The sequence below is a fragment of the Lates calcarifer genome, linkage group LG18 (genome assembly GCF_001640805.2).
Source record: "Lates calcarifer isolate ASB-BC8 linkage group LG18, TLL_Latcal_v3, whole genome shotgun sequence".
Taxonomy (NCBI): domain Eukaryota; kingdom Metazoa; phylum Chordata; class Actinopteri; family Centropomidae; genus Lates; species Lates calcarifer.
The window spans coordinates 5,131,942-5,204,030 of record NC_066850.1 but is presented as its reverse complement, the minus strand read 5'-3'; the positions used below and the strand labels follow the sequence as shown (position 1 = coordinate 5,204,030).

Sequence of the window (72,089 nt, the reverse complement as noted above, 5' to 3'; positions counted from 1 at the left end):
CAGGAACAGCGGAGGGTGCCGAGGAGCTGAGGACGCCCTCCAGCTGCTCGTAAAATTTACACTCAAGCCTGGACTTTCCTCTGGTAGTAGATCAGAGAGGAGACAAACTACAGTTTCATCTTGAGGGAATTAAAATTACCTGACAACTTTCAATGACTGGACAAGAAGAAATGGAGAGAGCGGCTGAATCGTGTCATTTAACACCCACTTGTTGTTCCGGCGGAAGCATTTCTTCAGTCGTTTGATCCTCGTCTGGCACTGCTCCACTGTTCTCCTGTATCCCCTCTCTGCCATCTTCTGAGCGATTTGCGTGAATATGTGACGGTTTTTTAAGCAGCCCTTCAAAGCCCGCTGCACTGAGTCCTTCCCCCAGATGTCCAGCAGGTTGAGCGTCTCCTCGTCCGACCAGGGAACCTTTGTGTCCGTTGCGACCGGGAAGGAACCTTCCTGAGAGTCTAAAATAAAATGAAAAGAGTTAATAAAGGCTTGAGCTTAGACAAACAGAGTCAAGTACCCACTGATCCATACATAAACTGTACAAACCTGTATAGTCTCCCCATATCGAGATTAGAGGAGATTCACCTGAATTCTCATCGTCCACTGAGGAATCCCTGCCAACATGGAAAACACGCCACAGATAAATTTGATGTGTTGGCTTACAAAACCTTTTCTAGTCAGATCAAAGCACTTTCTCTCCCTTTGTAGCCCACAAAAAAAGCTTGGAGGTGTTTGGGTTTGTAGTATGTGTATTGTGGTTGGAGAGGAACATAATGTGGATGTAATTCAGTAATAATATGATACTGTATATGAAGATTTAAACCAATAGGAAACCTAGCTTTCATGTCTTTGTGTGCACCAAACGAACAAAACACTTCTTACAAGAAAGCTGACGCCTCCACAGGCAGCTTAGTGGGAACATCTACACCTCCGCTCAGCTTCCTCTTCCTGAGAATCCTCGCTCCTCTCAAGCTTCGGTTGTCCCCATCAGCCTCTGGGTCCGTGTCTGCAGTCTCATTAGACGTAGTGAGGTCTATGGTTTCATCACACGGCGGCACGCTAGTCGAGCTTTGCGCCTTCCTCTCCTGAGAAACGTTCCTGCCTCTAACCTGCAGTTGCCAACTGTCAGAGTCCCCGGACTCCTTGAGTCTTTGTCTGATTGTCTCAGAGCTCCTCCTGGACGGCCTCTCCAGGCTGCTTGTGTTGTTGGGAGCATTGAGACGTCCTTTGTGCTCTGGAGAGGCTGGGTCTTTGAGAGCAGGTGAGCAGGAGGTGGTGTTCATGACAGCTTTGGTCCCAGGAGGTAGCGACAGGGATGAGAGGATGCAGTCGTCCATTGGTAATAATCTAGGATCTACGGTTGAGAGTAAGGACAGTTAATTAGACCCTGGCTTGGTTCGAGCATAAATCACTGAGAAAGAAACAACTGTCAAACATTTTCTACATGAAATCTTTTAAAAGACACTCAATATTTATGAAATGTGGGAAATTACGTAGCAAAAAGCAACACGAAAATGCTAAATCCTGAGCATTTGTCCTGTGAGTAAACATATTCAGCGTGAACCCTTCATTTTGTGCACCACAAATATCTTCCACCACCGTGAACCTGCCGTACCTTTCTCTTCAAAATGGCCAAGGTTTCTGTGGTGTTCAAGTACAGCCTTCATGTCCTCTGGCGGGAGAAGGGATTGTAAACAGTCGTCTAGGAATGACGGAGCGTCTCCGACCAGAGCTGCCAGCTGAGAGGTGAGATCAAGTTACTAGATTTAGTAACCCTGCATTCATTTATTACGCCGGTAATTTAGTTTTATGCAGCCAAATCAACGGTCAGTTAACTTGGTGGGAAGCCACTGTTTAAGCACTATTTTGTTTTTCTAGAAATTTGATCAGCAACACATTAGAACCTCATGCAGTCCACATGAAAAATAATAAATAGTTTTCCCCATTATTTAATGTCTTCATTTCTTACCTTTAGTTTCCTAGTGTCTAATTGCTTGTAATCTATCTTTGGTGTAGTGTTTCTCTCCAGCTACTTGGTGCAAAAAGGGGGAGAGAGGCGGAAGCAGTCTACTGGGACTCTGTGGTGCACCTGCGCCCAGTTAACCCTCCTCTATATCTGTCTCTGGGTCAGTGGTGCAGACAGATGAGCCTCTACACTGAGCCTTTGTGCCACAGTCAGCCTGAAAATGCTGCTCAGTTTGGAATAATACCACATCTATCTCCTGGTGGTGAATTATCTGTGTTGCATCTGGTTGATTTTGATGGTGAAATACAATGCAGAGTAGTTCAGGCCTCCCACAGGGCCCAGTGAACTCCCCAGGTAGCCCTTCACATCAACACTGTAGTGGGCAGGTAACAAAATAGGGATATAACAGTAGCCAAAATGTGTCCTGTTACATAAGCATGAACATCAGCAGTAAAGAGCTGCAGTGTGGCTATGAAAAGACACATGCTCATTTGAGCTTGTCTTGATAGTTTGTCCTTGTACATGGAACATTTCGCACCAATTCAGCCGTTAGTTTATGTTGACAACGTTCAAACAAACAAATAAACAGTTAAGACATCTGAGTTGGTTTAAAAATATTCTTTAAAAAAAATATCTTAAAATTAATATTAAGATTATTATTATTATGTAATTGGCTGATAATGTGCCAAGCTGAAAGAAACATGGTACCTGTGTGAAGTCTGGAACTGGCAGCAGTGCATCCAGTCTTGATATGAACTCCCACACCAGCATCTCGAGTGTTGCATCATACTTTGACCCAAAATATACAGGGAAGATTTCCTACAAACGTGTGTGTGAGAGAGACACACTGATTAAGAGAAAAATGTATTTAGGGTGAGACTGTGAAGAGGCCGTTCACATTGACATTTACTCATTTAGTGGACATTATTATCCGAAGTAGCTTCTAAGCGAAGGACAACACTAATGCCTCGATGCAGCAGGAGGCAGATAATAAACATTAAATATGTTCAATAAGACAAAGTGCAAGGAGTGCTGGTCTGGCGTGTTGGGGTGTTCAAGGTGTCCTTCAAGAGGTTCTAGAGACGTCCCTGCTCTGATAGCATTTGAGAGCTTGTTCCACCATCATGGCACCCAGGTTTCTCGTGACCTTGGACAGGGTGAGAGATAAAGAGTCGATTTTGATGTTGATGTTGTTGTGGTGAAGAGATTGATTGGCAGGCTGCTGATTGGTGCAGCAAGATAAGACGTGAGCACTGAGCTGCAGCTTTAACTGTCACAGAAAACACAACCGTTTCAGTGGAGTGGGCGCTCTTTAAGCCCAACTGGTTTTGGATTAAGAAGGGTGTTTGGTGAGAGGAATCCTTGTTCGAAAAGCGCTCCTGGCCTTAGATACGAGTGGAAGTAATGAAACTGGTTGATAGTTCTTGACTTGAACAGGGTGGAGTAAAGGCTTCTCGAGCAGAGGTGGTGGGAAATGTTCCCAATAAAGCCAGTGAAGCATTTATCACATGTGTGTTGTATGTAGTAGGATGGCTACTGGTCTGTTTTGACACCTCGTTCTCAGTGAGAGGAGTAGATGACCTGGGGACGCAGAGAAGGACATGTAGTAGGACCGCTGCAGGTTACACTTTTTGGAGGCTTGCCCTGAGCTACAGGGCTGAGTGAGGGGGATGGTGAGCTGTTGACCGGAGGAGCCAGAGGAGAGGGAGTGCTACATGTCTGGCATGCCGCTGCCTTCAGTTAGTGGGCTGACCGTGGAGAGTGGTTGTCCTGAGCAGATAGGAGCGACTGATAATCCCTGAGATCAGTGGGGTCACCGGTTTTACGCCATTTTCTCTCAGAAGCTCTGAGATAGATCTGCAACTTTCAGATGGTGTCCACAGAGGACACCAGACCAGTGACCATGTTTCTTACTGTTTTGTACTTGATGCAGTCAAGTCAGTTGAAGTACTGATGGATATTCTTGTCGGTGTAAAATTCTGAATATTTTGTGACATTGGTGACAGGAAAATTTGGAGTATGAAATATTGTATTGAGCCACTGATATGTTGGGTCCATGGATTCATGTTGTTGCTGCCAAATTCTGGCCCCTTCCATCTGTGTGCCTCAGCAGAAATCCAGATTCATCAGACCACGGTACATTTTTACAGTCTTCAGCTGTCCAGTTCTGGTGAGCCTGTGCCCACTGCAGCCTCAAATTTCTGTTCTTGGCTGACAGGAGAGGAACCCGACATGGTCCTCTGCTGTTGTACCCCATCTGCCTCTGGGTTCGACGCGTTGTACTTCCTGAAATACTTTCCTGCTCACCACAGTCGTAAAGAGTGGTTATCTGTGGAACCAAAGTCTTTCTGTCAGCTCCAACCAGCCTGGCCTTTCTCCTTTGTCTTCTCTCATCAACAAAGGGTTTCTGTCCACAGAACTGCAGTTCAGCGGATGATTTCTGCTTTTCACGCCCTTAAACTCTACACTGTTTTGCCTCAAAATCAATGAGATCAGCAGTTTTAGAAATACTCAGACGAGCCCAGCTGGCACCAACAATCACACCACGATCTTCTTTCCCCATTCTGATGTTTGATGTGAACATTAACTGAAGCTCCTGACCTGTATCTGCATGATTTCATGTGCTGCACGTGGATAATTTCACAAATAACCCAGTGTAGAGGTGTTTCTAATAAAGTGCTCAGTCAGTTTATGTATTTGCTGTACGGTTAGAAGCAAAGTAAAACAACACATGAGGAGCGAGTAATGTCTTACCTGGAAAAAATATTTTCTTTCAGAGGGATCCTCCAGTAACGAATGCACCAACTCCACAAAGTTAACCTCAGACTCTTCCACCTGGTTGATGGTGACCTGATGAACACACAGTATGAACACAAAACTACTCAAATCAAAGGAGCGGAAAACAAACACACCTGCAACTATAACACTGGCTACATTTCACTGGGGAAAAATACAAATTCAACAAAGCATCCTGACATTAAATACAAGTGTGTTAACTGCTTTGAATAATACACCACAGTTTACTTACATGGTGATCCTTGGCCGTGCTGACAGGAGCTTTGATTCTGTCCAGATGTGGCTGAATGGTCTGCATGTCCGCTGGATGCTCACCCCGACACATCTCCAGGACCAGCTGGTTTTACGCAAAAAAACAAATCAAATACACGATTAAACAGACCTGAGAGTGGCTTTCATCAACTTATATATTTTGTTGTTGTTTTAAAGTTTTAATTTTCGCTGTTTAAAATAACTACAGGAACTGGTAGAACTGGTAGAATGTTTCAACTCAGTGCGACTGAACAGTGAATATTACGGACCCTGGCTCGGAGTCCCAGGATGAGCTGAGCCCTCTGACTGTAGCTCATCAGCTCTGGGACCAGCTCCGTCACCATGGTAACAAACTCTTCCAGCATCCCGTAGTGATCCACAAGTCCCTGCTGCACAACTTGCCACACTGCAGCTGATATGAGCTGCAAGGGCGGGGCCAGGAGGCGTAGATAATGGAGGGGAAGATCATTACCTGAAATGGAGGAGAGAAGAAAAATCGAATTGTTAAAAATGTACAAACGATTAAAACTACTTTGGCTCTGACTTTTACTTTAGAGAGAATTTCTGGCAACAGTGAGTGTTTTAAAGTCCCATAATTACCCACAACCTGAGACGAGAGCAGGAATAAATAAATCAAGACAGGTATTTGTTTTACTTCTAAATAATCAGGTTACATCTGCACTAATTGCACAACAATTTCAGGTCTATAACCCCTGTCATGGGCCTTGTAGCGTGTTTATTTTGTCAATTAGCTTCTCGACTAACTTTCCTCAAAATGTCCAAATCACAAAATATAAAAATATCACAACATTAAAATGATATACTGTGACAGATTTAATCCACACTGCCTGTTTCGTCTTGCCAAAGGAAATATTTTAATGTAAAAACCTGTAACAAATCAACAAAATATTGATTTTGTGCAACCTCCCATAAACAGTGGTGTTTGTATAATGTAGTTGATGTAGTTGTCAAAAAAAAAGAAAAGAAGAATCCATTATATTATTCTCCCAAAGGAGGCCGAGGTGATGTATTCAGGTTTGTTTTTTATTTCCAACTAACTCTCCAAAACCTCAGGATATTCAGTTTACTGTCACATAACACACAAAAAAACCAGCAAATCCTCTTGAAAAATTACTAATATGAATGATTAATTGTCAAAATAGTTTTCATTGGCTGTTCAAGCTTTTTGTGTGAAAGAAGAGACTTCATCCAAGTCTGAGAACAGACAGTTTTTCTACCCACCAACCAGAATTCTGTTGTTTTGACAAAGAGAAATGATCCAAAAAACAACTTTATAATTTATCAGCACCTCAACAAACAAAGTCAGTGTCAACAACATCCACCTGCCGCTTCACGTGCTGGCCTCGAGCACACTGTGCATGAACTTAATTTATAGTGGCAAAGTGCCGGCTGAAATAATGACATGACAGTGCCGCTGCGTCTAAGTGCGCTGACAGCAGCATCCATCAAACTCACAACAAACTCACCGCGTGAGTTACACAGCTGAATGCTGACTGTCGGCTGTGCAGGCTGCTGTATTTCAAACAGGTGCTCAAGGAAAACAATGCACAGAATGATGCTCGGATCGATATTAAAATAATAATATGCGGATATTTAACAGATCACTGAGCCTCTGGTCGAAAACATGCTGCACATTAGACACTATTAAGCTCACGGTAGTCCTTGCAGAATCACTGCAGGAATATTAATGTGGAATATATGCTGTTAATTTCCGTTATCTGTGTTAAGGTCACAGTTAACTCACTGATACCGACACACACATCAGGGATCATTATAAGACTGATAACGTGATTTTTATGAGGGGTAAACGCACCTCGACTGCTTCCACTTTCAGTTCCGCGTTTTATTTCCATTTAGCGGCTGACAGGAGAGAAAAAACCGAACGGATGTCCCCCTTTGGTTGTAGCGATCAGGGAAAAAAATTGACAAAGCCTAATAATTAAATTCTGCAAATTCCCAATGCGCGATCGCCAAACCCACAGAATGCGAGCGCAGTTTTGCTGGAAGCATTGAAAGGCTCTGGTTTTTATTCTCGCGCTGGGAGGAGAAACAGAACAAAGGTTTCTGGTCTCATCCGCCTCAGTCCAGATCACGGCAAGCCCTCTTTCCTGGTTGGCTGACGAAGACCGGATCAACCAAACCGTTCAGACTCTACAGCAGTAGATGGCGCTATTGACTTTTCATTGACCTCAGGTCCGACCAGGTATTATCTGTTTTATATCGAATATGTTCATGTGCACAGAAGGATGTGTGCCGGGGTGAGAGAAGCATTTCCTTTCTTTAGACTAAAAGGAGCAATACTACTATTTAAAAGAAGCCAATTACTGGTAAACGTCCTGCTCTCAGAATTACATTTTAATGTATATATTATTGTACTTTTATTATTACTGGTGTATTAATGTACAAACAGAATTTTTATATTGTGGATCAGCAAGGTAGAGCCTTTATTTGCTCATAGTATGACTTATAACTTACTTACTTACTAATAATATATTCATTTTCCACAGTATGTATCAAGACATACACTCACTGAGCACTTTATTAGGGACACTAGCACACCTGCGTATTCATGCAGGTACCTGATCAGTCACGCGGCATCAGTGCAATAAAATCTTGCAGATACAGATCAGAAGCTTCAATAATGTTAATATCAAACATCAGAATGAGAAATAAATGTGATCATAGTAACTATGACCATGTCATGATTGTTGGTGCCAGATGGGCTGGTCTGGGTATTTCTGAAACGGCTTATCTCCTGGGATTTTCCTGACAAAAGTCTTTAGAGTTTAAAAGTGTGAAAAACAAAAAACATCCACTGAGTCTGTGGACACAATCACCTTGTTGATTAGGGAGGACATGGGAGAAGGGCCAGACTGGTTCAAACTGACAGAAAGGCTGCGGTAACTCAGATAACCACTCTTCACAAAGGTGGTGAGCAGAAAAGTATCTCAGGGTGACACAACATGTCGAACCTTGTGGCAGATGGGCTACAACAGCAGAGGATCACTTCAAGTTCCTCTCCTGTCAGCCAAGAACAGAAATTTGAGGCTGCAGTGGGAACAGGTTCACCAGATCTGGACAGCTGAAGACTGGAAAAATTTAATTTGGTTGGATGGATCTGGATTTCTGCTGAGTACGCAGATGGTAGGGGCCAGAATTTGGCATAAACTGCCTGAATCCATGGACCCATACTGCCTTGTGTCAACAGTTCTGGCTGCTGCTGGTGATGTAATGGTGTGTTGTCTTGGCAAACTTAGGGCCCCTTAATACCGATCACTCGTGGTCTGAACACCACGGCCTATCTGGGTACTATTCCTGACCATTTACCCATCCTCTAATGGCCAGATCTGAATCCAATAGAACACGTTTGGGATGCAGTAGATCAGGAGATTTGTAGCATGAATGTGCAGCGAACAGATCTGCAGAAATTATGTGATTATGTAAATTAAGTGGACCAGAATCCTGAAGGAACGTTTCCAACATCTTGTGGAATCCATGCCACAAAAAAATGAGTCCATTTTGAAAGCAAAGGGAGGCTTTACCCAGTGTTAGCATGATGTTCCTAATAAAATGATGAGTGAGTTTACGCATATTGTGCATACATATGAGTTTTTTTAATGCATGACTTGGTATGGTGTATAAGACGTACAGAGACATTACTCTGAACTTTTCACCCCTCACTAATGCACTTAGAGTATCTGGGGCAGGATGTGACTGTGTGAGAGTGGACGAAAATCTGATAAATCACATCTGCAGGATAAACTTGAACTCTCTGAGGAGAACCCCTTTCCATTAGTGAGATCCATCAAAGCATTCCTCCCCGAAGACTTATGTCATAAAACTGAGGGAACAATCTCCAAGACATCTAAAATATGCCCAGAGTGACTTTGAGTTTGAACAGACACACAGCAGTAGCACAAATGAAAGGTCACTGAATGGTTAGATGCGTATGAAAGTGAAGTCAATTGTACGCCGATGGCCAATGTAGTCAAGATGGGTGTTCTAAACAAGGTGATATCTTTTTCCAAAAAAGTGAGATTTGATCCCTTCAGCAGATTTCCAGAGGTTTGTAAAAAGGAACAATGAAACTGCAGCAAAAGTTTTTGGCTCTTCAGATGTTTAGATTTTTATCCATTAAGCAATATAATTTAATTGGAAGGTATTTGATGAATCCCAAATTCATTCTGCAGCACGACAACAAAGTATAGTATATTTAGATATAAAATCTGTTATTGTTATGTATTATTATTATTATTATTATTATTAGACAAAAACTATTTTCCAGACAAATCTTCAATCTCTTCTCAATCTCAAACGTGAGAAGTTGATTATAATGCGCTCATGTGTTTTATTTTGAAAAAAGGAAACCGGAAGTGCCAGCAAAAAAGGCAAATTCATACTTTCCGCATCCGCCCACGACCAAGAAGGTGCGCGCGGACCTCTTAAGTGGACGTCCGCGTGCAATCCAGTAGTTGTGACAGCGCGGAGTGTAGGCATGGCATGTGCGCCGACTACGCATGCTCCGGAGAGCAAAATGGATTCTCGTTTTGCAGAGAGATTGTGCGAAGAGATCAGGCGTCACCCACATTTATATGACTCTTCCTTGAAAGAATACAAAGACAACCAAATGGTGATGAACTCCTGGCGAGAGATTGCGCATACGCTTGGGAGAGATGAATGTGCCTGCCGCCAAAAATGGAAATATCTGCGAGACAGATACGTGAGGGCCAAGAGAAAGATGAAAGGCGGGAGTGCCCGAGTGCCTCCGATTGTTGCCATGCTAGACTGGCTCTCTGGCTTCATTAAACATCGTCCCACTGAGTCGAACTTCTCAGCAGAGAATGTGCGCATGCGTGGAAAGCCAGACCAACGCGGACAGACGCAAGCCCTCAACTGTAGTACGAATGGGATCGCGTGTGCATACGCGCGACCGGAGCAGTCCGCAGACGCAGAAAGTATGTCTGAGCCTTTAAACACTCGCTAGGCTACACTGTTCTCAAAGCACTGTGTACACACTGTCAGTTATGTTTAAGTTATCTTCTGAAAATAAACTTAAAAGTTGATTGTCAGTCTTTCAACCAAGTCTTGTGGTCAGACTAATCAACAATGAAAATAATCCAACACAACCTGAACTTGGAAGATGTAATAGAACTGTCAAGGATGCTGTTGAGAGATTTATATAATGTTACTAACTTATTGTGCATCTGTACAGTTTACGTTTTGAGACTGTACACGTTGATAATGTGGTCTCTGGGTGTTTATGTTGCCAGATCCTCGTCTCCCTCCGTCCTCCCTGCACCTGCTGGTTCCTCCACTGAGGCTGATGTCAGCCTGTATGTGGCAGGTGGCCCAGGAGCGAAATGTAGACCAGTATGACAGACTGGCCGACTTCATGACACTGGTGACAGAGATGGTCCCAGAGCTTCTGAACTACAAACAGAAGACTCAGCTGATCCTGGGACTGAGAGCACGAGTACCTAAAATCTAACTACACCTATGTTCAGGTCTGTCAAAACTTCATTTTAGTTTTATTTTGAAAGTTAAGCGTAACCATTTTGCTTTGTGTTTTTCAGCTCATCCTTGAATTGTTAAAGAGGATGGATAAGGTTGACAGCACAGCTATCCATGATCATCTTAATGGTTTCCAACAGTGGACAACAAACTGCATCTATAAAGAGGTAGATAAAAAGTTAGATAAAAGTGTGTACATTTCATGATTCACACATGTAAATAAACCTCTCCTGGGCTTCATGACAGGATCAAGATGGAGAGTTGGAGTCTTCAAAGTCAGCGTTTGTGGAGCTGGTTCAGACACTGCTTGGAGACCAATCTCAAAAAGAAATTTTTTTCAAGGTGAATTTTGTTTCTCAGGGGTTAAAGCCATTAATTTATGGATCTAGATTATGCATCTATCTGTAAAACGTTAAAAACACCATATTTGTATATAAAATTTTTCCTTTTCCCGTCGAAGGAGGTCTTCCCGCTACAGTATGGAGTTCGTTTTGATACAGCGCTGCAGATCCTGGTCTGGGAGTTCTTCTACAGATTGGAGGAGTTTCTCCCAGTACCAAGTTTTTCACAGGTAGACATCCATCCATCTGACTCTCTAGATACTCAACTACCAAAAGCTGTTCAGTGCCTTAGTATCACTTTTCTATTTCTTACACAAGTCTGGAAAAATAACGAAAGTCAATGTGGCATTATTAGGTTCTGAAAAATGTTTAATCTGTAAATCAACAGTGGGAAAGACCACATTATAAAAACTGGTCCTGGAGGAAGAAGTGGAAAATTTGAGACTTTAAAATTGACAATATAAGAATATATGATTTGCCTTGTGTTTATAATCTGCACACTTTTTCCAGGTATTCTCCATGTTTGACCTTTCTTCCAGCGACGAGCAGCTTGAGCAGTTTGTTTCTAATCACGAGGGTCTGACGAACATTTTGCAGCGTCAACAGGAGCGGCAAAAGTTGACTAAAAGTAAGAATCTGTTGAAATCAGACAAAGTCAAGGTGCACCAACACCCTGTTTTAACAGCTGTATGGTTCAAACTTTATTAAGCTCACCATCTGATCTGTTACAATTACTAAAGAATATAGAATGACTTAGTTTGATTAGGTTTACGGACAGCTAATTTTATTTTAAATGGTTGGTTTTAAACTGGTAGTGGTAGAGCTGCATTTCTGACAACCAGCACCACTCTGGTGTCTTTTACATGGAATTTCACCTCTTATCATTAACATCTCTGTTTCTCAGGTGAATTCACCTTCACATCAGACACAATCCTCTCCACACTCGCATCCAAACAGATTTCAGCAGCGCCGGAAGATCATGTTGATCAAAAAATGCATTGGGGAGGTGCAGACGGCAAACGAGACGCTGAGAAACCATGGGAAGGTAATCAAATAAAGTTAGAAGAGGAGCCACAGGAAGTCAACAGCTATAGCGTAGAGGACGGGTGTGAGGATGATGAGGAGACTGACGACAGCTCCATTGACACTAATGTGAACTCTCCGCTGCAGGAGTATGGACTGTCACCACTCACTTCCTCTCCACGTTCTGAAGAAGCTGCAGATGACAGAGGTGAGCATCTTTTCCATCTAACAGGATTTTCTTGAGGTCATACCTTCACTTGGCGTAAAGATTCTGTTGAGTGAATTCATCGCTAACTCTTGTGTTTCCCGTCGGCAGAAACAGCTGGCGAAGCTGCCTCCCAGCCATCCAGATGCTCAGACGACTCAGTGGAAGGAGGGAAGCAGCATCTGGATTTGAGCGGAGACAAGGAGCTGCCAGAAGAGAGCACCATCCAGTCCTCGACAGCGGCCAATGTTTCCTGTCTACTCAGCGAGAACTCCTTAAGAGCCGATAAAAACACCTGCCTGGAGTGTGGAAAGACTTTTTCATCCTGCTCCGCCTTGAAAAACCATCGTTTCGTTCACACTTCGGCGCGGCCGTTCAAGTGCACTCAGTGCGACAAGACATATAAAAGCCGTAAAGACCTGAATCAACACGTCCTCAGTCATTCTCAACCTAAAGTCATGTGTTTTGCTTGCAGTTTGTGTGAGAAGAGGTTTAGTTCTCAGGGTTTGCTTACAGTTCACCTACGTCACCACACTGGAGAGAGGCCGTTCGCCTGCTCCTACTGCGACAAGAGATTCCTGACAAAGTCGGTTTTGAAGTCTCACGTGCGCATCCACACCGGTGAGCGCCCGTACGCATGTCCTTTATGTGACAAGAAATTTACACAGTTGTACCCGCGCACCGTGCACCTCAGGATGCACATGAAAGAGAAACCGTACCTGTGCAGCACGTGTGGTATGTCTTTCTGCAGCTCTGGGGCCTTGCTGGTGCACTCGCGCAGTCACACGGGGGAGCGGCCTTATCAGTGCGAGTCCTGCGGCAAAGGTTTTGCCACGGCGGTACAGCTGACGCTGCATCGGAGGTCGCACACGGGCGAGAGGCCGTATGCTTGCTCAGAATGTGACAAGTCGTTCCACAGCAGCTCAGGATTGAAAAAACACATGAGGACGCACACGGGGGAGAAACCACACAAGTGTTTGACGTGTCACAAGACGTTTTCACAAAAATCCAACATGAAAATACACCTCAAAGTCCACAAGAAGATCTAGCATTCAGGAAGCTCCTGGAGACATGTTGTTATTATGTGAATTTTATCTTAAGAAACCAATAAAAGCCTGCTTCATTCCTGTGTCAGGAAATGCTGTTTTGGTGTATGTTCACATCAGCAAATCACTAATGTGTGTATGTAAATATGAACTTGGGATACTCAAATATTACATGCTGGAGTGTTTGTAAACCTCATGTTTTAGTAGACCATTGTTAAAGAGCACAATGTTTATGGTTAACTTGGAGTTAAGACTTGATTTTAGTATTGTGTTTAGAATTGAGATTAGAGGACAGAGGATGTACATCAATAGACAACAGTAAATGTGTGTGAGATAACAACAGAGCTGTGTGTGATAGTGTGACACTGTGTATTGTAAAAAATTTGAATGAATGGGTGTTTTGTAAATCAATGAGGGTTAAAATGAGTTTAAGATTCCTGAAACTCCTTTTATTTGTGCCTTATATTACTTAAAAGAAACTTCTGTGCATAGGTTTGTAACCTAATAAATGTGTGTACCAAAGATAATATAAACATGGCTTTATTTTTTAAGTCTTATGAATTTAATGGGTTTTGCAGCATTTTGTTTTTTCAGTGGATAGTCAGTTATGACAAAAAAAAAAGAAGACATGACCTACAGAGCTTCAAACTTATCCTGTTCTTCAGTAGACAACAGTTATTAAAGTGACAAATATTTGCAACAAAGGTAATTTATTGATCCAAGTCTCCATCCTTAGTATCTAATGCCACAGAAGGACCAGCAGAACACAATGGTATACGCTCACTGCTACATAACACACACACACCACATGAGACTCAAATCATGTCCTGCTATTGACAGCACTTAAAAAGAATATAAAAAATAAATGTAAAATTGTCTACGTGAGCCTTTGTTTATAGCTTAAATCCCTTCACAAACTGCACTAGATCACAGCCCAAGCTGCATCATTTACTACTGTCCTGTTGAAACAGATGCGACTTCCAAGCACAAACTGAACTAAAGGCGATTTGTGTACATAAATCTGGCCTCTGGCCTGAACAGAGCCATTTACCTGACTTTGTATTTTCTGCCCACGGGTCATGCAAGCAGCCAAGTCCCTCAAAGCACCTGTGAAGCTGTTTGTTTGTTCCTATTGTTGGCAAGTGGTAAAAACCCATTTGTGTCTTCATGCTAGGGAACGGCTCATGCATGTAACTTTTGTGATAAGGGATTCTGTTTATGTTTTTGTGCCATTCACAGTTGCATTCAGGTGAAAGACTGTATCACTGCGAAGAGTGTGGGAAAAGATGCATCAAACTGCAAAAGCTCAAACAGCATCAGCGCATTCACACAGACGAGCGTCTATTCATCTGCCTAGAATAAGTAGCTGTTTCTGCTGTAACTGTTTTGTTCTTTTCTGTAAGATTTTTGTTTAAATGAAACTTACTCTCTAGACTTTGCAGCTGAACTCTGAACATCACTGAACAATAAAATCATGTGGCCAGTTTGAGTGTGATTTCTGCTGTCTCCACTGTTGCCAAACTAAGCTCAGGCTTGAACCATTAACTTCAATTTGCTGTTCAATTTGTACATGAAATAATAATTTTGAATATTTAATTCTGGCTGTAATCCCATATGACCTACATAGAACATTTCTTCCCCTTATGTTATCTGAGAAGGCATTAAATAAGATTCAAAACTGTGAGTTGGGGAAATAATGTAGTTGCCACTCTGTAGGCCTAAATGCAGACTAGCATAAAATAACAATAAAATTAAATAATCTGTGATGAGGATTTCCAGTTTACATCCTCTCAAAACATAAATTCAGCGATTAAAAACAGGACGACTGTTTTTCCAAATCAGTCTGAATCACAAGGTAACAAAAGTTAAACTAGATTTTTTTAAATACCTAAAAATGTGGCCATCAAAGAGAATTTAAACCAGCTTACATTAGTGATTTCTTCTCCCCCCCCCGCAAATCTACTCAAAATTCAAATTCATTTGCCATTTGTGCTGTAACACTGCCATCTAGTGGGTACACCACATTAAATCAATTTATCAAGGATGATACCTGCAACATTTTTTCCCAATAAGTAAAAAAAGCTTTAAAAAATGCAAATGTTTATCATGTGATTTTTAATAAAATATATTTTTATAGCCCATTTCAAGCTATTTTATTTCTGTGTGTGTAATTGTTAACAGGGGACTCTGTGATACTGTTAACAGGGAATTCATACAGATATATTGAATGAGATGAGAGGGACAGGTGCATGTTCAAAAACACAGAGGAACAGTGGCTCATGGAGGCTAATGAAGTATGCTAACCTAAAACCCTTAGCGCCTAACTGCCGCAATTTGTGTCAAAGAAATCGAAGTCTCTGAACACACAGACACGATAAACATATTTTTAGATTCACTGTCACTTACTTTTTCCGAGGACGTCGTTATCTCCGATGTCCATTGCTGATAAACGTCCACAAACCCGCTTAGAAATCCCAGAAAAAGACGCTCCTCACAACTCCGGAACTTGCCTGAGAGTCATCGCGTTTTTAAGTTTTCTTCAGTATCAAAGTTATTCAGTGATAGTTATCAGCACAACCAATGTTACATGGCAAACAGGAACGGCTGATAGCGAATTCGGCTTGCTCAATTTTCCAGAATTTACGAACTATCGGTTGAAAAAACAAAAAACGAAAAAACGGGACTAAAGTTGTAGCCAACCGTGTGTCACTGAATCCATGGCAACACCTTACTTCCTTGTTTACACCTGTTCAATCTAGTGACGACTCTGTCTCTTTCTCTGGGCCCTGATAGGCTCCTTTTGGCCAGAATATGGTCAAATCTGGCACCCAGGTTGGATTTAGTTTTCTTTGAGTCCCCAGTCCCACTAGCATCTGTTTGTACTAATGTTTGGAAGTGACTGATTCGGGTCCAAGGACAAGGCTGCACTAATCCCGAGTGAGCGATCAGCAGTTTGGCCTTGAAGTCACTGGATAAAAGTGTTTGTATCCATTAGAGAGAGTGTGTGGGACTAATGGAGGAAAACACTTGTGCTCTGCTTAGATTCTTGTGTGTTTTGACACTTGATATTAAAGTGATGTTGAAATTCTCTCCGTGATGTCCTGTCTTTTTTATTCTCCAGGTCAGACATCATCCTGTCCACAACTGCGTGTAAACAAACATCACTGGCATGTGAAGATCAGATGATGAGATGATGGATGAGAACTACAGAGACTGAGAAATCAATGCAAAGAAATAAAGAGGAGAAGAAGCAGAGGTGAAACAGCATCATTGAGGAAGACGGCGCCAGTTTTAATACAACTGAACCATCAAACTCTTGGCTGTGGGAGTGTGTTCTGTCAGCACTGACTTCATCTCCATGTGCATGAAAAAAAAACAGCTCTTCCATTATGAACTTGTTCTGACCTGTACTACCTTTCATTTCCCACTCTTAGACTTAAACAGCTTGAAGCACAGATTGAAGCTTCACCAAGGCCTCTAATGCTGTGTTCACATCACGTAGGATGGAAGGTAAAGATGGGAAAAACGTCTGTGTTTATGACTTGCAAGGCTTCATATAATCAGGCAACTCAATATAGTTGTATTATTGCAGAACTGGTGTGTGTGAGGGTTCAGTTGTACTCTACAATTTTCAATTTATGGTGATACAAAACAAAGAGAGGCAGAAAATCCTCACATTCAAGAGGGTGGAACCAGCGAACATCTGTCATGTTCACTTGCCAACAGATTTAAATGACAAATTACTTCTTAAAATCCTCCTCTGACTGCTTGTTTTAATGCAACACCTGCCTCTTCCTTAAAAGCACATAGCAGGAACCAAATCTTCACTTTAAGTGTAGATCCCGCTGAGTGAATTCATCTCTAACCCTCGTGTTTCCTGTTGGCAGGAACAGCTGGTGCGATCACCTTCCAGCAACCCAGATGTTCAAGAAGCGCAGTGGAACGAGCCAGGGAACATCTGGATGTGAGCAGAAAAGAGAAAAAAAGAAGAAGACGATGTGATCTGGTGGCAGAGCTGACATCGACGACAGTGTTTGCAACACTAGGACACACACAGGAGAGAAACCTCACCACTGTTTCTATTGTCACAAGACTCAAACTCGACAATATTCTCTATTATGATAAAGTCTGGTTTATTACCTATCAGGAGAAGCTCTTACTGAGTGTGTTTACATCTTAAAATCATTGACAATCGAAGGTTACAGCTCAGATAATATGGAAATGAAGCTTCCTCTAACAAGTACTAACGGGTACATATAAGTATTAGGCATTTAGATTTACTAATACGCTGTAAAAACAGCTTATGTCATTTTAGTTTTTTGTCTCACAGCTGGGCCAGTGTCACCTGTGACCACATTTTCCACAGTCACCACATCAAATGTATAATATTCACCACCAGAGGGAGACACATACCGTGTTATATTCCAGCCAAACGTGGTCAAATCGCACCGACAAAGGGGCCTGAAAGAATTTCACTTGCTTAAACTTCCCTAATGGCATCCCTCCCAGGAAACAGTACTCAATAATTCATAACAGGCACTCATAAATTTCAATGAGTTTCTAATTAGGAGGAGCCCAGAGTAATTGTCTCTGTGGCGGTTTTAACAGGAGGAGGATCATGCTGACAGATTGACAGAGTCCTCGTGGCAGATTGCTGCAAATCACCTAATTATAAGTAGAAGTCAAACTTTCGGCTTTTAATGATGATTATTTTGGCTTTTCTGGGTAATTTTACGATCGACAGAGTAAGGACGGGGTGGGGAGCGAGTGTGTGAGTGATGAATGTCCCATACCAAAATACATCTCTTTCCTTGATTTCTAATTAAATTTGATGCTGACATTCAGGCCATTTTGTTAAGTCTGTTGTAAACCTACATGTTTTGGGGTTAAAATGAAAATCTACAGAATATTTACAGGGAAACTTCAGTCATAGAATAAGTCATACTTTGTGAAATCAATATGTTTGTATCCTCTGTGAAGCCATTTAGTGCACATTTAAAGTGCAGTAGAAATACTAAGGTTAGGTTTTTGACATGTTCTTCCAGTTGGAGTCTGATAATGTTGAACTGTAGGTCTGTATATTACAGTTAAAAGCCTACAAAGGGATGGTATTCCAGGTTTTTTTTACATTAAATACACTGAAATGTGATATTTAAGCCACCAAAAATAATTAAATTAAGGTTTCTTGCAGCAGAAATTTAATGTGCTGAGACATAAAACGTTTTATTTTACACGTCCAGAAATAAGAATTCCTTAAGAATTTTCCTGGACAGACCTGGTTAGGCCCAATTTGGAACTACACTCTAATTATAGCTAAAACATTCCTTGAAATAATTACTCCCTTGAATAAAACTTGGGGGGATTTCAACTCTAATTGTTCTAAATCCTGGCCATGGCTCTGAACTTGTTAAGTACTGAATCACTTCATATTGACATTTTGGGAAATATACTCTGAGACTGAAACCAAGTCCATTTCTGGCCTTGTAGTGTAAAGCTGGATCTAGGGGGCAATGTGCTTAGCTTAGCGTAGCGTAAAGACTGGAAATGAGGGGAAATAGCTAGCTTGGCTCTATCTGGAAGTAAGTCTGCGAAGCTTCCACACTTAGGTTTTTGTACTTTGTAAACAAGTGAGATATGATATGTTTATTAGTGAATTTTAGAGGTGCCAGAGTTAGCTTAGCTGTTTCCAGTCTTCATGCCAAACAAAGCTAACTAGCTTCAATCCTCCCATTTACTCTCGACCACAAAACTGAAAAGCAGATTTTTCAAAAATCCAACTATTGCTTGAAAGGTGAGAGGAAGAGGATAAACGGATATGGAAAACTGCAAAAATATTGATGATGTGCTGCTAAAGTACATTTGCTCAACTGATACTACAGGAAGACGAATAACTTCAGGTGCAGCGAAGCAGACTGTGTAATAACAGCAATCACTTAGTGGAGTTCATTTACAGCAGTAAAACAAAGGTCAGTGACATCCCCATTCGGGACCTCTCATGGATATTAGGCACTATTTACTGATGGAGGATAATTTAGTGAGATAACCCTTAAGGACGGCGGCTGGTGGCTGTGGAGGGACATCCAGAGGTATTTTGTATGTGTGTGAGCACATGAGCTTTGACTTGGCAGGAGACACCGGACAGGTGGATGCTCAGCCAGCCAAAGTCCCATTACTTGCTCAGGGGGCAGCGAGTGTGTGTGTGTGTGTGTGTGTGTGGGTGGGTGCATGCATGTGGTAATTACTTTTTCTCTCAGTGTGTGCATCTTTGTGTGTTTGTGTGAGTGTGTGTGTGTGTGCAGACGGGGTGATTAGGGATGGGTGGCGGGTGGAGGGCTTGTCAGAAGTTATCTTCCCATCTCATCTCATCATAGGCAGTCTGGCGGATTCCCTCGATGGCTCAACAGCCCGACGCCGCGGTGCTGCTGTCAATCGGGCCCGTCAACGCCTGCAGAAATCGATGCCAATCTCCCTCGGTTTCTATTTTTAACCGAGGCTCAGCACCCGGGCCTTTGATAAGGATGCTGCCTCCTTTTGGCTCTCCTCTTCGCCTCGGATGAGCAGCCCACCCCCACCACCATTCTCCCCCTCTTTTCCAACCTCTTTCACCTCCCCTGCTGATGAGAGGTGATAAGAGACAGACGAGATAGAGCTAAAAGCACAGACCTGCCTGACACTCTGAAAGAGGCTTTCATGGTGGAGAAAATGATGATTGTTAGCACTATTACAACTAGTAACAGCCATAAAGGTTGGAATATTATTAGTCAAAGACATGATTACAATTTAAATTGTCACTTTTATCAGTGCTAGTACTGTTACCACTAGTACCTTCAACTACCAATAATACACAACTACTACTACCTTAAGATGTCCACTGACAAACACATGGCAACACCACAGTTGGAGAATGCTTGATTAAAGCCTGAGTCGTCAACTACTGGAGTGTAGGATTGTAGAGATGCATTATGTTTCATGAGCTGAATCACTCAGTGGTTGGATTATACGATCACCAAAGTGCCCAACTGCTCCAGGATCTCAGACCTCCAGGGAACCCAAAAACTCCAAGTTCACTGTGTAGGCTACCAGTTTTTATTTCGGTATTTTGATCACCTGTAAATTTGTTGGAGAAACTGCACCACTAATTGAATTAAGATCTAATATTGTGGCTCTGTTTTGCAGAAACAGGCCACGTCACATCACATTACCACAAACTGAGACGCAGAAGACGGTGGACCAGGCCGTCCACTGGCACAGGAAGTGGTGATTGTTGGTTTCCTGTGAAATATAATGAAGCGGCTATTCATAATGAGTTGTGTTTACTGTGCTTGATGGGAACGTGGAAGCTCCCCAGACAGGTCATAGAGCCTGTAGAGAGAGGTTAGAAGGTTTCATATTTGGAGATCATCTGTGTGTAGTCAAGGGGTTCCTGGAAGATCCGACTTTTGGCTCGTCAACTTCGAAGACGCAGGAAACACTCGAAGCATCTTATCGAATCTGCACCATGGTTTCCTCATTTGCCTTTAAATGAACACCTATGGGAGAGTTTGGACAGCATCCTCCACCACGTTATGTTTTATTCCTTCAGCAAAGTTTGAGGCACTTTCAGAGTGTATACCAAAGAGCAGTGGAGCTGTTGTAGAGGCACTTTATGTTCCTCTCGACTTTAATTTATCACCCGTCTGTATACACTGCAGCAGAGGCAGGGTAGTAGTTGTATACCCGAGCGTCAACAACTCAAAATTCTGATTACGCCGAGTACAAGACTGAATGCGCTTATCACCACCTCCTATTGTTTCTCCTCCTCCTACACTTCTCCTACTTGTGTGTTTGGTAGAATGGGTTGGGATCGCCTCTCCTCCACGGGACTCGGCGGTGCTTTGTCACCACCAGGTGTAATGTTACAGAAGGAACTCCTGGAGAATGAATTCCCCCCCCCCACCTCTCTGTCTCTCTCATGAGTTTGACTTCAGATGTTGCACATTAATAATCACCTCCGCCCTGTGAGTTTCTACGACAGGAGCGAAGTTGTGCTGGGAGTTGTTTGGAAACGTGTCGCAGATTAATTGCGTTTGACACGAGCGGTGATGCCGAGGAGTGAAAAGTGTTTTGTTTTGAAAACGAATGCTTTTGAAATCCAGAGCATTAGGCTTTTAGAAACGGAGGAGGATGCCACTGCTTTGATGAGATTTTCTTTTAAGTTTTCCTCTGTCAGGAGTCATCTCGCTAATTTGACTTACAATTACGCCCGAGATCCCTTTTTCATGGTTTTAAGAAGAACAAAAAAATGACATGCACTTAATTAGTGCAAGTCATGTTAGATGTTTTAACAGCCTTTCTCTGTATCTCTGACTTTGATGCAGACACAACAGCGGCAGCAGCAGCAGTGAGGAGGAGGAGGCAGGGCGGCCTGCTGCTTAGACAGAGCGTTATGTAACTGAGAGGTCACAGGTTTGACCCCCCCGACACCCAGTGTTCATCAACAGCTGTGTGTTTTGGCTCTGTGCCCTTGAGCAAAGTAACTCCAGTCAAGTCACGCTGCATTACAGCACCGTCCTGATATCTAACATATAAACAACAATCATGTTTTCGGTGTAAAACAGGAATAAAATGATCTCAGAGCTGCAGCAATCATCTCCATTTACTGAGAATATCTTGCAGCATCTCTTTTACTGTGTGTCTATTCTGCTCCAAAGTTGTTGGCAGAACTCAATTCAAACATTTTCCCTCTAATTGGGTGTTTTTGTGGATGCCGGATTAATCAGCCGCAGGGTATTTAATGTTGTTTGGGCAGCTGAGAGGTAATACAGCCAAGCCATTAACATATCATTAAAGAGTCCTAAGCACTGTAATTGCAGCCAGAACGCTGACGCTACACTCTCATTAAGTGGACGCTGAGAGCAGACGTCTTGTTGTGATGGTTTTTAGCGAGATGTTGAGAGAAATGTGTATAACTCAGCACAGTGCTGTCACGATGGGGCGTCCACGGGTCACGCTGTGAGCAGAGATAGGTTTCCAAAATGCGCAGGTAGGGCTGCCTGGAAGGCACATGAACCTTCATCATTTAGAGGCTAAAAAACACAAGGAATCAAGCTGCATGCTGCCTTATGCTTTTCAGCCACGCTATAGCAGCACAGCTCCATAGTTGGCCCATTAGAAATACACAGGCTCATAGAGCTGCTAGCAAACACTTAGAAAATAATCCTCTAAATTGGTGATTTTTGGTCTCTAGCAGCAGCTGTCACTTCTCACCATTGTGGAAATTTCATTTTTGGGTTGAAACTGTTTATCCGCAGACGACTGCAGATACTGACACACACTGCAACACTTGGTCTTTTCATGAAACACTACAACCTGGTGAGTGTGTCTGTGAGCCTCCCCCTCTGAATTCACCTGCGAAATCCACCGAGCTCATAAATGAACACGAGCAGACGAGTTCAAGGTGGATTTAAAGTTAATTAAACAGCGGGTTTATGCAAAACAATATTAACGTTAATACTGGGATGGATTTGATTTTTCATCTCTTTTATTCTGGAAGCTAAACTTTATGACAAATATGTCACATTTTGCCCTTGTGCATAAAACTTTAAAAACCCTGCACAATAACGTTGACTCATCCTCTGTATCTATACTTTGCAGGACTCATCTGTGTCAATATTTGACAGACTTTCTGGTTTAATTACAGATTCCCTTTTGTGCACTCGCCCAAATTTCAGGGATTATCCAATTACCGCTTGCGTGCCGACAAACAAGGGGGCCTCTTTGCCTTTCACTAATTGGAATGAGGAGTGGTGCCAGTGCTCAAAGGAGAGGCCTATCACTGAGAATTATTGAATAGAGAAGAAGTAAGGGAAGCAAAAAAAGGAAAAAAAGGATGTGTGGTCTGCCTTGGGCTGCTTGTGGATTTCCTCTGATTTCATCAGAAAAAAGATGGCTGAGGCGATTCCCCCAGACAACAGCCAGCTGGTGTGTGTAGGCGAGCTATTGCTGCCCAAAATCTCTGAGAAAAAGAAAGTGAAAGACTCACGCTGTGCCTCTGCTATTCATCCTCTGCATCAGTTACCCCTAAACAATCCTTCAGCCCGCCTGCTGTTAAGACAACTTTTGTGGGATAACATGGTGCAGCGAGGATGACATCTTTATTTTTTAATGAATCCGCATGCAATTGTGCTGTTATGTATGGCAATTTCATGGCTTATGGCAGATTTACACAGACACTGAACAATATAAGACAAACTGACATTGATATGAAGCTTAAACTGCACCAACTGGGTTTTCCAGCACTTTCTGTGTAGTATTAATTTATTTATAAAGCAATTACTATCCACTGAAACTTATTTACAGCTAAAACGTTCTGTTACTAATAATTTAACATGTTTTCACTGCTCACTCACTGCTGCTTATTAAGCTACATGCTGTGCACATAAAACAGTCTGCCTCCTGTGTCGACTTTACCCTGAGTTTCTATCAAATCCGGTGAGATTTGAGTTAAACAACCCGACTTACAAGAAAAGACCTATTGTAACACTGGGAACAGGAGACCTTATATGTGTGTGTGTGTGTGTGTGTGTGTTTGGGCTGTACATTCATTTGTGTGGCATTTGAAAAACAACAACAATGTCGACAAAAAAGGGAGTTTGACAGACAAATGAAACAAGAGATATGCGGCAGGTTGAACAGGCGCGATTCATAATTTATTGAGCAGCACTGACGGTACAACAGGGGAACAAATGAAGCACAGAACACAAAAGAGCATTATTTATTACAGGGAAATCAAAGTGTGGCCTGCGGGGGGTGGATACAGTAGCACAACACTCATACATTAAACCTACTGTACACAAACACAACCACATTATTGCAGCTGTCAGATGAAAATCCCATTACTCCAGTTCTGATGATTTTCATGTTTCTACCTGAACTTGAGGACTGTGTGACCTTGTATAACTCAACTGTAACCGGAGGACTCGCAAAAGCCATTGCATAATTAAAAAAAAGCCATCAAAGTGAAAATGAAGCTGTGTCGTCTTATTCTGACATTTTGGAAAATGTGAGGTTTACAGCACAGTGGGATCGTAACCGGGGGAAGGCGGGAAAAGGCGTACACACCTTCAGGCGAAACACAGAATGGCAGCAATCTATTAAAAAAAAAAAAAACAACCTCCTCTTCGTATGCCAGCTCTGCCTTTAATAATGCAGGCTCTTTCCCATAGATGCCATGATGGTTGATTCCCACCTTTAGATTCCCATGGACTCCCTGCTGGTCCAGGATCGAATCCTCTCTCAGCCTCTGCTAATGTGTCTCCCCTGCTCTACTATTCTCTCAGACCTCCTCGTGTCTTCATAAAGTAGGAGGGTGGGGGAACTATGTAGGAGTGGGAACCTGAAAAATAAATTAAACTGATAATGCAAGCAAAAGAAACTTTCCATCCCACCCACTGAATATTAGATCATAACAACTTACGGTCTTGAATAAATCATTAAACCTCAGCAGACCACATCTATTGCAATTTTATCTTGAATAATTATCCGCCTCATAATGACATGGGAAAGTAATGTCACACAATTGCAAGAGTGTGTCAAAGTCTTGTAAGATCCAGAGATTACTAATTCAGGCTTTGGTTTCCGACAACAACCCATTTAGGGCTTTATTCAGAGTCTGTTCACGGGGACAGAGCGAGCCTCTTATTTTACAGCAAATACAAACAGAAGGTTGACATTTAAACCCAAACCCCACAGCACCCGACTGGACCCAACAGGAACAGCATCATCTGAATTTCTTGCTTAATTGGTTGACACTAAGTTCAGCTCAGGCAGAGAGTTACCGCTGATAAATACCATTATGAGCTGGCCGAAATGTCCTGGATCTAATTTGTGAGCGGATGGGAATTTAAGGGTGGGGTGGGGTCTGCGCTGAGCTTGAGTTACAGGTTTTCAGGCTGGAGCTAAAAGATTTAAAAAGGTAGGGTAACTCGATAGGAAGAGTCGTCTTACAAAGAGCATACGTGAAATAGATGCCACAAAAAACAAGCGTATATGTGAGTTTTTCACATGTAAAATGTTGAATGAACATTTCATCGCTGTGCTGTGAAAACCGTGCATCTCCAATTGAGTGATTTTTATTTTTTAGCCATGCTAGCAGCACAGCTATGGGGATGGCAGTATTGGTTGGTCCAACACTTCGGTCCTGCCTGAAATATCTCAACAACTATTGGATGGACTGCCGTGAAATTTGGCACAAGCATTCATAGTCTGCGATGTCCTCTTTATGACCAAACCCAGAATAATTAACCACATCAGAACTAGTGCATGCGAACGTCAGGCTGCACACAAATCAATTAGCCTACCTTGTTGTCAATCGACAAATCAATAGGCCTGCTCATTGTGAACAAAATGAGCTTTCATACTTGGTTGTAAACCATCTTTGCGTGTTGTTTTATTAATCTGAGCATCATATTGGCTGCATCCCATTCTTCCTGAGGGGAAATACAAACAATCAGAGCACATTAGCAACATATTCAAATGAGATAATGTATCTGAATGACTTGTGTTCACTTATCTTTCCATCTAACACCATCCATTAAGTCAAAATTCTCATTTGTTCAATACTTTATTTTAGCACCAGAAGCCTGTGAAACTAATGACATCCCCATTAGCCTCAGCTTGCGCTACTTAGCTAAATGTTAGGATGCTAACACGCTGTGATATGATAAACATAGTAAACATTACACCTGCTTACAGGTATCTACAGGTATCTACAAACTGAAATCAGAGTAGATTTTCTTAGCGCATGAAAAGCTGGAGGTTTTGGAGGTTTCCACAGCGACAGTGACAACACAAGAAACTGATATTTTTAGATGCAACTATAACATTTCACATATTATCCACACAAAATGTGATTTGTGTTTCACATCTTGGTTTTAGAGGGTTTATAGACAGTCCTGGAGGTCTGATCACTCAGACAATGAGTGTGATACCAGTTTTCCACGTTCAGTGTGTTCTCAGCTTCGATGGAAGAATAGATCCTGTACATTATTAAACAGCATTGATGACCTACCTCTGCAAGTTGCTTCACTTCATTTGTGGCATCCTTTCCTCCTGACCTCTATTTTGAGAACTTTCCAGCTCCAGTTTTGTACAATCGACCCCGGGGCAGAGGAGTGCAGGAATGAGTTTGAAATTCAGGGCACATGCAGCCAGCATGCAGGTGGGAAAAGTAGGTCTGTTCACGGCTAAATATTTGGTCAGTTTAAACTGTTCAGACTCACTGTAGAATCTGCTCAATTGTCTTAAAACCAATTATTCAATTAAGCTCACTATCTGTTTAATTAAGCCTTTTTTTCTCATAACAAATCTGTTGCAAAAAGATAACCTGGAACAGTAACCACTCCGCAGTGATTGCCCTGTGCCGTTTTATTTTTACTGTGTGCATATTCTCGATAATGGGCAGGACATTGATGTGAACATGGCAGCTGTCATATCCACAGGAAGCTCGCTGCGTGTGTTGGCCAGCGCGTTGAGCACTCACCGCGTGTTTAGTGGCTTCTACTCCTACATGAACCCATCTACCATCACGTAGGAATAAAAAGCCATAAGACACAACAGCAATCTCACAGGAGGGAGGAAAAAGAAGGAGGAAGGAGGAAGGAATATTAACAAGAGGGCTCCACGTCGCCAGAAGAAGGTGGTGGGGGAGGTGAGGAGAGGGAGGGGAGGGAAGGGGGGGGTTGTGTTCTCAGCCAGAAAGGTTGAGGAGGAAAAGAAGTGTAGAGAGTGAGTCCCCCGTGAGGGGCCGGAGAACGTGGGACGGCACGGCTGAGGAGGAAAAGTGGATTTCGGAGAGGGAGGGAACAAGGGAAGAAGAGAGAAAAGGAACTGATTTCACAGTCATTCAAAAGGCAGAGGTAACCCACAGGTAAAAGTATTTACAGAAACCATGCTCTCTGTTTGACTAACTCTCTGTTTGATTATGAGCCTATGTGCAGAAGATGAATATGCATTGCAGGCATTACTAGACTGAAATTCCTCTGTGTGTAAACTGTATTTGATATGCTTGAAGCAAACTGCTCTGATGAACCTAACCGAACTCCATCTGCTCTGCTTCCAAATACACACATTTTCCTAGTCTTACAGGCAGCTTTATTGTGTAGTTTAAGGCAAATGCGAGCTCGTGTTTCTTCAGATGTTTCACAAATAAATATCTATCCCTTAAAACTAGACGTGCTTCTACTAATATCCACTTCATCGTCTGCGTTCGCAGCAGAAAGCCAGTCTCGCCTGCGTGTAAAAAGGTCTTACAGTACGAGCGTATGCACGCACAAGTCAGGCACGTCCGGATAAATATGTATGACTCCACCGCGGTAGGTTTCCTGCTTTGTATGCTAATGATCTTATACAAGTTTAATAATGCAACTGTGGTGCACTGAGGGTGGAGGAGGAGGAGGAGGAGGAGGAGGAGGTGGTGGGTAGCTGACACACTGAAGAACGGACCTGAGGATCCTCACGAATCCTCATGAGGTAAGGCGTGAGCAGTGAGGTAACAGATTACATTTCATTTTACTAATTAGACTGAATTAAGGCTGGATTTCCACATTCTCAGTTTCCTGAGCATAAAGGTCTGATGATGATATGTATTCTACTACAGACGAACGGTCGCTACAGTTCTGTTCTAATATTAACCTGCAAAAAAGTAAGAATTCAGCGTGATTAGCTGATTTCTATTCTATGTATATTCACTAGATTCTAGTAGAAAACCACAATAGAAACAGCCTGACACAAATAATGTGGTCCAGTGTACCAGCGATGCAAAGTAACTAATTACATTCATACTTGAGCACAGTCTTGAGGTACTGCTCTGCATATCAGGGAGAAATATGTGCATTTTTACCTTCACTACACTTATTTTGCAGCTGTATCTACTAATTAATGTGCAGATTAAGATTTTGGAAACATAAATAAATGATAATCTTATAAATATGTTGCATTTTCATGAACTAAAGTAGAAGTTCAACCAGCTACAACATTAAAATGCATGATAACCTAATAATATACAACAGAGGCCATTTTTATACAGTGAGTACTTTTACTTTTGATACTTTAAGTACTTTTTCCTGATATATATCTTTACTTGAGCAAGGCAGGACTTTAAGGTAGTATTTTTACTTAAGTAAAGGATATCAGTACTTTCTCTATCACCATTATATTATTAATTATGATGCATTATTATCATAGATATAGAATAATAAGTAGTTTAAATTGACCTTAACCAGCAGTTTATGCATCAGTACTCACAACAGAAAGGAGTGATTCTGCATAATGAGTACGTTTACTTTTGAATGCATGACTTTAACTTGTATTGGAGTATTTTCATATTGCAAGATTTTACTTAAAGAAAGGTTTGATGAGCCAGGCTTCGTGTTCATGTGTGTGAAGTGTGAATACTGTATGTTCAGGCCTCCTGTCTGCACTCTTGTGTTATCTGAAACAAATCCTTGTGTCAGGTGAGCGTGGACGCCGGCGTTCAGGCTCCCGGTGTCGCAAGGTCTCCGCATCAGCTCCTGCAACAAACAAAGAAGAGAAAGAGGATGTGAGAATAAGAATTGAACCTGGAGTGAGGAATCTTTATTACTCCACTGCGGCTGTTTGCTGTATTTAATGAGTCAATCTTACAGCTTCATTATTGAATTAAGGGTCATTATCTTTTGTTTGCTGAGCACCCGTCAATAACAAGCTCACCCTGGAAGACATGTCTGAGTGGCGTGTTTAGTTTCAGCTGTCAATCTCCAAAAAAAAAAAAAAAGAAAAAAGAAAAAGTTCTTTATGAAGTCCTAAGAGTTCATACTGTGGTTTTACAGACACACCTACAACTTGCAGCTTTAAACAGCCATTAACCAGAAACCAATTATGTCCCTTGTTGAGAAGCAGCTACTTCTTGATGACTTGTGTGGTTTACAATGCTTAATGAAAAGTTAATAGCGAGCACACTCAGACATTCCTGCACCTGCTAATATCTCCACTGTGGTGAGAATTGTTGACAGTGGGTGAAATTCAGCATTAAAACTACGAGGAAAACCGGTAAAACCCTGCCTGTAAGAATACTGTACCTACACGTTTTGGAGAGAGGGCCAACCGTCCTCAAGTTTAGCTTTTAATTTATCCTCTAAAAGGGTCTGAAAATTGTTTGGGATAACACTCCACACAATGAGCTGTGACATCTTCATTGAAAAATGATTGATTGGGCTGCCAGGCAGAGAGGCTGTTTGAGAGACGGATCACTCAAACAGTCAAGCTGTAAAAGCCCAGTAATATGATGAATGGTCTATTTACCCAACAGATGAGGAGAAGACTTGCATAAAGATTAAACGTGTGGTTTTGGACGTGTCCTGGTCACAGAATAGATAGAAATTTGAATAATATGTCTGTGTTTTCTGTCAGGGAGCAAGTTGGAAATGAATTTAAGTTGCGGGTGATTTTCGGGGTGTACGAATAAACGCCGGCTCGGCTCATTTATCACCTCGGATTGTCTTGTAGCGGAGGGGGAAAAAAAAATGAGTTTATCGATTGCGAGGAATGCACTTAACACCTGTGTGGATTTCAACCTGCACAAACCTCACAAACACAGGCCACTGAAGGTCTGAGAGACCACAAAAAAAGTGTGGATATCTGATTCATTCCCTTGACTTTTAACTGATTTCTTTGTGCAGAAGGAAAAGTTTGAGGCACATTATCATTATGGCAAAACCATTATTAGTAAGAAATTATTCTCCTTCACTGGAAGCCCTTGTGTCTATACTCATGTATCATAAATGGACCATTTAACACTTAAAACGTGCACAAACTGTATCTAAAGTCAACCCACTAATCACTTAACCAAACAATGTCTCTGAGGATCGAGAGCACGTGTTGATAGAGTGACCCAATTTTTTACACATAGCATCTATAATTGATGTGCAATAGATGTAGCAGCCTCAGATCTGATAAGGGGCTTGGCTCTGATGGATCTCCAGATAGGCTTTCGTGGGGGGAACAGATGTAGAGTCGTGCATCAGAGAGGGATGGGGTTGCCTGTGATCGTTTCCACCCTGCAGCGAACAAAATAGCCCTCATATATCCCTGTAATCTGCATTAGCGCCGGAGCACAAGCCAGGAGACAGCACAGAGGGGGATGAGTAATGGGGCTACCGCTGATTTGGCAGGCCTATATTACACCTCAAAACTGAGGCATGCCCAACTGGCGAGAATATGAAATGAGGATGTCACAAATGAACATCACCCGCCGAACGTAGTATTTATCAGCCTGTGCTGCACCCAAAAACACGGTTTTAGCACGTTTTTATAAATGTTTTTCCAGTGGTTTGAGACACATTCATCTCAAACTGTGGTGCTCTCAGTGGAGAGAAGACGCTACGCACATTTACACAAGTACAGATGTGAGGAATCATTTATGTTTTACAAAAAAATATGTAAAAACCTTATAAAATATAGCACATTGCAGAGGCTTAAATCAGTGGTGCCCAACTTTTTCTTTTGTTTTACAAAACAGCAGCGTCTGGTTTGAGATGAGCAGAAATTATTTATTATACAACAAGATACGTTCGTCCATGAGCGACACAGTACAGGCAGTAAGACATTTGTCTGTGCCTTCTACAACAGTTGTAAAATAAATCAGTTTTACGAGGCGACAGTGCTTTGGTTAAAGTTTGTGGAAACACTGTGGTTTTGGAGGAACCGACCTTCATCGCCTGGTGAATGCACATGAACGACTACGGTCGGTTGCTGCCATGTTGCTAATCTGACGTTTTGTTGACTCATACATCAACACTGATCTCCTCCCCTCATGGACTTTGTCGCTCCATAATAACGTCATTTTACTCCAGTCATACTGTTAATAAGACAAACACCAGCGGGCTTTGTCGCTTGAGCGTGAACACGTCTTTCTGGGGCATTTGATGAAAAGATGCTGCTGTTTTTGTTTTTTCTTCTTTTCTGTCCCATTAATCATCTCACAGCCTCTCATCTCTCCTGACCCATTACAGGGGGTTCGAACCCCAGCTTGAGAACCACTGGACTACACTAAGCTAGCTCCACCTCGAGCAGTTACAACAATTACAACACATTAATTCAACAGTAATCTAATAGTGTCAAAGGGGGCTTTTAGCTGGGTTTTAAATGTAGGAATTCAAGACATAATAGTGTTTTTATATTTTTTACTTTAATAAAAGATCTGAGCACTTCCGCCACCTCTGGCTTCTCTTGACTGGCACATTTCAGCTCACTTTCTGTTTCTGCCCAGAACACAGCAGGCTGTGGGATGAGTAATGACCTAACATTGTTTTTGGCATCTTCTGTCTGTATTATAACTAAAAAAAAAGAAAAGAAAAAAATAGAAAAGAATGAGGAGCCACGAGCAACTCTTTGACTGGCGAGAGTACAAACATGAGCCCAGAGCCAGGGCAAGAAAATAAATCTTCTGTCCAGCAGCCACAGTGGAGTGTACATCGCTAAAAAAAAAAAAAAAAAACACATCCAAAGGAAAGCGTATTTCACCACAGACCCAGAGGGGAAAAGCAATTAGTTACATCTACTCTGTGCCTCTCTAACTTTTTACTCCTACTTCTGAATCGGGCCTAACAGAGGAGAAATAAGCGGCGGAGTATCTCTCAGCCGCATATTTTTTAATTACGCGAATACATTTTGCAAGACAAGAGCTGTAACCCAAATAACAGAAATCTCTTCATCTCATCTCAAACAGAGCTAAATCCTAAGAAGTGATGATATAAAATGAGAGCATAACAAACACCATCCTCAACACAGCGCCTGGCATTAAACTCTTGTAATGGCTTGTAACAGGATATGCTTACTTGCTATCTGAAATTAAAGCGTAGATATTACATCCCTTGAGGCCAATCAAGTAGTTATGTGTATATTCTACTGGGACATTAATGTACTCCTACGAACCATGTGTTTGTGCGCTCAGTGTTTGTTCTCCCTCCGTGTCTGTGTGTGAAAGTAGTTTAATTTCCTCTCATAATTCATGGTTTCCTGCATTAATAGATTGATTCTGTTGCACTCTTGTTTCTGTTTACAATTAAAATATCTCATAAACAAAACACACAGCTCAGGGAAAGAGTACAGTATCTACACTCTACACTAATGTGGTTATTTTTGCTCCACTTTGAATAGAAATTCGATTATCAGGGGGAGACAGATAGAGTGCTGCAACATAACAAATGGTGCAAAACTTCTACTTCTTCATCAGATAAAGCCAAATCATTTAATCAGCACTGGTGCCTGAAAACATCAGCATATGGCGGCATTAAATTTACATCATGGGAGTGATGTGCAGCAGGAGCATCTATACTTTAACCCATCATTTTTCTGCACAGCCTTATATGTATGCATGCTGCTGCTGCTGCTGCTGCTGGTGCATAGCTTTTCATTATCAGAACAACAAATCAGCAAAATGGAAATGGCGAAAAGCTGAGAATAAGACTGGAAATGAGTCTAAACAATGAGTGCAGAAGTGCCACCTCAGATAATAAGGCCATGAGGATGAATAGGTGTAAGACTCTGTCCATTTAAACCTAGTGCTTTATTGTGGTCTTGAAGTTTCAAGGACTTTCATTAGTCGACCTGCGTCTACAAAAGCAAATGCGGTCTTTCTGTGCTTTATATGTATGACGTACAGCAGCTACAGGCCCTGATGTCATTAAAAAAACTTTTCATTAGGTTATTGTTAAAGTGTGCATGTGTGAAACTCCCTCTCCGGTAACCTTTCTACTCCGACTGCTATGCCTCTAAGTTTCTGCTGCTGCTGTTTTTCCACTGCAGGGAGTATTAGGAGATTGCTTTTTCCATTTCACGCGTCTCCACGATAAAAAGTGCTTGTGGAAGCGTTTTGTAAGCGAGTAGAAGATTAACTCCAGACTCTGTGTTCGAGCGCAACGTTTGGCTGACCGGCAAAGGTCAAAGGTGTTAACCACACTGGAGGTTTGTGGGGTTTTTTGTTCATTTGTTGCACCACTTTTTAAAGATGGTCTTTACTGAGAATGTAGAGGGTGTTAGCAGTGTTTGTTAGCCGCAGCATTAAGTGCTAATTGGATTGAGCTATCATTGCGTATTGGATGTAAATGTAGTGTTGCACTGATGTAACTAAGACTAGTTTTCAGTTGCTTTAAACAGAGTTTGTGAAAGGCTTTAATACTCATTTAAAACATCAAACCTCACAGAACTTAAGTGGAAAAATCAGGTGAATAAGCACCATCAGATAAAAGGGTGAGAAAACTATGAAACAAGCCAGGAAATTAGCCAAAACATACTGGTTGCAGTTCTTGAACCCTCATGATTACAGCTGTTCCTTGGCCTGTGCCATCAGAAACTCATAATTAGCAAAAGTGATATTGAAACAAAAAATGCAGAGGCACAAATGTGTCATGGGGTTTTGCACGTTCAAAGTTTAACTCTAAAGGTTAACTTGTATGATGTTGTCACACTAGTGGCGACTGTTTGCTTAACATTTCCTACTCCGCACTGCCTTCCTCTTTTCCCCTTTTTTTATCCTCTGTTCATCGGCTTCATGTTTCGCCTGTTTTCTCCTGTATGGGGTTGTTTGTTTTAGCGCGTCATCACAGTTTCTATGATACAGATCAGGTTTTCCTCCTTGACTAAAGTGCTGCACTAGATCATGTTCAAGTCTCACAGTTTTCTTGCCACGTACACTACTGTACAGAGAGGATGTTTATGTAGGGCGGCTAAATGAAGAAATTATTAATAGTCTAAAAAATCAAAAACCATCCTCCCAAGTATGCAACAAATCACCCTTATCTGCTCCGTCCTCTCTCCCCCTCCCCTCCCCGTTTTCATTACTCATTGAAGGTTTTCTCTCTCCCGTCGACTCCAAAGTGAGAACATTTTCATGAAGGCAATAAAACGCTCATCAGCAAAGGCCTGAAATGATTTTTTAATATGACGACATTTTAATGAGGACTGAAGGAGATGGCTGGTTTGGCTGATGGCAGCGCCTCTTTATCAATGAGTGGCAGGGAAGAACTAAAGGCACTAAAGCAGACAAGGCCGTCTAGTCTCTCTCTCTCTGTCTGTGTATCTATGTCTCTCTGCCATGCATCACATACTTTATATTCTTCATTTGGATTAAATTATTTGCCTGGTTTCAAATATTAGAAAGATACAAACCCATTGTTTCTTCCTGCAGGCCGCCTGTTACTTTATTGGGGATGTTGCACGAGGGCATATTTGACCTTTCTGGACGGGTTCACACACACACACACACACACACACTCTCCTCCCTCCGTCCAAGTGTTTATGTGGTTTGCCATTGATTGGAATTTAATCTGAGGACTTTACAGTTTAGCAGCTTGAGAAAACCTGTCAGATGTGAGTGCCGAGATTGAGTGCGCTGCCAAAAAGGTCGTGTTATTGGACTGGAGAGGTTATGATGAAATTACAGATAGAGCCAGACAGGGTTCAGCATTTGAAATACAGCAGGCATGAGAAGTCTACTGGCCAAAGAGAATCAAAAAAATAAAAAAGGGCCTTCTGTATCATCTGTGCATCAACACTCAGAGGTTGATAAAGTTGCTTTTTATGTTCAATGGAAATTTACACGCCTTCTTTAAGCAGCCAAACCTCAAAACTGCAGCATAACACAGCTGAGACATGTTGTAAATTAATGTCAGAAAGGTGAAAGTATATATATATTACTGCCAAGATGTGCTAAATTATTGTCAGTGTGTTTTGAATGTGACTTTCACTTGAAGCCTTGAACCTAATGAGTTGTCAAGCAAAAAGAACAAGTCAGTACTTTGAAATCGTAGTGAAGTTACGATACGCAGCAAATTAATGTCAGAATAATGTCACTCACTGAGATGCCTCAGTCATTACAAGCTGTTATATAACATACTGTGAGGAGTAAAGTGCTTACTATGTATATTAAACACTGTGTTGCTTCATATTTTTTAATGAGGCTTCCACTTTATGATCTTACTCCAGCGAGTGGTCAGACTTGGCTGACTTTGCCGCCCAAGGTCAGGACAAAAGCAGTTTGAGGAGGAGAGCCCTCCGTGCCCACCCCCCCAACCCAAAACCTCCACCACCCCCTCCTTCCTCTTTTACCAAACAAGGTCGTCTCATGCTGGCTACGCCTCTGCAATTAGCATGCAGCCTGTGGCGTGGCCTGTCTGGCGGCGAGCACACGAGCACGCCGCTCTGCTCTCCTAATGAGATGCCAGTCAGTGAGAGCGCCTGCGGGACTGTGAAAGTGAAAAAATAAAAAAAATAAATAAAAAGCTCCTTGGGTGTTTGTGCACCATCTCATGGGTGGTAGAGGAGACAACTGAAGTGCATACAGATGGCCCGGCCAGGGCAGGCAACTAATTTTACATAACACGTGCTATTTGGTGGACGCTTTCATCTAAATCGTGGTGCTCTAGCATGAATGCATGCATTTTTAGCATGGGTAGCCCCAGAAGGATTTGCAGCCAAAGCCTTTGCTTTGCCAGAGGTTTAGCTACACAGGACTTCACTAGAGAGGAGAACTGACAAGGACAGAAACGAGCTGAAGGAGCTGCTGGGTAATCGAACATACAGGTTCATGTTGTGGCTGGTCTGTCTGTTTGGCAGCTCTAAATACTACAACACCCATGACCCTCAGGTACTGTTGCCATGGAGAAGATGTCAGACAGAGGTTCAAAATGCTTTGTTGTTTAATTTGCGAGCAAATCGAGAAGCTGTAGTTGTTGAATTCATCTTTACCAGTCTCCATTAGCTTGGACACACTCGCTCTGTGACTGGATCATTCTGTTTTTTTTAATCAAAACTAAATACTTTAAATCCTAATTACAGATTTCTTGCTCTGATAGTTTAAGGGAGAGTTTCACTGAGATCCAAGCCACAGAGTTTCTCCAGCTATGAGTCATGTCACATTGTCTGTGGGAAGAAATAAATGGGGATTTCTGCCATTCATGACATTTAGCTGGTGTGGAAGGGGTTTCAGTCTCCCCGGGGTACAAACTGTGGTGTCATCCCCACCACCAAATAATACAACCAAGACTGGTCAATCGTAGATGGATTAATGAATGGGTAGAGTGTGAACCAATCAGAGCTGAGCAGCTTAATTCAGTTTACAAACAGAACTACTTTTTATACTGTATTCCAGATATGTGCGCTCACATTAGCAGTTCGCTAACTGTCTTATTATCTTTTTCTTTCACAGCCAAGCTATGTGTGAAATCCAGCTGCTAATTATTTCAGTTAGCAAGAACAATTTGTCAATTCAGTGCATATACAGAAGAGGTGATACTTAGAACTTTTTGGTTTCAGTGTAGATCTTCAAAATTCTAACATTAAAATGGTATTTCAACCCCAAAAATAAAAAGAAATAGAGAAAAAATCAGTGCACCCTATGGTGATAAAATATTCATCCCACCACTGGTTAAGTTAGCTTTTTACTGAATATTAATAGTCCTTCTGTGCAGCTCCAGCTCCTTACATACAGCATGTACCGTTCCTCAACACCGCGTGAGGCATAAAAATCACAAAGCACATTTTCCTACAGTGAGGAAGTCATTATAATGCAGCTCTAGTCTCTAGTGCTGCTAACAGCAAAGGGAAGCTTTTAGGATGCGTGTGTATCTGTTAGAAAAAATTAATCCTGCAGCAAAAATTCACTAAATAGCTGCTATTAGTTGCTATTTAACCGTAATATGAAATGCCTCCATATGAAACTCAAAGAGCGATTTAGAGCTCTTGCTTCATAAAGGCAAACAGAAAGGTTTTGTTTCTGACTTGGATCTGGGTCTTATCCTCTGAGGCGTTGTGTACACGCACACTGTGCCATGTTTTGACCCAAATTGCAAAAGGGGGATTGATGTATCTAGGCCTTTGGAGGGATCTGTACTAGATGTTTTACCTTGTTAGATCTAATTTTCCTTAAATGCAGGATTTTGTTCGGCTTGGATCAAAACTGATGTTTCCTAAATGCCAACATTCCTCAATTTGTTGCTTGAGGAAAATGCTGTTTCTATCTACCTATCTATCTATCTAAGGTAAAAAAGGGCAAACACGCAGGATGAGTTGTACACAGCTGATCATACACATCTTAAAACAGCCCGGGGGGTTATAGGTGTGAAGCAGTGACATGCCTCACAAAGCCTCGATGGCTGCTAATGGCCCCCCTGTTTGTAATGGCATTCGTATAGCACCGCTTGACGAGCTGCCAAAGGGGGTGTTCTGTTATTGCGGAGCCAATCACCCACTAAGTATTTGCTGGCTCCTATTTCCTTTCTGCTAATGTGTGAGCCTCCCCAATGCCGCAGCTAAATCGACTCTTTACGCCTGACTTGTCACCCTGCAGCGACGCGCAGAGAATCCCAAAGATGCATCGTCGGAGGGCAGCCCAACGTCTCTGTTGCCATGGATACATTTATGGGCAGGGATGTGGATGGGCGGGTTATGATGCTTTTACTGCAACCCTAAATCACGGAAAGTGATGGCGGTCGATGATTAGGATGATGAAGCTGACGTGACCTTTGCAAGGGTGTTGTTAGGCGGTGATTGCTCACTTTTATGTGTCTTTGGATCCACTGAGTCAGATGGTGTGTGGGCAGAAGGTGCGTGTTTGTAAACCGCCTCGACAAAGGCCAGATTCAGTGGATCTTCAAAAAACACAGAGGTGTGGAGAGATGACCACGGATTTTTTACTGATCATGCATCGACAGAATAAATCAGCAAATGTTATGGTAATTTATTAATGGTTCGAGCAATTCTTTGAGCAAATAAGCCGTGATATTTTCTGGTTTCAGCTACTCCAGTCTGAGGATTTTCTGCCTTTCTTTGTCTTAAATTAGAGTAAACTGAATATCTTCAAGGTGTATGCTTCTTGTTGAACAAAACAGATGATATGAAGACATCGCCTCAGGCTCTGGGAATTAGCGATGTACATTTTTCACTATGTTTTCAGACATTTTACTGACAGGCAATCAATTAATCGAAATCAAGACTTAATCAAAACAGAATAATGACAATATTTTCACTGACTTACACTATACACTGATACCCATTAAGACAGGGCGCTCGTGAGAAAAACAAAAAGAATAAAAGCCAATTAAGAGAGATAATACTCCTACATAAAATGTCACTGTGTTTTAAAAAGTGAACTTCCTCTAAAAGTTTATGTTTAAATAAAGACTTTTTCGCCACAGCTAATTTAATTCTAAGATGATTAACTATCATACCAACAAATCATTTTTTAAAATGAGGTGTACAGTATCTCATACTGGAAGGAAACTTTGTATAGATTTTCCAGCCAGGTAGCAATGTCACACTTGAAAGTCCACCTGCACGGTAAACAGGAAGGTGCCCCGCTGATAAGAGCAGCAAAAAGCAAAGCTATGAAAGTGAGAGGCAAATAAACTCAGAAAGATGTGAGTCCTCAAGAGGCCTGTGTGGGAATGAGTAATATGTGAAAGCGAGTCGACGGCTAGAAAGCCCAGACATACTTTGCCCCCCGTTATCGGCCCGCGCAGATGTGCCTCAGCCTTCTCTGCAGCGCTCCCATTCGCCACATCCATCACAGAAGTGCACCTTGGGAGATTGAGAGGATGGTGCAAGCGCCAAGCCCACCATCTGCCGTCGTTTAGAAATAAATGACAGGCCCAAACCTAGTGGGAGCCCGTCTCATTCCGCTGCCAGCGTCGGCGCGGTGACGGGTCCGCCCAACCTTCCCTTTTTTCTTTCCCCGAAATCGATGTGTGAGACCCCTGCCAGTCATGTTGGAGAGTGCCTCGGAGAGAGACTTGGAGTGGATTTGGTCGGTGAAGCACAGCCCTTTACTCAGGGGAGCGGGCAGGTGGAACAGCGTGGTGAAACCAGCTGTCTCCCCACTGATTACAGCAGCCAACATGGAGGGCTGGAGAGCTCACAGAGTCGAGGTGGATCAGACTGGAAAAGCAGCTCCACTTTATTTGATTAGAGGTTTATTGATGATCCACCGATAAAGACACTAACCGTTATAACAAGCTCGGAGTTTTATGGACTGTCTGCAGTCTGTATTCCAAAGTATTCTTACTAATTGATATTTCACACACATGTAAAATAGCGTGTGCAAAGTCTGCTCCAGAAGGAAACAAAACTGTGCAATTTAGCAGTTTTCTCAAGGTGGAGATTAAGGAAAATTAAGTAGTTAACTGAACCAAATGGACAATCCAGCTACTGAGTGATAAATGAAGCCACGGGAATCATAAAACTAACACACAGACGTAACCCTCATCAGGGTGAAAAACTACAGCCCGAATATCATTTGCCTAAAACACAAAAACGCCTTTCCCTCGTTGCCGTTAATCTCCTGGAGGATGATTTCCTGTAGCTTTTCTTTGGCCAACTGTAAGAACAGGCAAAGTACTACTTCACCGAGTTCTCGTACGTGACAGCTAATATAAGTTTGGCCCTAGAACTGAGACGGGAGGTAGACTTTATTAATTTCATGGATTTGGAAATGAGCCGTGGTGATAAGGCTATCACTCTCTTATCTGAGGATGGCGGGGGCGTAATTAAGCCGATAGCCAGCGATGATGAGGAAGTGGTGTGAAAAAAAAAAGGAGCCTTGGGGATATGAGGGCGGAATCTTCAGGGCTCGTTTACCAGAGGGATGATTAGATTGGCACTTAATTGCCACCTTTTCTATTTTTAGGGAGGGAGGTTTTCTTATGAGGCTACCTCCCCCCACTTCGATTTCTCTTCTTTTTTTTTCTTTGTGGTCAAGGTCAGTTTAAAGAATGTTCGATTGTCAGATGCGGCGAGGTTAAGTCAAAGTGGTTTGTGGCGGGTTAGGCCGATGAAGAAGGGGGAGAATCGTGTCCACTTCCCCTGCCTGGGTGGATATGTGGGAGATTGGGGTCAAGTGTAGGTGGACTGCAGAGTAATAGCACAAGACAGAGCGCTTGCTAGAAATGGGTAAGTTTCATCCCTTAAACTTTACCAAGAACCTCAATATAATAAGATAATTGTTTTGCAGCAACAAACCAGGTTCACCAATCAGCTGTTATTGATTTCTCACCTCACTGTCTCAGTGCACCAAAAATCCTGACTCAAACCCTGAATCCTCTGAATCCTATTTTGTGTTTGATAATGACCAGGTCGACTGGGCTGCAGCACCTGCCGAGGAGAATTGTTTAGTATTCTCCTTCAGCCTGCAGCCGCCTAAAAATCTAAAACATACCTCGTCCCAATCAGAATCTGAAGCACAGAGAGTGAGTGTTTAAACAGCTATACTCTTCACTAACAGTTACTGTCAGGGTAATCAAGGGAGAGGCAGAGGAGCTGCACAGAAACCAGCGAGAGGCGTCTGCACTGAACAGATGTCAGGCATGAAAATGTTGAACTATTAAAATGTGAAACCACAAGTGAAAAGCTTCAAGTCCTAACTGGACTGGAAACCAACATGAGCCAGTTGTATTTAAAAAAAAGAAGTCCACAAAAGTCTGGTCATTTTTAGTATTTGCACTTTCAAGGTTTGACTGATCCGGAGTGGCTTGATTACGTTCAAATATTTGTGAAAGAAAGGTTCATCACCATCGTTCACCAAGTTGTTTTACCAACGAATCCAGATCTCACCATTTTTTTTCAGTGCCAACACAGGACGTAGTGTTCTCTGTATAACGAGGTGGAAAAGGTCGCGGAGTTCAGGGTGATGGATGAACATCAGACCTTCGCATGGGAGACCTGAGGTTGCATCCCATTAAACATCTGCAGTTAATGTTGGCCTTTTTATTAATCATTATTGTGATCTTCCCCAAATCTTAACCAACGTATTCCAGTTGCCCAACCTCAACCTCATCGTTCTGTATCGTCTGGCAATAAGGTCCGAGATACATTGTTCGCACTGTGCGTCATTCAGGCTCAAGCCCTTTTGTTCCTAATGAAGATGTAAATCTTTAAAAATGAATCACGAACATATACTTTCTTTTTTCTTTTTTTTAAAGAGACTGATAATAATGCCTGGTAACAGCTGGGCATTGTAGTTTAAAAAAAAAAACGATTCTCAAACAGGAGTACCTGGTGACTTGGTTGGGGACTATTTTCAGCTGCGGATGGATACACATTTGGTTTTCTATCTGTATTTACAGCAGTAGGATAGTATATTTTATATAGCACTAACTTTAAATAAACTACAGTGCTTGAGTTTATTGTGATGAAAGAACAAGTCTCCCAGTGCAACAGTGTGGCTCAGTGATGTGCTGTTGAACAACAGTGGAGTGCTATGGCACAGCGGAAAAGGCTATTTTAGGCTTTGGCTACACAGATAGTTGGATCAAATCATTGTTGGTTTTGGTCTTTTAGTGGGATTTGTTGATAATAAGAGACAGAATAAAAAGTCTTATCCTCAAAATGTCACGGCTCAAATGTAGCATTTGCCGATTATAGTGGCTCTGACTCTGGCTGCGATGCGGCTCTCTGACACCTCTGTGGAACTGGACAAAACAAATTATAACTGCATCCTTGAGTACAGTGGCTTTTCTGCGGGAATTTTAATACCCTAGGAGGGCAGTAAACCTTGATAGGGTGACTTTGAAATTACCTGTCCAGTAAGATATGATTGCACAACAGTGAAGCAATGCTCAAAACTAATGAAGACCTTTGTGCGAGACCGATGTGAGAATATTCCTCTGGTGCCCCCTGACACCCATGATACCTTCCAGTGTAAACATCCCAGCCTGCAGAAAGGGGCTGCAAATTGGCAAAGCCTGCCTGTAAAACCATAATCCCCGCTCCTTCGACAGACGCGCGGGAGAATAGAGTGTTATCACCCTGGTTGACACACTCCTGTGTTTTCTCCCAGCATCCTCGGGGGTTTATCACTCCAGCATTTCATTCCATTATCCCGAGCACACCGGAGCTGTCCTCGGAGCAGGGGAACGAGACGACCTGTCAGGGTCGCAGAACAAAGAGGGAGCATGTCGAGCAGCGGATTAGACTGGGAGAGGGAAGTGTTGGGCTTCAGGGAGAGGGAGGGGGATAGAAAACATGAGGGATATAAGGCCTGAACGAGGGAGCGAAGGGGAAGAAAGGAGGGAGAGAGGGGGGACAACTCTTCCTTTCACAGCTATAATGCTGATTTCCCCCTCTGCTACTTTTCTTTCCTCACTTGTAGCTGATGAAACTCCTGTTTTACATTCACAAAATCTCATTTGTTTTTCTTTTCTAAACATTTGTAAGTCGCAGAGAAAACTCCCGTGAGGACAAGTAGTAGTATTCTTTTAAATCTGTTGCCTGCAGTGGACGCTGCTGGTTTTGATTTGCGCACCAAATGAGGATGGCTGACGACGTGCGAAAGGAAAACGAAGATGATGAACTGCAGAGGGAGGTGTGAAAGAACGACGAGAGCAGAGCAGGAAAACCGTCTGATGTACTTAAATGAACATCTCACCTTTTTATCCCTCTTTGTTATCTGCTTCCTATCTCACATAAAATACCTAAATATTCAACAAAAACAACAACATTTTGACAACAGCTGTACAAAAGCACTCACTAATGAATGCTTTGTAATGTTCATGATGATACTTCTACTATGGATTAATCTGCTGCTTATTTCTTGATTGTAAATGTGAGATATTCAGTTAGAAAATCAGAAAATATTCACAATTTAAGTGAATATTTGGCATTTTAGCTTTAAAAATGACTTGATTATCAAAGCAGTTGCCTAATTAACTAACTGCTGATCACCTGATTGATTAATCGACTGATCATTTCAGCTCCTACTGCCTGTAACAGCTCTTACTACTTATTCAACTCTCGCACTGGTTCTTCAGGAATTCCTTTTAATGTCGAATCTGACTGTGAGATGAAGGTTTTTTCCCTGCAACCTGATACTCTAAATTTAAATTAGTGAGCTTAGTGTTGGAGTGTTCGATCTAAATTTAAAATAGGACTTTGGGGTTTTTTACTTTTTAATGTGCATCATTCAAATGGAATTTAAAAGCGTTCTTTGAAGTTTGGATGCGAAACCAAGTTACAAAATTTTACATTAGGCACATCTTGAACATAATTCCAAGCTTATAGGGTGTAGAGATGTTGTGATCTATCTCTCGGTGTGTGAGAGACAAAGATCTAATTTGGCGTTTAACCACAGCAGGATAGACTTTACTATCTGCACACACACACACACAGGTGACACATCATCCCACAATACATCCAGAAAGCTATAAGGCGCAGACAAGCGCACGTGGCAACCCCTAGATCCCACACTTCATTACGCTACCAGCCATCCCTGACTGGAGTAAATCGATGCAGGATAATAGCCAGCGCCCCTCGCCCCTCCATCACTCCGTCTCCCCCTCCTTCCATCCCACTATCCCTCCATCCATCCACCCCGTCCTCCCTCCCCCCTGCCATCCGCTCGCGGTCGTCGCTACAACCCACCCCTCTATTACTTCCATCTCTTCTCTCCCTTTGTCCAACCTTTCCACTCCCTCCATCCCACCCCGATATCCTCACATCACCTCTCTCCTCTCCATCTCACCTGTCTGTTTTCATCGCCGCCGTGGATCATTCCTCTTATCAGGCGCGGGCCTGTAATACCGCTGTCGTATATAACATGTCTGTTGTGATCACTGACAGCTTGGCCGTGCTGCATTGACAGTAACAGGGATAATAAGCTCATTTTGCATGCGGTTTCGTGTCACTTCTGTCTGTCTGGGCTGCTTCCTATAATTTAGGTCTGCTGCATCTCTGGGGCGGAAAGAGGCGTTATTAGTCTGTTGAGGATTGCCCAGGGTGTTTAAAAATTCCATTTCGTTGAGGGTTTCTTACACGAGAGCAGAGAACTTGCTGCTGTTACACTTTGTAATGGTTACATTACCTTCATTTAACAAACTAAATTGATAACGGCTGCCAGCGGAGGGGTATAAAAGCCGCCGGAACGGTCAAAGTTTTTGCAATTCCTCAAACTAGCTTTGGAAATAATTTATTGTGGTTAATGGCCCACTGCGGGCTTGTTGCATACAATTAAAGCTGTGATCCATTATCGCTAGAAAACAACAAAATGGCCTGTCATGGTTGCTTTATTTCATGAGGTCGAGAAACATTTGAACTGAGCACACTTATCGCTGTTGTTGGACTATAATCTGCAAAATATAAATACTCAAGAGGGAAGAAATTAATGTGTTTTATTTGTTTTTGTTGTATTTTTTAAGCATATTTAACAACTTTGTAAGATGTTTAAATGGCCTAAGTGCAATGGTGTTACCTCAGATGGCTGTGTTAACTCAAATTTCAGGCTTTAACCAGTGAAAAAAGTGGTTGTTTTTTTAATGTGATGGCAGTATTATATATGCATTATAAAGTATTACAAAATATAAAGGTGCTCACTTCATGTCAGTATCATTTACAGCATGCAAGCAACAACTTCACATTTCTGTGTCAGTCTAACCGCCAACTCCAAAATACTGAATAATTAATAGTTAAGCTTTAAACAAGGACTTGATTTGTGATTTGTGAGATTTTCTGTTGACTAAACAATGACAGTGGTGTGAAAGGAGAAAAAAACCCACCAAGATGCATGAAATATTCAGGAACTGTGATAAAGTGAGGCTTGAGAAATAGGAGGAAGACAGCTCTCTGAGAAAATGTAGGAGATCAAAGAGTGCCAAACCTCCTCTGCAATATTTCACACATTTAGGGGATGCAAAACATTCCTGTGGCCTGAATCGAAATCACTGCTCACGAAGTGTACGATACGTTTGCAGAAAATGCTCTTGGTGTACTCGATAGACACAACAGAGAACAGATGGATCACCCAATTGAAAAAACGTCTGAAAACCTGAACATAAATGTCAGTTTTGAGTTATTAATTATTAACGAGCTTTGCTCCATGATAAATATTGAACACAGAGTGAAGATGTAGAGTTTTTTCTTATTTTTCCACTGTGTTGAAACTGAAACTAATATTTTGTTAACATAAAACATAATAATTTAGTTAAAGTAGCATTCGTAGCATTTCTTTCCTGTTTCACAGCCCACATTTTAAGATGTTAGTGTAAAAAAAGCACAGGTGGAACATTAACAACGGCTCTGTTCTATTCTAGGGTCCCAGTAAGTCATGACAGTGTGACAGTGAGGCAGCATGAACAACAGCAGGACCCTGAAAGTCAAGCAGCTAAATGGAATTCAACCATCGTTAATTTTATTTTTTATACCTGCAGTTTCCGACTGCGACGCTTGGAAATGTCTTCTGTGAAAAAGCCCTACAGATGAAACTCAACTAAGATAGCTGCTAGCTTTGTATTTCCACCTTTTAAAATGCATAAGTTAGCTTATTTTGTTGTGTTACATGCCCAGAGTGGCTAAATATCAATATACAGCTTCTTTTAAATGTTGCTAAATCAACTGTGTTAGTGTTTGTGGTTCATTACTGCTAGGTAGGTGTTATGTAGGTGATTTCACCCAGAGAGAGAAACTGTAGTTGTCAGAAATTCACTATATTCCTGAAATTCTGACCCTGAATTAAAACTAGGAGGCTGACGCAACGTCTCTGTTAACTCAGCTGCTTGCAAACCACGGTCTGAACAATATGACGTCAGGCTGTCATTGTGATGTTTGGCACAGTGCTGACAGACCTGCTAGCACCACTCCTATTTCCACATGTAATTGGACCTCTCTACGAGCCATATGGTAATGACTGATTGGCTGATTAAAGTTATATCAGAAATAATGTAACACTTAGTTAAGCAGTGTTACACCCCACATGGAGATTTGAAGTCTAAACAAGTTGAAATTTTCATCCTGAAGTGCCAGGACTCAAATATTTACTTACTCCCTCCCTCTGGGTGTGTGTGCCTGAACTTAAACCATCTGTTCACACTGCATGCAGCTCATGATATCACTCACTAGGTCTCTATGTGCTAGAGCCAATTTTGGGTGACACTATCACAAGCCGAGCCAGTATACTGTAAGTGTTCCTGTACCAGCTACTGCAGGTCAGATCAGCAATATGGGGGGGTGTTTGTAGCAGGCTGAAAAGTCCATTAGAGTTATCACAAGTAGACATCATCTCTTTGGGAAAAAAAGTTGTCTGCAGCTGAACTATTGAGCAACATTTCCCATTAGTCCATCATGTGATGAGTAGAGCACATGTATTACCTCATTTACCGCCTGGAGTCTGCAGCGACACTGACTTCTACAGCTGGCAGCTATCAGCTACCTCAAATCAGCCAGCACATTATATAACAATGTGAGCAGTATACCGGGGCTGTCTGGAGGAGAAGAAACATTCGAGTTTCCTGTGGAAGTCTGCAAAGAGCAGAAATCTGATTCAGTTTAAGAACATTTCTGGAGATAAGTGAAGGTAGAAACGAAAGCATGACTTGTTTTTCAAATCAAACCGACTGCAGGATGATACTGATGTTCACTTTTTCAAACTCTAAATGACTTCCTCGTCCTAAGGTTTGAAAGCAGCTGCCTCCTCAAGAGTTTATCAGACCAGGTGATGTAGTAAGAGCAGCCCTGAGGCCGGCAAACAATCCAGCCACCAGTTCCTTAAAACAGAAACCCGAAACTTAAAAATGAACTTCAAACTTCTGCAGAGTGAAACCTGCAGCGCACCGAGGATCAAATATTCATTATCTCACCGTAAGAGCAGCCTATGGATCAGCCAGGCCGATGCTAACAAGGGGGATATGAAGTAGATGTAACAGACAGAGGGTGAGGCAGAGCAAACACTGCGGCAGCAGCTGCTCTCTGCAGTACGACCATTAAGACGGGAGGAGGCGACGCTCCTAGGGAGGCGCCGCGTAATGAATGTGCATCGGTGGCGCTCCTCAACATCTGTGCACCCCAAAGCCCTGCCATACCTTCACCTCCTCGTATACACACCCATTTCTTCTTTTTCTTTTTTCTTTTTAACCCCACCCTGCTCTTCTTTGTTTGTTTTAAACCGCGTGTGAAAAGGTGGAGCTGCTAGAAAGTTAAAACAGATAGAGACAGAAAGAGAGAGAGAGGGAGTGAGATGGGGGAATCAGGCGTGGGAGGAGGATGAGCATCCCCCAACTCCCCCACCCCACCCCACCCCCACCCCTTACAACTTTTCTTTGGGGGCTTCTTATAAACCAACCATCTATCTCCATTATGCCCCCGAAATTGCTATTTGTCGCTTTGCGGGGAAGAAATAATCAATATGTCTTGTGGGGGCAGCGAGCGCATTAGAGGAAGCAAATTGATGTCTCTCGCCCCAGCGCTCCTCACCCAGCACACTGCACCACAGCTAATGGGAAGCCTCGCTGGCTGGCAGACAGGGAGCCAGCATGTGTGTGTGTGTGTGTGTGTGTGTCAGTGCACATGAGTGAATGAATGAGCGAGTGGTCAGGCAATAGGGAATTTGTTAATGCAAAGTGAATGCCAGTGTTTGCCTGTGTGTTTGTGTGCTCATGTGTTTGTGTGTGTGTGTGTGTGTGCGGGCGAGTACCCCTGCATCCAGTTGTGTGTGTGTGTCCTGTCTGTTTGTGTGTGTCCAGTGCCGACAGAACCTTATCTCTCACAGCCATCCGGTTTTAGGTCTTTGGGCTGTCAGAGGCAGATAGCCCTGTCACTACCGCAGCATCCCCGTTCCCCGAGAGCCTTGAAGGCTTCCTACGCCGAACTGACACTTCCAGAAAATCCCCACCTGATAAGTGCATTGCAGACGGACGTGACTCGCCCAGTAGTCTATCTCCTCTGCCTGGCCTTTATTTCATTACACTTCTCTATCGTCCTCGATCACAGGCCGGGGGAAAAGTAAACATCCTTTTCTTGATTTTGAAAAAGACACGTTTCTTTTTTAGAAATGCCTGTTTTTTAATCCAGTGATTGCAAATTGTTAAAATCCATTCTCTCGTTGTTGTGGCTGTGAGCATCGTGGATTAGCGCATTTGTGTTAGCATAGAAGTATTTAAGCTAACAGGCAAAATAAATGAATAAAACAAACCAGTCTTAGTCTATAAAATCTGGGACCTGCACTTCTGCACACCCACTGTATTTATTTATTTATTTATATATATATAATATATATATATATATATATTCATATATTTAAAGATAACTTTTGACTAGTATTCAATGTATGATGATGAAGCTCCCTCCCTTCCCTTCCCGCCTATTTCCATTAGTGTTTTTCTTAAAATATTAATTAAGACATTTAAGAAAATGTGGATGCAGAATACAAATGCTTGTACACTGATCAGATAATTTGAATTTAGTATTTTGCTTTGTATTCATATTCAAGTTTAAGACTGAAACAACTCTGAGTTTACTCATCCATGTACGTTGATGTGATCATTTATGACATTTATCAAGCGAAAATGTCAAAAAAAAATTAGTTGGTTTCAGCTTCTAAAATGTGACCATTTTAGGCTTTTTTGTGTTATATCATTGTAACTTTAACAGTTTGGAGTTTAGGATTGTTGGTCAGACAAAATAAGCTATATGAGGATGTATCTGTGCAGCTTTTCTCTGGAGCTTTTGATTATATCGTCCTCTGCAGATGAAAGTTGGCTCAGTTGGAATTACAGAAGCACAAATTAGCATTTTTTTGAGCATCGTAGGAGCATTGTGTCAAACATCTTCTTTTTAAATATCAACAGATGAAAAACAGTAATTAGTTGTTGTTCTACAGTACATGTATTTCTGAGTGAAGACGCCAAAATGTGAGGGGCACAAGTTGAATTAAAACCTCACACATGACGCGTGTCCCTGCAAATGCAAAAACACAAATCCAAAAGTGACACTACGGAGGCAGCAGCAGAATAACATCACTGTCACTGCATCATAATATGAGAAATGAATATGTAAATAGTGTGACTGATACTATGAAAGTCAGAGAATAAATTCAACTCTGTCATTCTCTTACAAACTCACACACACACACAAAACCCATCTCTGGCTGTGTCATCGCAGTGCTCAGATGGCTATGTGTCTCATCTCAGACACAGGACGGGGGGGCGTCGCAACAGGATTCTCGATTATCCATTTATTCGCTGCAGAGGGCATTAGGGGCCTGTCAATCCTCATTTACCCAGACTGCACTTGCACAAAACTAAAGCCATGACCACACACACATTTGGCGTTGGCTGCTTTTTTGCACAAAACTAACGGGCCGTTTTAAAAACGCTGTCGTTTGTGATTTCTCCGACCAAAACTAGCCCGACTTTTCCCGTCTGCTGTGTTAAAGTGTTGGTCCGTCTCTCAATACTTTCAGGAGACATAAACCTAGGTATAGCTAAATATCCTGGTTCTTACCAAACGTTACTCAAACAGGAGTAAACACTGCATTTGTTGGGGACTATTTTCAGCCGTGGATTAACACACATTTAATGAGTACGAGCAGCAGGACACTGCAAGTGGGACTGACTTCAAATTAACTACAGTGCCCAAGTTCATTGTAATTAAGGAGCATGTCACAGAGTGCAAGTGTTATTCACTGATATGCTTTTAATACTGTAGTTTTTGGACAACAGTGGCGCTCTATGGCAAAGAGTAATAAGCTGCATTAAGCTTAAAGAACACAAGAAATACTTGTTAATCGGGGCTGATTCATTGTTGGTTTTGGTCTCCTCACAAAATAAGAAAAATATACCTAGAATGTCACTAGATGTATCCTTCAACACTCAAGTGCTGAATACATTTGCTGGCAGGTGTATTTTTCAGACCATTAGCTTAGCAACATCTGGGGTTTTTCTTTGTTCCAGTCTTTGTTGTGGGATCTTTTCACTGCACTACACCTCCCAGGGATCACCTGTCAGTCACACAGTGCCTCCACTTCTGCTGCTGTCTTTCTTTTTTGGATTTTTCCTTTGATAAACTTTCTGTGTGGAGTTTGCCTGCGCGAGTTCCCTCCAGGTGTTCTGGTTTCTCCCACAGTCCAAAGGCATGCAGGTTTGGTTAATTGGAGGCTCTGAACTGCCTTTGAACGTGAGTGTTAATGGGCCTTTTTTTTCACAGCAGACATTTTGACTCAACATAGTAGTTTACTACAAGTCATCAACATAATAAACACTCAATAGTTTACGCAAAAGTGAGCCATAAACAGAGATTTCAGACACTTAAGAATCATTAAGTGTCGACTCACGTAGTGTTACATAATGACATTAACACATCTATCAAATGTGGGATTTCTAACAAAATATAGCGGCTGTTATTCCTTTAGTTTCTACAAACTCCAAATGGTAAATAAATCACACTCCAAAAAAAAAAAGAGAAAAAAACAGTGGAGGGTAAATATGGTGGAAAAAGGAAGCCAACAGAGAGTGGTTTCAGACTAAATAATTGTAACTGCTGTATGTGTTATGCATCATTTCATGTCCAAATTATAAGAAACATGTTGTAAGTTGAACCACTGTTGTCCAATTTGAACTGATAATAGAGTAGGAATTATTTATTTATATAAAACCAACTTGCCATGCTAGCGGTATGCTACTAGCATGGCTAAAGACACCTTTAAATGCTGACTAGTGAGGGTTTACCAGCCTTTGAATATGTTATTATAAAACACACTTTGAAGGAAGAAAACATAAATACAATGACTGACAATTTCATAATTTTTCTGTTCTCTATTTGGATCTGCAGGCAAAGGAAACCTGCTCATTGTTCAGAAATTCTCAATCCCACGATAAAACTCTCTACAGTGTCTCCCACAATGCAACACAACAGCGTTAGAGAAATAATTCCACTACCAGCTGCATGTGACAAACATAACAATTGCGCGGCGCCGCAGGTTAATTCACGGCTTTGATGGATGCTGAATCAAGGCTGTCGCTGCAAGCACAGAAGAAACCATGGCAATTAGAAAATCCCTGTGTGTGAGAGTTGGCTGCTGCATGCACCGCTGGGCATAAATGAGTCTAGCAGCCCGGGCAACGTAGGCAGGGCTTTAACACAACACCGCAGACACGCCTAAGACTCCCATTGTGCCTCTCGCTAATCCATTTCCACCCTAACAAGCTGCTGCCTTCGAACCCAGCCATCCAACCACAAGCCTGTCCACCGTCTGCTGGGCTTGGTTCAGCTCCAGTATTCTGACTTTCAGCAGCCATTTTAAGCTCTCTCTCTCTCTCTGGCAACACTCGCCCTCCTCTGTGTGTTGAAACAAAGCTGTAATGTTTCAGCATTGAAGGGCTGCTACTGTACTTGTTTCAATGCATGTGTTCAAAGTGGTCAGCTGTGTGTGTTTTTATTGAGTGTGTGTCTATTATTCTGAGTGTTTTTAATTTGTGCTGCAAAATTGAAACTCTTAGGGAGGAAATAGGTGTCACATTAACAAAAGCCTCAGCCTCGGAGAAGTGGACATTTTGAGATTGGCTGATGTAGCATTGAAGGAAATGATAAACCAGACCAGATGCTGTTGTCCAACCAGAATAGAAAGCTGTCCTCAGCATCACCTTATAGTTTTATTATTTTTCTCCCTCATGGACGGCATTTTGATTACTTCTATAACCTCCAGATAGTCATACTTTTCAAGGAGCTCAGGAGGCAGTTTTTTTTTCTTTTTTAACCAACAAAGGTATAAACAGAGGGGAAAAATGTGCCCCTTTAGTTCTATGCTAATAAAGCAGCTGAGGCACCACTGAGAAATCAACAGTGCATTTTCTCTATTGAGCTGAAAATTGTTGAGGCACTTGAACAGCACTATTTATTGTACGTGCAGTCGAGAACATTACCTCAGGTGAAAAGAGCTGAGTAGCGGACAAATAAACAAAATTAATAAGAGCATCCGAAGCCTTTCCGGCGTCTGCCTGTTTTAAATAACATTTTTATTGAAATCTTCTGAAGAAATGAAGGAGCTTTTTGGTTCTTTGTTTTCGGTTGTTTTTTGTTTTTTAAACTGCACTTTAGTGGCAACTTTTTAAACAAAAGGAGTTTGGTGTTTTTGCCCGATTGCACATCTTATCCCACCTGTTATCAAAGTGACAAACTTCCCTGTGGGCTTGAGCACCGACATACGCCCGCGCAGACACTGGGTATGATGAGATAAAATGATACAGGGGAGATGATACAGTATAATTTCAGAGGCGTGCAGGCGAGAGCAGCTTCAGGTGACTCAGCTAACTGTGTCTGCTGAACAAGAACAGAACTTTTCTGTCGTTGCATCTGTTCTCTCCCTCTCATCGTCTCTGTCTCTCTTCACTGCGATCTGTGTAATCAGGCACGAGTGCCTTCAAAATCATCTCCAAAGGGGCTGGTTCACAGAAACACTGGGGTTTCATGCTTCTTTTTGGGGATTTTTTTTTTTTTTTTAATATGCTTGTTTCTCTGATCCCTCACTAATTAATCTGTTGTTCAAGCTAAAGACTTTACTGAACCCCAGCAGGGAATTCACATTACAACAGCACAATGAACAGGATGAGAAAAAAAAGAAAAAAGAAAAGAACCAGGTGTTAATGAAATTGGAGAGATGGCATTAAAAATATGTATATAAAAGTATATTTAAGAGTAAATACTGTTGGCTGGACACTGTAGTTTTTAGGAAACTGGGGTAAATGGTGCATTTCTTGGGGACTATTTTCAGGTGCGGATTAGTGCTCCAGTGAGTATTTACAGCAGCAGGAAGGTATAAATAAGTATTAATGAAGTGTAAATGGTATTAATAAGTGTATAACCCACAGTAAAATGTGAGTCTCAGTTAGTTTATGGAAACTAGATGTGAAAAATATGTTAAACTGTCACTGAGTTTACATGAATCTCAAACAGAAGATGTCGTTTTGTTTAAGGTTAGGCAGTTCAAGTCAGCGGCTGTTTATTTCAACAGCAGTTTGCAGAGTTATACAATACAGTTTTAATGTCTGCCCATGCAGAGAGACAGCACTGAAGTTCTGTCTGTAGTGACTGAAACTCAATATTGTTCAGAAGTTAAACTGTTGAATCAGTTACAGTCAGTTCTCAACTCTTTTTTTCTATAAGGAACTGCAAATTAAACTGTTCAGTGCTGCTGAAAAATGAAGAGGCGTTTGAGAATCACATTAGTATGTTACAGTCTGGCCTTCTATTTTAAAAAATGTGACTCATATTCAGGCTAAAAGTAATATACAGTTAATGATTTAAAATTAGATAATAAAATGGAAGCGGGATGAGTTTTAAATTGTATTCCCTGAACTTGTGGTGCAATTTGGCATTTCTCTTTATGTCCAGATGAGCTGAGAAGATGTGTGTCAGATGCTCACAGCTGTAGAGAAGATATAAGCTGTGTGCTGGGGTTGGATACAGTTGAAATATGGTTGTATAAATGTCCTATAGCTAGGTTTTGAGCCACTTTTAGCTTCAAACTCTTGCAGTGTCCCTTTAGACAGCTTTTCAATCTCTAAATCCCCCTTAATCTTGTGTCTTTGTTTATCTTTTTCAACAAAATGAAAAATTAATGCGCAGAAACTTTTAACACAATCGAAGGAGTCGGGAAAATACTACAGTGCTAAACAGATATCAGAGCATTAATGTGATTTCTACAACATATTTTTGCCTCAAACTTCACAGCTGCTCTTGCGTCTCTGAGCCCTTCAGTGTCAGTCTGTTTAAAGTAGCTGCCTCTTGGCACAAAGGCAGACACAGTGAATATGAACTGAATAAACTCCAGACAATAAAAAGGCAGCACATCAATAACTGCTAGGCTGGGCTTAGCAGGGGGGCTTATTGGTTTAATTCTCAAAATACACCAAGATGGGAGACTGCATAAGAACAAACAACTGAAGGGGGTGTTTGTACGTGTTTGTGTGTGTAAGCGTGTGCTCGAAATCCAATCTACCATCTTTTTCAACACGTACAGCAGGCCTAGTGCAAATATTAGCACTGCATCTATTGGGAAGCAATCTGGCTGTCACCATATTGTTGTTGTTTTTTTTCATGCAGAAGCTTCAGTAAACAGAGCTGAACAGACACTGAGTGTTGCCTCTGTTGTTTTGCTGCTCTAGGAGAGGTTGTGCTGGTAATGAGCAGTAAGTTCAATGGCTTCCATCCTTACTGTCGCTGTGCTTCGGCTGGCTTGTGCAGCGTACCGGAACAATGGCATCGTTTGGGTGTTGTTTCAGTTGAATGTCATTTTGTTTAGAGTGCGAACACAATGGGCACAACAGCGTGGAGGGTGGCATGTTGGAGTAATCCCATTACTTCTGTGTGGCAGCTAATCGCCTTCTGTTTGTTTTTTAATTCCTGTAACCTGTTTTGCATTCTGATGTTGAATTGTTTACATTTATTACATTTAGCAAACAAACTGTATTATTTATAGTGACTCTGCTCAGTATTTAGTTCAGATGATGTTTGATGGCAGCAGTGAATCAAAGGAAACTCCTGCGGTGTATCATACAAACATATTACTACGTGAAAAATCATAATTTAAATAGCCTTTCAAGAGCAGTCATGCTGTATTGTATTTAAAGCGCTCAGCAACAACACATTAGCAGGGCTGCAATTACCACTGGAGACAACAAAGCAAACCAAGGGGAGCTTACGATGACATGAGTTTATGATTTACAGTGTCATTCTAATATTTTTAGACTAAATTTGACTGTTTTAGGTGTACAACTAACTGAATTAAAACAAAGGGAATTCGAGTTTTTGCAGCATAGGAACAAAACAGGGTGAAGAATCTGAATGACTATTATGTTTAAAGCCAACTCATACACACTCTGATGTCTTCATGTTATGCACTGACACATCAGCACACCACACACACACAGATCTTGGTAGAGTCATCTCTGTAGTCTTGCCCTTTTGAACGGATGATTCTCCCTCAGTGATAATGTGAAGCCTCTATCTTAGGCAGGAGCGCTGACGTCTATTAGATCTATAAATCATGTTAGCCGATGGGTGAGGAGGGGGAGGTATGGGGGTAGGGGGTGGCGGGCGGGAAGGGGTATACAGTGAGAGCTCAGGGTCGTAAATCTCATTACCTGAGACTGCTGCCGACCCCCCCGCCGCCTCACCCTGTCCTCAATCTCTCCCATTATCAGCTGACCTTGACCGCCAACGCAGACACTTACACTCAATCAGGGCTGCAGAGGGTGTGTGTGTGTGTGTTTGCCTGTCATATTCGTGTCATGATATTTGAAGCCCCTCCCCCCTCCCCCTCCCTATCTTAAATGAGGCCCTGGGATCTTTCTAATGGAAATATCAGTTTATTCTTGCTCCTGTCAACCTGTCATTAGTTTGCTTCCATCTAGCTTGTCCATCACTCTTAATGGTGAACACACACACTCCACTTTGAAATATATGCATGTTATTTTCCATCATCTTGGACTGAACAATCTTCTGCTGGACGAAAAAAGGCGTCTCATTCTTTTAACGAAGGATTAGCAGCACAAAATAGATGAGAACACCTTTAAAGGCCAGATGCCTTTGATTAAAACTATCATTTTTAAACAGAAACTACCTTCTGGTAATCCTTTTTTTTCCTTTTGTTGAACAGATTAAATCTCTCACACAGGAGGAAAAAAACCTGTAATTGTGAAAGTTCTAACTTTTTTCTTTTTTGTTCTGTGGCGAATGAACAGATTTCTTCCGCCCTCAGCTCTGGTTACCTGAGTCACTTTCCAAGCTGCTGTAAAATGGCTAATAAATGCACACCTGTAAGCACAGCATGGTTCATTTGAAGTCTAATGATCTAATGTCGAAATACAGACCTGTGACTGCGTAACACTCCTGCTTTAACCACTACAGAGAAGAGGAGGAGAACAAGAGGATTTTAATAATAAATCTGGTTTAAGTTAATGGTAAAAAGATTGTTAACATGTTTTTCTAATGGTTTCAAAGGCAAAAAATGGGTCAGATATTATTTTTAGCCATGCTTGTACAGACATTCATGATTCCCAGAGGATGAATCCTATTGACTTGGGTGATCCCCCTCATTTTTGTGTCTAGCGCCGCCATGAATTTGACATTTGTGGTTTTTAAGATATCTGAACAACTACTGGATAGGTTGCCATACACAAATTCACATTCATTTCTATTCTATTTTATCTATAGAGCACCAAATCACAACAGACGTTATCTCATTTATATTATCATATTTACAAAGAGAGACCCAACAACTATTGGTCCTCACTTTTCATCTGGCGCCACCATCAGGTTGAATTTTGACTAAATACTGATTGCTGTGCTAATTAACAAATATTAGCATGGCTTGCACACAAAACTAAGACGTTAAATGACAGAAAATGAATATTATACCTGTTGAATATCAACATGTTAGCATTGTTATTGTAAGCATATTAGCATGCTGATGTTAGCATTTAGCTCAAAGCAGCGTTACTGAGCTAACTGTAGTGTAAATACGATGGAAAGCCTAGTATTTATTTTATAATACTATGTGCGCACACCAGTTGTTGTCCTTTTTAAACCTTGCACAGCTTGCTTTGGGAATATTGTACGTAGATAATTATGTGTGCCAAAAAAGTAAATTAGAATTTGAATTGGAGAGACAGAATAAGAGAGGGGCCCACATTCACACCAGAAATGTTGTAATTACATGGCCTGTGCTTTGCCAACTCCGTGCTGCTGTTCTGTGTTTTATAATAAAACCAAACAAACAATTGTTTATGAAAGAAATTATTCGGCTGAACCTGCAGTGCTTTTCTGCTTTGCACAATGCCGACCGACACCTCTTGGCTTTTCTATAAATAAAGCAGAGCTCTGCCTCTTCCTGCAACTTAAGTAAAGCTCATAACTTTACACCTGTTGACAACACGAGTTGGATGTGCAATCAGCACAGATGCACCAAGCATACACGGCTGCAGTGGGAGCACAGTTGCCAACAATCACAGCTTGTACAACATGAATATTTCCTTTTGGCAGCTGCAGCTACATAAACTTGGCAAAACTTTGAGAAACAAAAGAAAAGTCCTGTCCAGGTCACACAGGGTGAAATGTCTTTTTGTTGTGTAAATCAAGCCTCTGGCAGTGCCCTTGGTTTCTCTGCTGGCTGTCTGAGATCTCCTACTGCGTTCTGACTACCAGCACCAGTGAAACAGACATAATGAATGTTAGACTTCCAAACAGTGTCTGGCGCTGCTTGCAGTCTCCATATTTCTCCCACTTTCTGTTGTCCGTTTCTCTCCTTCCTCCCCCTCCTCCTCCTCCTCCTCCACCTCTCACGCTTTCTGTGTTTTCTTTGTGTTTCCTGCTCAGTTTCTCTCTCTAGATCTCACTGATATTACCGCACAGTAACATTTTTGTGCCATTAAAGAATCATTCCACATAATTTCATTTGTCACCTCCTCTGCCACCACAGTATGTCCTTATTTAATCAACTGTGGTCTTTCAAAGAAACAGAACCGATTTGACTGCTGACACAAAAATCATTTTAATTAGAATTAATCAAATTAAAAGCAGCCTCATGGAGAAGTGGTGATAATTCAGTCTGCAGCCTCTTCCTCCTTACATCATTTCTTCGACTCTCTCGCAGTTTCCTCGCATGCATCTTAATGGGTTTTCATGCCTGGAGCAGATTCAAGGCCAGAGCAGGAATCTGCTGCATTGTGGTATATCTGGCTGCTTCAATAATAACTCATATGACAACACTCTCAGCTATCACACAACCCCCAAACTGTCACTGTTCCACTGCTGTGCCTTTGGGTAGACAAGTTCACCCTGAATAATTCAGCCACAGTAGTCACTGAGCGAGTTCGGCCAGAGGAAGTTCCTGAAAAGTACATCGTGTCTGCCCCAAGGCACGATTCATGGGATGGTGACAGCATCAGTCATGTTGATAGCAGAGGGCTAATCACTAGTAAATCCAGGCATATCACACTGTAATTGAGGACGTAACCCAGGGCACAGAGTCTCTGTGTGTTCACCAACACTAACAAGGAAGTCGATCCTGAAATACCTGGATAAGAATGTCTCAGCACAGCTGATGGAGACATACAAGGAACCAATTAAGACAATATGATCCTCTGTAGATACAAGTAAACGCCTCTATGGATCTACACACGCCTGCGACACGCAGAAAAATCCCTAATCACTTCCTGTGTGACACAGCAATTTTGGACTACCGTATCATCCAGCAGGGCTGGAAAAATTTCTGGAAAATATCTAACTGTGATTTTTTTCGGACAGATATTGCCGACGCGATTTGATTTGCGATAGAATTTTTGACTGTCAAGTATCAGTTCAGTATTCACTATATAAATATAAAACATGATGGAGCATTACTTTACCTTACTGTAACACATTTGTCCTAGGATGACTGTTATGGGATGGGCGGGGGCGGGGGGCAGTTGGTGGGTGATATAGGTAGAAATGGAGACGAGGACGAGGGCTAGCCTTGATGTCTGTTGACCTGTGATTTTGCCGTGTGCGTGTGGTTTGTTATGTTCTGTAGACATCATTTAGTAATCTGATACTTTTCTGTTCATTTATCTGTATTCCATACCTGCTTGAGGCCTTACACCAATCCCATCATGCATTAGGCAAATGTGTGTGATGGGTGCATGCCAATCACTTGTAATGATAACAAAATTAATAATAACGTTATCTCCTTTTTCTATCCTCTATCTGTCAGTCTCTCTCTCACACACACACACACACACACACACACACCCCAGGGTCCTGTTCCGCTCTGTCAGGCTCTCAGGACCACCTGAGGGTACCACATCACAGGTTTGTTTTTCCTGTATCTGCTCCATCAGAGAGTAGCAGGCCTCATTAGTGTGTGGCCCCTGTAGGGTCCCGGGGCCCCAGAACCCACCCAGCCAACCTCCAGTGTCCCCTTGGGCCTCGAGCCCCAAACACAACAAATCACTGAAACAAAAACGCGTGCTAGCATCCCTAATGCCCGAATCTTTACACTTCAAAAACACAATTATGCTAATGCCAGGAATCATTTGCCATTCCAACTCTGATTTAATGCGGCCTTTTAGTGGGGAAAGCTAATTAGAGGCTTTAATTAACATGTGCGACACAAACTGAAGAGAAGTGCGAAGGAGCCTGTCGATCATGGAGGAGCACAGCGAGAGCGGTGAAAGAGGGAGAGCGAGAAAGGGAAGTCTGAAAGCTATGCAAATGAGGCGAGGGAGCGCCACGGGGGAGGCGTGGATCTCTGCCGCTACAACGGTTTCTGTAAATATCACCGTGACCCGTAGACAGAGTGGAGTCATCTCATTAACACAGATTGGAAGGTGTCACCAGAACTCAGCCCACGAGGGTCAGCGCTGATACGATGCAACCTGGGCTCAGCGAGGGTGCCATCATTAAAACTGTGACAAAACACAGGATTTAAGACGACGCTCAGTAATGCAAATAACTTATTCCACTCACATCATCTTTTCCAGAATAACTACCTCAGGGTGGACGGCATAGTGCACTGCTACACTTCCATACTGTGCCTCTATAGCAGCAGATAAAATGCTGCCTGAATGCACATACTGTGATTGCATTTACAGTCTCTCACACAGCCTGTATACAGGTGTGTATAAATTAAACAGCAACACATGGATGCAGGAGTCATCTCATTAACACAGACTGGAAGGTGAACTCTGCACAATCCTGCATTATTGTTGCACAACTTGAGCTCAGGATATCATCATCATTACAACAGGTAGATACAAACAGATAGTGAAAATAATCACCCCTGATTTTTTTTTTTTTTTTTGCAGCGCTGCAGTTTTTCCCCCCTGAAAATAAACTGGGCCACAGCTAACTGAAAAAGGAGTTGAGGAAATGTGCCTATTAATGCCAGAGCTTTTATTCTGTTTTTACTTAACTTCACATTTTCACAAAGTTCTGCTGCACTGGGAATTTTACACTTTAATATCCAATATAAAGATATTTCAGGGCTTTATTCATTTCTCCTATTTATTGATTAAAGTACCTTTTGTGCTGACAGTTCTTTTTATAGTTTCAGTAAAGCACATTAAGCAGCTGAGGAAGTAATTTCCATACTCGCTCTATGTGACAATAGTTCTGTTTAAACTATTACCTCCTGATTAGTCAATTACATTTTACTTGGCAATGACTTCAAACCATTTTCTTTATAATCTTTTCCATTTCTTATGACAGTAATATTTACGTGAGGAAGTTTTGTAATTTATTTGAGTTTGTTTTTGCATATTTGATTAAGCTACTTTTCATGTTTAACACTGACTCTTTTTAGTTTAAAAGCCACAATATTGTTTGGTTGATTTTGTGCGAACAAAAATGCTTTTTTAGTTTTATGTATTCCGCATTTATTTCGTTCGTGAAGGCTCAATACTGTGGGAAATACTCATTATGGCTGTGGTCTGCGAGTCCCTGCAGACTGAACTCACTACTTTGCTGAATCTCTCAGTGTTGTAATCTGTCTACAAGGCTTCAATCCTGTTTGGGCACCACTGGTTTTTCCTCTTGGGGATCACTGCAGCAGCAGGGGGAGAGAGTGAAGGAAGTGAAATGTGCAGCTTCTCTGATAGTTACATGTGGACCACTTTAAAATTCATAGAAAGAACAGTCCAGCTAAGACCTGGGTGAGGATTACGATTCTGGAGTATTGATCGTCAATCTCTGAGTTTCTAACCTTTTTCAGTTGGTAGATGTAGTTTTGCCCTCAACTTTATACTCTGTAATATTACCCTATTTACAGATAAAGTCAGTGAATAGTAAATGCATCATTAATATTAATATTTCATTGTATTTTTTGCTCCAGTCGATACCATCAGATAGATACCAGTAGATAGAAACCACGACCAGAGCACTCCTATGATAAAACACTATAAATGCACTGAGGGATCACTTGTCTTGTCCTGACACATCAAATTCTGCTCACACTCATAATGTCTGATCTAAACTTTGGGCGACCATCCATCACTTCAAGGATCTTTGTTATTAATCTTTGGGAGGAGACAGCAGGAGCAGTGAGGCTCACCTGTGTGTTCGGGACAGTCAGTCCTCCGACAGGTTTTCAGGTTCGGTCACAGCGAACACCCGTCATGGCACATCATGTCCTCTTGACCTGCAGACCAGATGTAACAAAATGGCAGGAAAATTCAGTGCTGTAACAACATCCATCTCATTCCAGTATAAACTAAATGATGCCATGTTTTTTTGTTTGTTTGCTTTTTCCCGCCTAGAGACAGAAATTTCAGTTTGGTCATTTTTAGAAAAATGATCTGAACAGAGTTTGAACAAACATTCATGCCTCATGCAGTGACATATTTGACCAGGCTAGGAGCTAGGTTTCTGTCACAATACTTCAGCTGGTAGTATTAGTCTTTATTGTGGACAAGTCATACCATATACACAATTACTGTGGGGTACAGCCAGTGTCTACCCCTGTGTACAAGGGAATCACATCTGCAATGAACCATGCAAAAAGCTCCAATAACGTGCAATGTACAGGTCCTGACAAAATATAAAAACTGCACACACACAAAGAATAACAATAACTGTTGCTGTGAGGTCTGTACATAAAAAAATCTAATTGTTTGTTTTATAAAATAGTTTTGTTTAATGTTTAAGTGAATTAGAAATTCTTATAAAAATATTACTTTTCTAATTCTTGGGAGTTCCTTTGCATTGTTAACCCTTGACACCCTTGTGAAAAACCAATATATATGAAAAAAAAACCCTACCTTTTGGCATAACTTAAATGGCATTTCACCATCCTGTTATGTTTCCTCTCATATAATACTGTATATTCCATATATAATCATCTCAAATGGAAGTAGCCCACAGAAAAGCGGTGACAGTCAATACATTTATAATATCAAAGCACCAAATGACTGTGTGTATTGTTAAGTAAATAAAACTGCTGTTTAGGTTGACTCACACTGCTCTCTAGTTTCTCAGGTGTAGCACACACCGCGTGACACCTATAGCAGCAAACAGGAAACGTTAGCCACTAGCTAGCTAGCGGTGGAGTTAGCATTTAAGCTAGCAGCTAAAGACGTTGGTAGAGACCGCGAACAGAGGTAAGAGGAGAGCGACTGCCGGACTTACATTCACCAAGTGACCAGAAACACGACTCCAAGTGAATGATAATGTTGTTTTATGGCTGCTGGATGTGTAAATACGCAAATGTTTGCTAACACGTTAGCCTCATTGACTTAAGACGTGATTATGTCAGTGTTGTATTTACAACTGCCCCCATGTGGCCAACAACAGTTACTACAGCTTTTATCATATGTCCAGTCACTTTTGATTTACACTATTTTCAGGTTTGATGTTAAAAGGTTCTTACTTCAACAAAAATTGACAATGAACAGTTTGCCAAAAACACATTTCCTGTTGATTCAACTCAAAAATAATCAAATATTCATCATTTAATAATCAGGCAGCATTAGAGACTGCAGTCATGATGTGTCGAACAAGGTGCTCTTGTAGGTTTAAACTCTCTGAATTGAACAGTGCTGCAGGGTAACATTCATATGCACTTCGGCGCATCATGCTCAAGGTCGCTGACTATTAAGTGGTGAGTCTATAAAATATGTTCTTCGCTAATATGATACAGCAGAAACTTCTTTGCCTGAGGACATCGGGAAGAGATGGGGTGAGCTCATCCTGAGACAGAACAAAACCACAGAGCCCACCTGTCTTCTAAAAGATAGGATATTTAAGCAGCGGTGGGATGTAATTCAGAGGCAGATACAGTACTTTTACCACTCTACTTTTATCTAACAGTTGTCTTTTCAAATTAAGATTGTCCATATGTCATAAGTGTATGAAAGACAAAGTAGTGTTAAAGGTTGAACAGGTGGTTCCCAAATCGTTTTTGGGGCTGCACCTGTGATCTCTTGTTCTTTGTTGGGGCCCATTGTCATGTTTCAGGTGTCTATGGGTTGTTAGCAGGTACATTTATGTTTTTTCACTTTCATTTTAACAATTTAAATCCAATATTTCTTCTAAAAAAATCAATTTCAGGCCCTCAGATTTATTCTGTGACCCCCTGAGGAACCCAAACATATGACAAACCTACTCTATATACAGTAGTTAAAACTAGCTCCAGCTCAATCAGCTACAATAATATACAGTGAGTAGGGCTGCAACAATTAATTGATTAGTTTTGGTACTTTTACACAGGTAAAGATATGAACGCTTCTTCAACTCTGGGTTTAAGGAACATAGAAACCCATGTCCATGTTGGTGCAAAAACACTGTTGAAAAGTAACAAAAATGTCGCTCTAAAGCTAATGCAGATGTCTGAAAAATGAGGCTCCTGCTTAAGAGCACACCTACATTTGTATCTGTCCTGAAAGACCAATAAACTCAAAGAGAATTCTCATTATGTCAGTAAACAGTATTTCATAGCGCTCATGAAGAAATCAATATAATGTAGAAAGAGATGGAGTTGAAAAAAAACAAAAAAACAAAATGGTTGCTGAGGTTGGCATCAGAGGGGCCTTTATAGTGAACTTGATTAAAAGAAAATTGCTTTCAAGTGCTCTCAGCAGGCTGGGAGGTTGAGTGGGAGTGCTCTTGTGTGCAGCGCTGGTGGAGTTTCACAAACTAGGCTTTCAGGGTGAGGAAACAAGATGAAGAAATGCTTTGAAACAGCCCGAGGACAAAGAATGTGGAAGCACTGGTGACATGGTGGCGCAATATTACCGCTATTATCATTTTCAATACATTTTCATTTACATGCCACTTCTGAGTCTGGTGAGCTGTAATTCATTTTGGTCCCAGAGAAAGATTCTTTTTTCAGTACCTCTGCATGATGAAAGGATTTTTGGGCCTTTTTTTTTGTTGGACATTTAAATCTTTAAAATTGTTATCTTTTTAATTAAACTGCACCTCTCCAAGCCATAAATCAGACATCAGCGTTTAAAATGTGTTTTTTCTCACTGTAACTGAATGAAAATGCAACAGAGGAGTGTGTGCATGGGTTCATGAAATACAAATTTAAAAAAACTAAAATCACATAATTGTGGATTTTAGCTTGGTAAGTATTCACCTGACAGGAGTGTCAGACTGATGGGGGGTCTTTAATTTTGGAACTGTCAAGTTTGTGTAATTTATTCCCTCTTGAATTGAAAATGACATCAGGAGATCAAATACTGTCCCTGATTTCCATGAAAACGTTCACCTAATTGGCTTTTAAAGGGAGGAGTGAGAGCTGGTGAATAATTTAACTACTTGGTTTTAAAGTAGTCTGACTTGGGTGAGAATACTATTGGAAATCCATTACTGTGCAGGGTTAAACTTTCTTCTTTTCTTTTTTACAACCATATCCAGAAATGAAATTTGCATTTGATTTGATTTACATTTAGTTTCCCATCCCTGTTCTCATTAAAACACATCATCAGTCTAGTCATGTGTGAACCCAGCAGCAACAGGAGGAAACACCACAGAGCATCTAATGTACAGTTGCAGCTTTCATATTACACTGTAGCGGCTCCAAAGATGCAAACTGATTTGAAACAATGAACTCTGAATTAATTTCGCCGTATCACTGCCTTTAAGGTTTTTCTTAAAGCGTATTCGTCTTCGTTTGTTCGCTTCGTAGGTCAAATGGATCAAAGAACCTGCGAATAATGAGGATTATTCAAAGTTTCACGTCTCTGCATTGGGTTTACTTTGATACACACTGGTTTAGCACATAAACAAACATGTTCACTGTATCTGAACATCATCTAAAATGCATTAGCATACGCACTGTAGCATAGCAAACAGGGAACCCGCTGAGATTAAAAAACAAATAGTGTTCTTGGTGAATAATTTTAAGTGATTAATGAGCCTGTTTCTCTAAACATACATCCTGTAGAAGTATCATTTTTTGTTATTGTGTTAATTTTGTTTGCATTAGTAACAACTGCAGATGTTAAAATATTCAGTTTTACTAAATTGCACTGTGTTGTTGTAATGTTTTCTCTGCACGTATGAGTTTCTCTGACAACTTTGACAATTTATTTATATTTATTAATATAAAGATATATGATATTAAATGTTAAAGGAACAGTTGGTTTATTTGCATTCTTGCTGAGACTTTTATGAGATGATTGATACCACTCTCACATCTGAAGCTGGAGCCAGCAGCAGTTAGCTTAGCTTAGCATAAACACTGGAAATGGATGGAAACAGCTAGCATGGCTGAAACATTCATCCTAAAATACTTATTTTAAGTTTGCGGTGTACTTATTTGGAATCTGAGAGATGTTATTTTTGGTCTGAACCTCTGAGATGCAGCTGACAGTAGCTAGTAGTGACTTGGCTTTTCAACAGAACATGTAGCCCACAGACAGACACACAGAGACAAGACGAGACACTTCAGTGACCACGCTCAGATGGGTGAAATCCCCCGGTCCGACAAACTCATCCCACACGATCGATAGCTGCTGTGACAACAGCCCTTCTCGTCACAGGCTAGAGAACAAGCTGTTGTGAAGGTCTGAGAATGGGAGATAGGCCCCGGAGGGGAGGCTTGATTTACGAGCCTGAGTCAAGATGGTGGCACGGTCGCCCACGTACTGTAGACGGCCTTCCTGCCGCATCACTCTCCCTCTCCCTGCCTGCCTGCCGCTTTACTCGTCCTCCCTCCAGTGTCTATTTGCCTGCCTGCTGACAGCAGGAATGGGCTGAAATGACATATCACCCAGAGAAGAAAAAAAAAAAACATTTCATTGTGTTCTTTACTTTCACTCGTGTTGGATGGTGCAATCCTAAAATGTCACCTCTAGCTTGTTGTGGTTATTTTTTACAAACTTAGCCAGAGGGAGAAGAAGCTTGTCGATGTTTAGATAAATAATGCAAGAGAAGGAGCTAATTTTAAAGTGTCATGTAGCCCTCTACCACTGGGGCAAACAACCTAGTGACACTCAGGAGGTTAACTGTGCTGCTAGACAATACAACCACCCTGAGGTAAGAAGCACAATGCATTACTTTGTTGAGGACATATCACCTTCAGGCAATGGTACACTCAGTGGTATCTGTCGTAGCAGATGTTAGGCAGTGAAGAAGACAAATACTGTATCAGCTTCTTGTGGTACAGAACCTGCACGCTTTGGTGGTGATTATAGGGTGGGCAGACGTGGATTTTGTCCTCAGTTTTTTGTCCTTTCAGGTAAAAAGAGAAATATTGCATGGCACAGATAGAGAAGATGTATCAGGTGTTACTTCAGACTCTTTCTTCACAGTGCAATAAATCTTTATCTGACTATTAGAGCTGCAACTAACAGTTATCTTTATTATCACTTAATCTGCACAATATTTTTTGATTGATTCATTGTGTAATATACAATGTGTCCGAAAATTGCAAAAAAATGCCCAAAGCCCCAATTTACAGTGATGCAAAACAAAGAAATGCAGTAAATCTTTTTCAATCATTAGCAATGAGGTTTTACATGAAAACAACATTTTCTGTTAATGTTAGAGCTGTTTGTTATTTCATATTCCCCTCTGACTGGTTTTAAAGTTAATGGGCTTGGACTTGGCTGATGGTAGTGTGGGTGTTATTGCATGACTTTGAACATCCAGTGTTATAATGAGAGCTGCAGTAATTAAAGCATCTTAAAAGTCAAATACAGAAACAGCTTAAATGGCATTTTAAGGAATCTAGATGGGATCTATCTTGAGCCTCTTCAGCACTTGACCACATATTCTGGTGATGTTTTAAACCCCAAAGTCCTTCCAGCATCTCCACTACAGTTGCACCCCCACACCTCCACCCCCCTCTTTAATTTATCGGGCTGCTGTTGAGCGAGTGAAGACACCCTGCCTCCATCTCTTTCCTGAGCTGTATCAATATTCATGGGTCTGCTGGGTGCGTTTGTGCGATGGCTGTCTCATTAGCCTTTGATCCCTTTGCGCGAGCCTTGTCGGAGCGTTGCCGCGCCAACAACAGAGCAGCGTTTGAAGTGTAGAGAGAACAGCTGCTTGCATTGATCTCCATATACTTTCTTTGCCATCCACACATACACAGATGCTGCCCACAGGCACATGAATACATGCATCTACTGTAGGGCTTCACTTTGTACAGTGTGACCTCAACACTGCAGCAACTGCAAATGAAATCATCTGCTTCGTAGTAGTAGTATGTAATATACAGAGCTGAAACAAGACGTGGAATTAATCCATTAGTTCAACACAAAATTAATCAGCAGCAGTTTTGATAGGCAATTAGGTTTCTAAGCAAAATGCCACAACTCAGCCATTTCCATCCTCTCAGCTGTCAATATTTACTGCTTTTATTCATCTCCTGTGATTGTAGTCTGAATATCTTTGAGTTTTAGACGTTGGTCAGACAAAACCACTTCACTCTGGGCTCTGGGAACATGTAATGGACATTTTTTAAAACTGTTTTCTTACATTTTATGGACTCAAAGATTCGATTAAGCATGAAAATAATTGTCAGATTAATTAATGATGAAAATGATTGTTAGTTGCATCATTTGAAATATATAACAGCATGTGTGTTAATCTTCAATCATAAGCTTAATAACTTGCAGGATAATGAGTCAAATCTGTAAAATGACGTGCTGATGTTATAATTATATCTCGTCTCAGTCAAGGTGTGTTAGTTAGTCTTGTGCTTCATGGTCTCATCAACAGGTATTAAGCAAAACACACCATCCCTGAATTTTTCATAGAGGAAATGAGTAAATAATCAGTGTTTGAGCTGAGATTACACAGAGAACATTATTAAACGTACTGAACATTAATAATGAGGAGCTTTCTCTTACAAGATAGGGCCACTAAAGCCACTGAATTATCATGCAAGTTGGAGCAAAATCATGCAATTTGCCACCACGAGGCTGTGGAAATGATGGAAATTGTAGAATTACTCGCTGCAATCAGGAATATTTCAGTCAATCCCACAAACAGTCAACAGAGACAAGTGTTTTTAAAACGTGTTTCACAACGTAGTCCAACTTCTCTGCGATTTATCACAAGTAATTTGCTTTAAAAAAAAAAAAATCACTTGAAGCAGCCAAAAATGACATGACATCATGTGTTATGCAGCCACAGCACAGCTCCTGCTCTACTACGATGCCACTGGAAAACACAGGCTTTCTTCGCCCCTTGACTTTTACATGAAACGCTCTGTATAAAGCACACAGTTATCAGAGTCACAAAGCCTTTTTTAGGAAAAAAAAAGGCTAGAATTATCACAGTGAATCACCAAATCACCACCATGCTTTAATCATCTTGTCGTGTCCTTTTGCTATTACAGGCCACTTCACTTCCTCTCTCCACTGTTAAGATTTTTTTCCACCACTGTGCAGCCCGAGCTGGAAGCAGAGGGTCCAGCTAGTATGACATCATGACACCTGCACAAAGACAGTACCCTGCGCTAGTCCACTCAATAATTCTCCACTCTGCTCTGAAATGGCATCTGCTGTGTAAGGAGCATGGTTAAAAATTAAGACCAGAAGCTTGTCTGGGTCTACTGCCCCCCTGAGAACAGGTTAGCAGATCAATACAGCCAATGTGCCTGATAACATTAGACCACCCTTAATGGCTCTAATGAAGAGAGTGGTTGACACATACTTGGGAGACTTAGGACACAGAAACAGTCTGTTAGCTGCAGAGCCTGTTTTAGGTTAGTGTCACATTTTAACAAGGACTGCAGTTGCGTTGAAAACTCAGTTATTTCTTAACACTTGAGGAATGATATAGGATGTTTTATAACATACAACACAACAAGATCACAAGAGCAGATTCACAAAGCAAAAGTAGAGAGAATCAAGCAGGAAATTCTTAAAAAAAAAGAAGAAAAAAAAAAGGTGAATTTGTGCAGAAAAATGCGACAATTTAAACCAAAAATCTGCTGTAAAATTAACACCTGACACAAGATGAGAGTTGCAACAAGCTTTAGTAGTGCACATGCAAGTGAGAAATAGAATATAAGCTCATTTTCACAGCTGCCGGTGATTTATTCTGCGCTGCACACCAACTGTATAACTGTGAGTATAAAAGGATGGAGAGAAACAACCTCGGAGCCGAGTTTCTGATGCAATCAACTCTTTTCAGTGTCCTTTGCAACATCAGGTCACACTGTTGCCGTGAATGAGTCTGATTGCAGGGACTGTTATCAGTCTTCAAATGTCAGAGAAACTACATCTCAGCAGAATCACTGCTGACATTTTGATAAATCAGACTCTATTTTGCTCAATCTACACTCACACACTCACACACTCACACACACACACGGTGCAACCTTATGCTGAAAAGCCTTGTACTTGGCAGGATCTTTGCACGCAGACACACTACTTAACACCCCCAGCGCCCGACCGCTGCTGGTCCACAGCGCCTGATAAAGATGAAAGGAGGAGAGGCTCAAATGGAGGCAGTGAGAGGTAACGTACCTCAAAGCGGGCGTTCTTGGTTTTAACTTCAGGAGGGCTGCTGGGATGCACCAGTCAGGCGGGACTGTCGACTTCTCTCCCCCCCTCGGTCTTCTCCTTTCCTCCTCTCTGCTCTGTCTGGGATGGAGAGTCAGGAGGAGAGCTGCTCCTTCGTTGCCTCCTCCCTGCCTCTGGCTCGCTCTGCTACTGTCTCAGCCCCTCTCACTATCATACCTCCCCTCCCATGCTGATCCCCCCCCCCCTCTTTCTTTTTTTTTTTTTTACTCCTCCCCTTTTCTAACCTGCTCCCTCCTATCTCTCCTTTCTCCTACACCAACCTACTCTTCCTCAAACTCAAGGGTGACAAGGGAAATCAGGGCTTTTATCTTTACTTCTACAGATCATGTTTGTTTTTTTGCTAAAATAGAATAAAAATGTCATTGTTTAAACATCTGGTAAGGCGAGTTTTCTGTATTCCATTGTTCAGAAAGTCCAAAATCTGTGTGATAACAGCACATAACGTAACACGACACTGTGGATTTGGGCTAAGACCAACAGCTATTTGCATTATATGAGAATTTTTCCAGTTAATCCATTGATTGTTTTGTCTTTTAAAGGCCAGATTTCAAGAAGAATGTTTTATCCAACTGAAAACTCCAAAGACATTCAGCTTATGACGTGAGGCAAAGAAAAGGATAGTCCACACATTTCATGTTATAAATGATTGATGATTAATTGTTTATCAAAATAGCTGATTTTCTAATCGACCTTTGAGCTCTACTGTGGACTTTAATGATGGTCCAGTGTTGCTCAGTTGTTGTATGCAGATGAACTGAATTCCCTACCAATCACAGAGGCAGAGGATATAATGATGGTTTTTAAGGTTTTTGATAATTCACACAGTCTGTACAGGGCTGAGAGTCCGTTGTGAGGTTGTTGCTAATTTTGTAAAGTCGGTGATCATATCTCTTCACATCTGGTACATTACTCATAGCTTTCCCACTGTCTCAGTGAAAAGAAACTCCTGAGAGAGTGGACTGACGAATACTGATAGAAAATAGGAAGGCACTTATAGCACAGTAAGGTGCTGTGGATGAAATCATATCACCCAGCTGTGTGTTTCCACCACAGACCTGTGAATAAAATTCACTCATTACTTGCCCTTTTTTAGAATAAGATTTGCGTCAGATGACCACTCGTGGATTCCTCAGCATCGGCCAGTTACCAGTCTTTTTCTCTCTTTCTCTCCTTCGTCTCTCTCTCTCCCCCCCTTCCCATAGAGAGCCCTCCACTGCCTCTGCCCCTGTTTCCATAGTGACACTTTCCCCGACTCTGGCTCGACATAATCAAGTGAACGGGATAGGGGTGGGGGTTGGGGGCGAAAGAGGGAACTAGGAGTGTGTGTGTGTGTGTGTGTGTGTGTGTGCACGGAGGGGGGGTTGAAGAAATGGCCAAGATGAGAACGATAAAAAAGAAAAAAAAGGCTAACAGCGAGAGATAAAGGAGCAAATAATGAATAAAGAGAATGTCAATAAAAATGGTTTGTCAGCGGCAAACGGTGTTGTCGGCTTGAGTCCATCTCCGCCTGATGTTGGGTTTAGATCAGGTGCTTTGGAAAGCCTTGGCATATGGTTGAAATAATTATCATGCTCATCAAACAACTAGATGGCCACTTGTGCTTTGTGACAATGCTCCCACCAGAGCAGAAATGAATTATGGGATAGTGTTGATCAATCTGAATTTTAATGTGAGTGGTGCTCAGCATGGGTCGAAAGCGTGATGCCAGGTGGAGACGATGTAAACCACCTAAAACGCTGGAGTAAAATAAAGTACAAAATTTCAACCGAATGTGACAGTTAGCAGTTCATCTAGTCTGTTCATCAGTTCTCCACTCTTTTTAATGGATCTCCAATTAGATGAGACATTCATGTCCACCAGAGGGTGAATCCTAAAGACTTCGGTGATCTCCTGACTTCCTCTGGTGACAACATAAGATAAAAAAACATATTTTTAGAGAAATTTCTCAACAGCTGTTGGACAGATTATTATTAAATCTGCTAGGCCTACAACCATTCATGGTTCCCAGAGGATTAATTTCAGTGACCGTGGTGATCCCTGACTTTTCATCCAGCTTCACTTAAAGGTCAATTTTTTTTTTTTTTTTACTTATCCAGTGAAATATCTCAATATCTATTGGATGAACTGGGACTAAATTTGGTACAGACATTCATGGTTCCCAGGGGATGATGCCTAATCACTGTGGTGAATTTTTTAAAATCTAGAATCACCTGCAAGTCAAGACTTTCACTTAGCTGATGAAATACCTCAAGATCTACAGGATAGATTGGCTCGAATTTGATATAGACTTTCATGGTCCTCTCGGGATGAACCGTAATAAATTAGCTTTTCATCTAGCGCAAAATACCTGCAAAACTAACGACAATCTCATTGGGCTAATTAGCAAATGTTAGCATGGTAACTAAGGTGGTGAACCTGTTGGAAAATGGCTCCAAGTTGTAGATTGACAGCTTGTGAAACCACAGTTATTACTGTTTCTACTTCTATTTGTTCGATACAGAGGTTTTTGGGCTTTTTTGGATGTTTTTGGACACAGAGCTGCTAGCACGGCTGTAGACTCTCAGTCTTGGAGAACAAAATGATACTGGGAAATACAAGCCTCTACTGCGGGAGTCCTCACATGAATTATATAACACTGTTACAACATAC

The 72,089-nt window shown here is 41.6% G+C and overlaps 2 protein-coding genes and 1 long non-coding RNA gene across 8 annotated transcripts in view; 1 reads left to right on the top strand and 2 right to left on the bottom strand.

The window, feature by feature from the left end:
* zgc:113263 (uncharacterized protein LOC503753 homolog) overlaps positions 1-16,027 on the bottom strand; it is a 22,739-nt gene extending 6,712 nt beyond the window's left edge. The window contains exons 1-10 of one of the 6 annotated variants that reach the window (XM_018686974.2): positions 15,565-16,027; positions 5,281-5,483; positions 4,992-5,096; positions 4,718-4,813; positions 2,672-2,782; positions 1,613-1,736; positions 880-1,351; positions 544-611; positions 209-455; positions 1-80 (exon numbers count right to left, since the gene is read on the bottom strand). The exon at positions 1-80 is cut by the window's left edge and continues 90 nt beyond it. In XM_018686974.2, coding sequence (XP_018542490.1) covers positions 1-80; positions 209-455; positions 544-611; positions 880-1,351; positions 1,613-1,736; positions 2,672-2,782; positions 4,718-4,813; positions 4,992-5,096; positions 5,281-5,483; positions 15,565-15,598 — 1,540 coding nt within the window. In that variant the 5' untranslated portion in view covers positions 15,599-16,027. Of the gene's footprint in view, positions 81-208; positions 456-543; positions 612-879; positions 1,352-1,612; positions 1,737-1,966; positions 2,413-2,671; positions 2,811-4,717; positions 4,814-4,991; positions 5,097-5,280; positions 5,484-6,845; positions 7,186-15,564 lie in introns of those variants that run through there. The other 5 variants (XM_018686973.2, XM_018686975.2, XM_018686972.2 and 2 more) reach the window with 5 other exon arrangements.
* On the top strand, positions 9,430-13,691 carry LOC108890154 (zinc finger protein 572). The gene is made up of 8 exons (XM_051077623.1): positions 9,430-9,987; positions 10,303-10,505; positions 10,606-10,710; positions 10,790-10,885; positions 11,004-11,114; positions 11,395-11,512; positions 11,789-12,115; positions 12,224-13,691. The coding sequence occupies exons 1-8, from the start codon at positions 9,528-9,530 to the stop codon at positions 13,159-13,161; spliced, it is 2,358 nt and encodes a 785-aa protein (XP_050933580.1). The 5' UTR covers positions 9,430-9,527; the 3' UTR covers positions 13,162-13,691.
* Positions 16,028-27,576: 11,549 nt separating the features above from the next.
* Positions 27,577-69,618, bottom strand: LOC108890164 (uncharacterized). The gene is made up of 3 exons (XR_001962113.2): positions 69,384-69,618; positions 61,010-61,096; positions 27,577-28,706 (listed from the first exon to the last, which is right to left on the bottom strand). It is a non-coding gene; the product is annotated as an uncharacterized LOC108890164 (long non-coding RNA).
* Between the last annotated feature and the right edge of the window lie 2,471 nt (positions 69,619-72,089).

Excerpts from the sequence above, each read along its gene's own strand:
- LOC108890154 (XM_051077623.1), top strand. The coding sequence starts at position 9,528 with ATGGCATGTGCGCCGACTACGCATGCTCCGGAGAGCAAAATGGATTCT. Across the intron at positions 11,513-11,788 it reads GCGGCAAAAGTTGACTAAAA|GTGAATTCACCTTCACATCA; the intron begins GTAAGAATCTGT and ends TCTGTTTCTCAG. Across the intron at positions 12,116-12,223 it reads AGAAGCTGCAGATGACAGAG|AAACAGCTGGCGAAGCTGCC; the intron begins GTGAGCATCTTT and ends TCCCGTCGGCAG.